This window comes from Vicia villosa, linkage group LG7 (genome assembly GCF_029867415.1).
Source record: "Vicia villosa cultivar HV-30 ecotype Madison, WI linkage group LG7, Vvil1.0, whole genome shotgun sequence".
Lineage (NCBI taxonomy): Eukaryota > Viridiplantae > Streptophyta > Magnoliopsida > Fabales > Fabaceae > Vicia > Vicia villosa.
In genome coordinates this window covers 65,103,655-65,175,743 of record NC_081186.1, presented here as the reverse complement: position 1 = coordinate 65,175,743, position 72,089 = coordinate 65,103,655, and the positions used below count along the sequence as shown (strand labels likewise).

The following is a 72,089-nucleotide window of genomic DNA, read 5'->3' as shown; positions in this document are numbered from 1 at the left end:
TCGGCGAGCAGCCCACACCAAAGCACAGCAAGTTTTCTCAAGCAGCGAGTATCTTGTTTCGCACTCGGTAAACTTTTTGCTAAGGTAGTATATTGCATACTCTTTTCGACCAGACTCGTCATGCTGACCCAACACACATCCCATTGAATTTTCAAGCACTGTGAGGTACATAATCAAAGGCCTTCCTTCAACTGGAGGGAGCAAAATGGGAGGTTCAAGCAAATATTCTTTGATGTTGTCAAAAGCTTTCTGACAATCTTCATTCCACACACATCCCTGATTTTTCTTTAACAACTTGAAGATTGGCTCACAGGTAGCAGTCATATTGGAAATGAACCTGGAGATATAATTCAAACGTCCGAGGAAACCTCTCACTTGTTTCTCAGTCTTAGGTGCTGGCATTTCCTGAATTGCTTTGACTTTATCAGGATCCACTTCCATTCCTCTCTGACTGACAATGAAACCCAATAATTTTCCGGAACGGACACCAAAAGTGCATTTGTTTGGATTTAAGCGGAGACGATACTTTCTCAAACGCTGAAACAACTTTAACAGATCTTCCATGTGCCCTTCCTCTGACTGGGACTTGGCAATCATAACATCCACATAAACCTCAATTTCTTTGTGCATCATATCATGGAAAAGAGTAGTCATGGCCCTCTGATATGTCGCACCAGCATTCTTTAACCCAAATGGCATCACCTTGTAACAGAATGTCCCCCAGGGTGTAATAAAGGTTGTCTTTTCCATGTCTTCAGGTGCCATCTTAATCTGGTTGTATCCTGAAAAACCATCCATAAAGGAGAAAACCTCAAATTTGGCCGTGCTATCTACCAACATATCAATGTGAGGTAGAGGAAAATCATCTTTCGGACTGGCTTTGTTCAAATCTCTATAATCCACACACATGCGAACTTTTCCGTCTTTCTTTGGAACAGGCACAATATTGGCAATCCATTGAGGATATACAGAAGTGACAAGGAAACCTGCATCTATCTGTTTCAAGACCTCATTCTTAATCTTTTCTGCCATATCAGGATGACTCCTTCTTAACTTTTGCTTGACAGGAGGACATTCTGGTTTCAACGGCAAGCGATGCTCCACAATATCTGTGTCCAACCCAGGCATATCTTGGTAGGACCACGCAAAAATGTCAACATACTCTTTAAGAAGCTCTACCATCCTCTTCTTAACATCTTGACCAAGAAGTGCCCCAATCTTGACTTCCTTTTTATCTTCTTCAGAACCCAAGTTGATGACTTCTAACGGCTCTTTATATGGCTGAATGGTGTCTTCCTCGTGCTCAAGCAGTCGGGAAATCTCATCAGGAATACATTCATCACTCTCTTCTTCCGCCTCATACACAGGACACTCGAAGTTAGGAGAGGGCGCAGGGTCATTACTTTCAACGGTTTTATTGATTAATCTGCACAAATGATTATTATTTCAAGAAAAGGAAAGATATATGCAAACATGTAATCGTGCAGATTATGGAAAAATGAAAACATTTTTTAAGGTTTTTTGTGTTACCACTTTCCAGAAAAAGCAAAAAGATAAAAAGCATGTATATGCAGAAACAAAATGACTTTTATTGATGATTTTAATGTTTAAAACAAACAGAAAACAACCCCAACAACTTCACTTTCATCTTGGGCAGAATGAAAGGATTTTGAAAAACATAAAAGCAAATTACTTTGAGACATGAGTACACTCAGGAATGTCAATGGTGATCCAGTTCTTAATCATCTTTCCATTGGTCACAAAGTTTGGCACTTCTGGCTCTGGTTCATCTTCAACAATAGCATCTACCTCTGGAAGATTTGGGTGTAGAAACCCAGCACTATGAAACATCTCTTGATAAGGACGAAAAGCAGATTCAGACTTCATCACAGACTTGTCTGAGGCAGAAAATCCCAGACCAGCTCTATTCCTGTTCTCTTGTAGACTCACCACTTGTCCCCAGACTCCTGAATGTCCATTCTGAACCACCAGCTGAGCATCTCTGAAGGAGGCAATGGAAGCTTCATCCTTTTTGAATTCATCATTAACAGACAGGGCTTGGAATGCAGTTCCAATGACCACTTCATCAGCTTCTATGGTATGGGACGAAGAAAGATGACTAATCAGTAAAGCTTGTTCTCCATTCACAACGACCATCTTTCCATCTTTCACAAATTTCAACTTTTGGTGAAGAGTTGAAGTAACTGCCCCAGCCTCATGGATCCACGGACGTCCTAATAAGCAACTGTATGCAGGGAAAATGTCCATCACTTGAAAAGTAATCTTGAAGACAAATGGTCCAATACCAATAGGCAAATCAACCTCTCCGACCACTGATTTCTTCGATCCATCAAAAGCCTTGACGACCACATTGCTAAATCTCATTGGTGTGCCACCATAAGATAGCTTAGCAAGAGTGGATTTTGGCATGACATTCAGAGATGATCCAGTATCGATCAACACATTGGACATTGAGTCCTCTTTGCAACTGACAGAGATGTGCAAAGCCAAATTATGATTTCTTCCTTCCTCAGGCAAATCTTCATCACTGAAGCTCAAATTGTTACATGCAGTGATATTGCTCACAACCCCATTAAACTGATCCAGCGTCACATCATGATCCACAAAGGCTTGATCGAGTATTTTCATCAAAGAATCTCTATGAGCAGGAGAATTCGCCAGCAACTCCATTATAGAGATCTTGTACGGAGTACGATGCAGCTGATCCACGATCTTATAATCGCTCATCTTGATAAGCTTCAAAATCTCATCCATTTCCTTTCCTGAAGATGACTTAGCATTTACTTTTGTCGCATCATTATTGTTCACAGGTACTTGAGTAGAATTCCTCTGGACATCCACAACTGTTTGGGGTTGAGTAAAAACTCGTCCGCTTCTAGTCACTCTACTGACATCTGCTATATTCTCAACAGAAGACAGAGACTTAATCTCGACTTCTTTTCCAGCTTCTAGCATGGTGGCATTGTATCTGTTAGGTACAGCTTTATCAGAACTATAAGGTACAGATCCAGGCAAACATATCACAAGAGGTTCCACAGCAGCTTTGCCATAATAACCAATCTCTACACATTCCGGGATTTCAAAGCATGGTTCAATCACATTGACATCACCTTCATCTCTGTCCCTCAGAATCTCAATGAGCCTTTGATCTATCATCTCTTGTAAATCTCTTCTCACAATGTAACATCCTCGAGGATTGACTGAACAAATCCTACAAGCAGCATGATTATGCTCATAATGACTATATTCACACAGAGTGGCATGCATCTCTACCAATGACCCTCTGATGTCTTCCACACGATAAATCTTATACTTCCCAGGGCATCCATACACCATATTCACAGCAGATGCTTCATGAGTTGGCAACGGATTGTTCTGCACATTTGGGCCAATATCACGGAAGGAAAGCATACCAGAACGAACCAATCTTTGGACTTCATTCTTCAGGGGCCAACAATTTTCCAAATCATGCCCAGGAGCATTCTGATGAAAAGCACAAGTGGCATCAGCCTTGTACCACCAAGGGAGTTTCTCTGGAACAGGGGGTGGTGACCTTGGTTGAACCAGCTTCTTATGAATTAGAGCAGGATACAGTTCAGTGTACGTCATAGGGATAGGATCAACATTAACTCGAGGATACGGATTCCGCCTTGCTGGTTGTTGATTAACAGGAGCTACAGGCACTGAATTCACAACAGGAGTTACTGACGCCACTTGTTGAGATGGATTTCTGAATCGACTATTCCTCCCATGAGAAACAGCATTGGCATCTGATTCTTTCTTCTTCTGGAGTGAAGAACCATACTTCTTCGCACCACCATATGAATTGTCATTTCGAACCAAACGACCTTCTCGCACAGCTTCTTCCAATCTGACACCCATACCCACCATTTCAGTGAAGTCTACAGGAGCACTGGCAATCATCTTCTCATAATAAAACGGACCAAGAGTCTTCAGAAAAATCTTAGTCATCTCTTTTTCTTCCATGGGAGGAATCACTTGGGCGGCAACCTCACGCCATCTTTGAGCATATTCCTTGAAGGATTCTTTCTCTTTCTGCATCATAGCTCGCAATTGATCCGTATCAGGAGCCATGTCCACATTATACTTGTATTGCTTCACAAACGCCTCAGCTAAGTCATTGAAAGTGCGGATATGGGTGCTATCAAGGCCCATATACCACTTAGAAGCAGCTCCAGTCAAACTATCTTGGAAATAGTGAATCAACAGACGTTGATCATCAGTGTGAGTGGACATCTTCCTTATATACATCACCAGGTGTGCCTGAGGACAGGAATTTCCTTTGTACTTCTCAAATTCAGGCAGTTTGAACTTAGCAGGTACTTTCACATTGGGAACAAGGCAAAGATCATGCACATTCTTTCCAAACAGTTCTTTCCCACGCAAGGCTTTCATCTCTTTCTCCAGTTCTTCAAACTGATCTTGGAAACCATCCATTCTGTCATGAATTTCACTTGGAGCGGCATCATAAATGGGCTCTGGGACAAAAGGACCAGTATGAACAATAGGAGAGGTGTTGACCATAACAGGAGTCAACGGACGAGTCATCTCAGGAACAGACAAATAACCTTCAGGCATGCCCCAGGGGTATCCATTAGGCATTCGTTGCTGAGTAGCACCAACAGGAATAGCAGGAATGGTTGTAGCAGCAATTTCAGAAATCACAGTGGTCTGACCCTGAGCTTGGGCATTAGGAGGAGGAACCTGATTCTGATTCTGATTCTGAGCAGCCATCAATGTCTCAACCAGAGCAGTGAGACGATCCACACCAGATCTCAAAGTAACAACCTCTTCACATAGCTCACGATTCTCTTGTTCAAGACCTTCCATCTTCTTCTTGCAGTTAGCTCGAGTGTTATACCGGTGAGACAGCTTGATTCTGTATGAAGAACACTAAATAAGACCTCTGGAATACCCTCGGAAGCAAGACCAAAATGCAGAATGATGCATGAAATGCAATGCAAATGATTTTTATTTTTGGTTTTCAGGGAACTTTTAAGACATTAATTGTAAACATTAGCAAAAAACATCATAAAACATAACAATATTCTTTCATTAGTAATGGAAAAGCATACAAAAGGATTCAAAGATCCAAAATTACAAAACAAAGAAAAAGCTAAAAACTAGAAGGGAGCACTTCTGACGAAGATCCATCTCCTCTCTGCAGCTTCCTACGGAGCTTCTCCAATTCATCTTCATAAAAGGCCTTCAAATGAGCATTCTCGACCATCAGCTTATCAGCAACTTCTTTCCAGTCAACTGAATCTTCATGACTACCAGAGGAAAATAAATCCTCTTGTTGTCTCTTTCACTTTTCACTTTGGTCTTCAAGATAGAGATCAACTTCCATAACGATTTTTGAAGTTGTCAAGATTAGTAACCAAAGTTGCTAGCTCTTTCAATTCCTTTGCACTTGAATTTCTGAAAGTGTACTTCTTGATGCTTCTCTTTTGATCCATGGTACCTGTTATGTTTACAAAAAATGTCTCTAAGTTCCTTGAAAACCATTTGCGAATGTTATTTTTATGAATGCATGAATGCATGGTTTATGCATCAATCACAATCAAGAGCACACAAGATCACATCAAATCACACAAAATCACACAGTCCAGGTTCAAAGGTTCGACGTCACGAGCATGGAGCCATGGGTCTACCCATCCCACAAGGAGTGATCTAGGGAGTTTTGTACCTGCCAATCGGGTTCTACAAAGGTTCCCAGAGTTTTCAATCTTCTATCGGATATTACCGGCACGCACAATTGCTCATGGGCGCCAATAATATGCCTAAAAAGACCTCGTCTGAGCGTAGTATCGCATGACAACAAGCTCAAATTGGTACTTGATCTTGTTTCTGCACTACATCCTAAAAAGGCTTAGATTGGTTAAAAAGGTTCTAGGCCATTCAGCTTCTACGGACACTCACTATTGAAAGTAATAGCGTAATCACGATGGTTCGTAACAACCTCTACTACCTTCCATGAGGCCTCCACTGATTGGGGTTCCACCATATGACGCTCATGGTAACGATTGCTCCTGACATGCGACTATTGGTCTTACCACCTCCTATCTCAAGTTACTCACCAAAGTTCGGGTTAGAACTTTGTCTCATCACAGAGGAACCATCGAGCACCAAAAAGAAAAAAAGAAAATAAACAAACAAAGCACACAATAATATATACAGATAAAAACACATAGATAAACAAAAATAGGCTTAACACGCTTAAAACTGGGTCCCCAGTGAAGTCGCCATTTTTCTGTAGCGGGGAAAATCTGATATCGAAGCCATGGGATTGACTCGAATCAATATTCCGTTTGAAATCGCCACCGCGCTTTATTTTTTCAAAGGAAAAGGGAAAAGAACGAAAAACCCAAAGTTTTGTTTTTAAAACAAAAAGAAGATAACTCAGGTTCGGGTGTTGATTATATGAGGGGAAGGTTTAAAGCACCCCTCATATCCGTGGTACTCCACGAGAACCTTTTTGAAAATCTGTGTGTGTATGCTAAAAAAGAGTTTGTTTTATTTTTAAAATAAGCTCGGCAAAGCGTTAAGCTTTGGGCCTACATACCTCCTCGGTGCAATGGAGAAGTCAGAGCTAATGTAGTTCCGCTTTAAGGGAAAAACGTTTTTAAAACGAATAAACACTTTGTTGTCGTTAGAGAGAAATACTCAGCCATTGATCTTGAGCATGAGAACAAACAAGTTCTTTGCATCGCAAATGAAAGAAGGGCTCAAACTCGGATAAAATCAACGAGTATGCCACTAGCTCTCTCACGCGGAAAAGATCTCGTTATTATCAATCAATTTCAAAATCGTGGGGTATAACCACTCGTTTCGACAATTAATGGTGTCTAAACTTTTGAAGAAAAGCCACTAAGGGCGAAAGATATTTTTAAAAAAAGTTTTGGAAAGATTGCAAACATAAGAATATTTTTGAAAAAGGGAGAAGATTTTGAAAATTTAAGAATGGGAGGAGATGAAGAGGCTATCCTATTGCGTAAAATAAAAGCTAAGGAAAAGAACGGTCTAACCCAAGTAAGAAGCCAACACTTGACATTATGAGTCAAGGTAGATTTCCCATCCTTTGGATTTATCAATACCAACACATTAACACTTGGGGGATCCAGATGAACATATTATCTTAGCACCACTTCGCATTAAGCACATTAAAATTCTGACGAAAATCGGGCAGAGTAACGGCTGTTTTCGGGTAAAATCCTTATATCAATGCCTTGGAATTAACCATCAAGGGCTTTCAAGGAAATACCTGCATACACAAACAGACAACAATTCAATGCCAGACAGACAAAACAATCACAGAGTAATAACAGAATGAGGGTCCAGAGGTACTAGGTCCATAAGTCCAAATCTCCAAAATGCTAGGGATAGTAACCAATAGTCCAAAGAGAGCCTTATGTATTTTTTAGATTTTGGTTGTTTATTAGTGTTTTAGCAAAAAAAGTAAAGTATGGTCCAAGTGGACAAAAGAAAAATAGCGAAAGCATAAACATATGTCCAAATGGACAAAGAGAAAATGGCGGAAAGTAAATATGATGAAATGATAAAATAAAGCGATAAAGCGAGAAATATAAAGAGCGGTATAGTAAAGGTGCAGAAATTAAAGTTAGTTGTTAGATGTTAAAGATAACCATCTTGAAACTTGTCAAGTATGTTATCAAAGTTAGTAATGGAGATCGATGGTGAGTGAATGATGTACTCGGATTTAAATTCAATGGGGTTTATCAGAAGCTTGATAAAATCATAGCGACTACACGATAAAAACCTCCACAAGTCTTAAATCAGCCGCATACAATTCTCTTCCATATTTGATCTTTTTATTCGGGACACGAAATATTGCGCTATGTTAAGCAGATCGCCAAGTGATTTATATAGAAATCACCCTACAACGAGGCCGGTCAAAACTTTATGTGCTAATGCATGCGAGAAGAACGATATGTAGATTGCCTTCCGAAAGCAATACCGCACGAAAAGAAAAATGGTGAGTGATCTAGTCTTTGCCAAGAATCCATAAGAATTCTCAAGGTATTAAGACTTTCATCGATCAAAATAAAGAGAAACAAAAGATGGAACCACATTAAAAGCTCCTTTCATCCATAATTTCAATCACTTAATATTGCGGATTTGGATTCTCATCCTATCGACGCCCTAAGTCCATTGAAATTAGAGAGAAATTAGGCCTCTAACTTGTGATTCAAAGAAAATATCAAAATAATGGAGTAGAAGATGAGTTAGAACCAAAAACAAGTCAAAAACCACAAAAATCAGCATTCTGCCCAGTGTAAATCGATTTGCATAGAGTGTAAATCGATTTGCATAACTCTGTTTTCAAAATCTGCGCAGTTTTCAGTTGTGTAAATCGATTTGCACCAGATGTAAATCGATTTGCACAACACAGTTTTCAAAAAAAAAACAGCAAATAAAGAGAAGAAAACTTGTTTAAACATAAAACCAAACACCTTGTGATCTTGGATCAATTTGTGCACGAAAATGTATCAATTAAGCAAGCAAATCTCATCAATGTAGCACCAAAGGTGCATCAAGCATAAACAACAAAGGATCACATCTTGGATCATGAAAAGGATCTAGAATTTTACCAAATCTTCACAAACTTTGAATCTTCTTCAAGAACACACAACCACAAGCCTTGATCTCTCACAATTGATGAAGAAAAGTAGTGTTTATGTTGAGGTTTAGCTCTAAATTAGTGAGGTTCAAGATGTGACTCACTAATTTGTGTGGAAGAAAAAGAGCTTTGAGTGAGGGGTTTGGAAGAGGTGAGGAGAGAAAGAGCAAGAGTTTTCTTGGCTATCAAAGCTTGAAAAATGAAGAGGGGAGTGCCTCAATTTATAGCACTTAGGCTTGGGAAATTTTGTGGCTTGGAGTTAGGATTGGAAAATAGAATTAGGTTTGGAAAAGTGATTTGGAGCCAAAAATGAAATCCAATGGTCTTGATGCAATCACATGAGGGTTTATGATTAAATGATGTAGATAATCAAATGTAAGAACTAAGTCATGCTTCCCATGCTTGCAAATGATGTCAACACTTCAAAAAGCTAAAATTTGCCTTCATTTTTCCAAATTCGTGCTGGTGCAATCGATTTGCACCTTATGCAAATCTATTTACATGGCTGAAAAAGGCAAAATCTGGGGCAAAAACAGTTATGCAAATCGATTGCTGTCTTATGCAAATCGATTTGCACTGATGGCAGAAGCAAATCTGGTGTAGAAACAGTTGCGTAAATCGATTTACACCTTATGCAAATCGATTTGCACAGTGAAAATGTTGAAAAATGCTCCTTTGATGGGTATTTTGACTTGGTACCTACAAAACACAAACATACAAGAGCACAAGGCAATATTTTTGGTATTTGGGTTAGTATAATATGCATACAAGGTAAACAATCACTGGTGCTTGATGGTCCCTCACATTGATGAGGTGAGTGCAACACCATAAACAAAACTTCCAAGTGAAGCTCTTGATTAGTGATTGAGATATGAATGATATAGGATCTTAGGGTCAAAAATTGGGGTATGACACCCGGCTCTCTCACCGTCAGTTCAGTCAAGAGAAAGTTCGATGAGCTGCTCAACGCCAACGCCGATCTCGGCCCTACTCTGCGAAAATTCCGAGGAAAGTCAGACCCAATCACTTTCTACCTCGAGGAACTGCCCGGCGGAGCTCCAAACGCCACCATTCCCCTCCTCGTCCGAGCAAGAATGGAAAACTTCGATGTTCGACGGGTCCTGGTCGATGAAGGTAGTTCGGTCGACATCATGTACTCTCACCTCTTCCGAACGCTTCAGCTGGACGACTCGCACCTCACTCCCTATGTGGGTTCCGACCTCCAGGGTTTCAACGGAGCCACCACCAAACCGTGGGGCTACGTCGAGCTGATTGTCACCTTCGGGGAAGGGGAAGCGTCCAGGCAAGTCAAAACCAGGTTTTTGGTGATCGACTGCAAAACATTGTACAACTGCATCATCGGACGCCCAACACTGGCCGAGCTAACCGCCGTGCCCTCCACGGTCCATCTGAAGATGAAGTTCTACACGAGGACAGGGAAAGTGGCCACCATCAACGCCGACATTGAAGCTGCGAGGAGGATCTTCGACGCCTCCGTCAAGGGACTAGAGCTGATCGCCCCTCCGACCAGCTCCAACAAAAAACCAAGGGCCGAAGACAAGCATCCTCGGGAAGATCAGCATCCAACGGCCAACGTCAGCTCAGTCGACCTCGATGCAAGGTTTACACAAGAAGAACTGAAGACCGGGGAAGAGACACAATCAAAGGCCCCTCATCCCGTCCGGCCTGTCCCCGATGGATATTTCGAGCTGATCCCCCTGGGGGACAACCCCGACAGAGCAGTGAAGATCGGCAAAGGCATCCCTGACCTGCCGAGGAAGCAACTCGTAGCCTGCCTTCGAGCCAATGCCGACCTGTTCTCCTGGAGCACCGCAGAGATGCCCGGACTCGACCCTGAGGTCGCCTGCCACCACCTCTCCATCAATCCGACCGCCAAGGCCGTAGTACAACGTAGGCTGCCGAGAAAGCTGTAAAAGACCTCCTAGAGGCAAATTTTATTTCTGAGGCCAAGTATTCAACTTGGCTCTCAAACGTTGTACTTGTTAAAAAATCTAATGGAAAATGGAGAATGTGTGTTGATTATACTGATGTTAACCGGGCATGTCCAAAAGACGCCTATCCTTTACCTAATATTGATAGACTGGTCGACAACTCGGCCGGCTATAAACTGTTGTCTTTCATGGACGCTTATTCAGGTTACAACCAGATTCCCATGGCGTGATGCGACAAGCAGTGCACGACTTTCATGACCGAATCGGGCAATTATTACTACAACGTAATGCCCTTCAGACTCAAGAACGCCGGGGCAACATACCAGCGGATGATGAACAAGGTCTTCCGAGGAGAAATCGGCGACACGCTCGAGGTGTATATGGACGACATGATCGTCAAATCTCTAGAAGACTCCGACCATACGATACATCTCGAGCGGGTCTTCGAGCAGGCCAGGTCCTGCAGGATGCGCTTCAATCCGGAGAAGTGTACCTTCGGAGTACAGGCAGGCAAATTCCTCGGCTTCTACTTAACAGAACGAGGAATAGAAGCCAACCCTGATAAGTGCCGAGCATTCTCGGACCTCCCTACCCCCACCAATAAAAAATCCATCCAAGTACTAAACGGAATGCTCAAGGCATTATCCCGCTTCGTCGCGAAGTCCGCCCAGCATGCACTTCCATTCTTTAAGCTTCTTCGGAAGGAAGCAGCTTTCGAGTGGTCCGAGGAATGCGAACAAGCATTATCCCACCTCAAACAAGTGCTCTCCAAACCCCCGGTGCTATCCCGACCAGACAGCAACAAGGTTCTCTATCTCTACTTGGCCGTTTCAGGCGAGGCGGCTAGCGCAGCCCTGATCCGAGAAACGGAAGACGGGCAGAAGCCAGTGTACTTCACGAGCAAAGCCCTACAAGGGCCCGAGGTGCGCTATCAACAGATAGAAAAAATCGCACTGGCCCTAATAACGGCCGCCAGGAGACTGAGGTACTACTTCCTTGCCCACACTATCATCGTCCGGACAGACCAACCGATCAAGCAACTTCTCAGCCGACCAGACATGGCCGGGAGAATGCTGAGGTGGTCCCTCGAACTGTCCGAGTTCGACATACAATACGAGGGCAGGAAAGCGTTAAAAGCCCAAGCACTCGCCGACTTCGTGGCCGAGATGACGACGATCTCCAACTCCCCAACACCCACCGAGAATAAGTGGACCATCTATGTCGATGGCGCCTCGAGCCACGGGGGAAGCGGAGCCGGTATCATCTTAGAGAACGACGAGGGGCTCCTCATCGAAGTATCCTTGGTCCTATCCTTCACCACATCGAACAACCAGGCCGAGTACGAAGCCCTCCTAGCGGGCCTACGCCTCGCCGAGGACGTGGGCGCTCGGGAAGTCATGATTTATACCGACTCTCAACTGGTCGCGTCCCAAGTTAGCGGCGATTACCAGGCCAAAAACGACACACTAGCCGAGTATCTATCGCTCGTCAAAGAAAAAATGAAAGGATTCACAAAGGCAGACGTCGCGCACATCCCTCGGGAACATAACTCGCGGGCCGACCTTTTATCCAAGCTTGCGAGCCGAACCTCTCGCCAAGATCACGTCTCAAAACGTGCTCCGCTTCTACAAACGAAACATACTCGCTCGGTTCGGGGTACCACAAGCTATAATCACCGACAATGGCACCCAATTCACTGACAGGAAGTTCCAAGAATTCGTGACCAAGCTCGGCACAAAACAGAACTTCACCTCAGTCGAACACCTTCAAACGAACGGGCAGGCAGAGGCAGTCAACCGAGTCATCCTCCGAGGACTGAAAAGGAGGCTCGGCGAAGCTAAAAAAGCTTGGGTCGAAGAACTGCATAGTGTACTTTGGGCGTATAGAATGACGCCCCATTCGAGAACCTTCCCGGCGCACCGAGTCACCCCTCGAAGAGGAGCTCAACGACGAAGCTATGAGGGAAGAGCTCGACATGGTCGAGGAGATCCGCACAGGATCTTCCCTCCGAGAAGCAAAATTAAAAAAACAGATAGCTCTCCGCTACAACACCAAAGTTATCAAGCGCGAATTCGAAGTCGGCGCCCTGGTGCTCCGCAGAAATATGAAGGATTCGCGCGAGGGTAAACTAGCCCCAAACTGGGAAGGCCCGTACCGAGTTTACGATAAAACGGAGAACGGCGCCTACTACCTCGAGGATCTCCTCGGAGTAAAACTTGCTCGGCCTTGGAATGCTGAAAAACTCAGACGTTATTACAGTTAGACCCAGCCTAACGCCCCCAGACAACCGTATCCAACACGGGCGCTAGCCGGGCAGGGACCCGCGTCATCGGTACGAACGCGAGGACTCCACGACAGCAACGGTCGAATTTCCCCACAAAACGGGAGGGCCGACCACACGGAAGACTCTACACCTAGACCCTCCGTGGAAGTACCTGCACGGCAGAACCCCAGCTCGCGATGGGATCGTTCACGCCGCGAGAACTTGGCCCCAATCGTGGTCTCGTACTCGCTACCAACGCACATCTGCTCTGCGCACCCGGACCGTACTCAACACGCCCGGGCAATCAATCCAGGCCGAGCATAGTCCATAAAAACCGATAATGTCACAAGTATAGAGGTAACTCTCCGGCGTATCCGAGCGTAAGTCATCAGTTACCTAAAACAATCGAAAAATATTCTAAGTATGGGGGAAATACCTCGTCTTACGAGCACAACAGAAAAGTTATCAAGACACGAGCAACAAAGTAAAACACTCTAAATGAACAAGACGATAATCAAACATAAAAGGCATATTAATAAAAGCCGACCAGACTGGCCAGTGATGTCCAAATGTTACAGCAAAATGTCGGGCACGCAGGCCCCAAATATACCGGGCATAAGCTCCAAAAATCCTAAAGATCAAAAAACGGCGCGCAGGCCAAGAAGACAAAGGCACGCATGCCCCAAACAAGCTTACTCCTCATCGGGTGTCCCGGGCACCAGGTGGCCGTCCACGATCCTGGTCGAAATTCCAATGTTGTCCGTCTTCAGACCCGGATTCAGAAGTTTCAACTGCTGAACGACACACTTGAATCCCTCCTCGGCCATGTCGGCAAGTTCGATCTTCAAGTCGTCAATCTTCTCGACAAACTCAGCCCTCGACCTCAAGGCCGCCACATCCGAGGATTCTTCGGCAGTCGGCTCCCAAACCTGTTCGAGTTCAGCAACCTTCTTCTTCTCTTCCTCTACCTCCTCATTTTTCTGCTTCAAAAGGTCCTCCATCTTTTTCTTTATCTTCTCCCGAAGAGATTTTTGCCGGGCAGCTTCCTCCTCAGCGGCCTTCTTGTCGTCCTCCGCCTTCTGCAGGACCTCAGCAAGAGCAGCACCCCCCTTGGGCAAACATTTGAGCCATTTCGACAACCCTCATTACAGCAGCGCTGTCGCTGGCCAACTGCTTTAGCCGGGCCGGGGAAGACATCTCCTCAACTCGGCAAGTCTCATCCGGAGAGATGGATAGAGGAAACTTCTCGAAAAACTGACCCTCTTTGAAGCAAGGAGGGAGTACAAATCCGCGCTCAGCTCCCGTGACTGGTGGATCTTCTCGGGACATCTCCGACCGACGCTGCCTCTTCAGCGTCCCCCCTTCCGGGATCACCAAAGGAAAACCGGCAGAGCCGGAATGTTCACCTGAACCGACCCCCCGATTCTTGTTTTTTAACGCCCGGATCCTCCTTCCATCCTGGGCCGCCTTCAGGACCTTGTCCTCCTTCACTGGCATAGCATCTGAAATACAAAACAAACAGTTAGCGAAGAGCATTAACTGAAAAATCAAAATAAAGGATGAAACATCCACCTAACAACGCCTTGGTTTCCGCCGGCGTCCTACACGTCAAGAGAGCCTTAGTGTTAATGGCCCGAACCTCAGTCTTCAGCACGCCCTCCTCGTCATAAATGGACTCCCCCGTCCTCGTCACCCACTGGCTAAGACTAAAGCTGTCCACCCACTGACAGAGACGGAGATACGACGCCGTGTCTTGCTCGTCTAGATCCCCGTCATCCCGAGCATAGTACTTAGGGGGGAAGTTGAAGTGGCCTTTCCACCAGACAAAAGGGAACACACTGCAAAGCCTAGTCCTGACTTTCCCTTCCTCGTCCCTTTCCGGGATACCATTCTCGCCGCACACTGTTATCATCTTCGACAGCGAAGTATACGCTGCCCAACTATGCAAGCGGATAATGTAATAACGGTCTTTGAAGTCCTTGACCGAGTCGACATACATTTTGAAAAGCTTCCGATCGGCGTTCCTAAAGGAAACCCAGCTAAAGCGCCCGTCCTCCATCTTCCGTTGGACCCGGAAGCAACGCCAGAACAAGTCGGTCGTAGCTCCGATGCCCAGGTAGTCGCAGACAATCTCGAAAGCCCGCATGAAAGCAAAGGCATTCGGATGCAATTGGGACGGAGCCAACGCAAGACGGACCAAGCGAAACCCTAGCTCCCTGAAAATATACTCGTACATAGCAAAGCTATATCCAGGGAAGTGGGAACAAATACGCTCCTCGGCCCTCGGGCAGATCACCTGGAAATTCAACTCGTCACTGGGCCCTCGATCTTCGACCTCACGAAAAGCACCGACCATAGATTCAGTATATCGGGACACCTCGAGCTGAGGCTCCTCGGCCACCCAATCTAGGTCCACCTCGAAGTCATATTCAAAAAGCGGAGTTAAATGACTTTCCTCGTCAGACCCCGGGGACACCCCCTCATCGTCACCCTCTTCTATCACTGAAAGAGGTGCGCTCTCGACCTCCACCACCTCGACCTCGGAGCTGCTCGCACTCGTCTTTTGTGACTCATCCCACGAGCTCGAGCTAGACCCTGAGCTTGATTCCGAGCTGGACCCTGAACCTGATTCACCTGCACGCAGAAGGAAAAATGAATTCGACCGGTCATCAAATCCACCCTTCCACCGCGAGGCAAGTGAAAGGGTGGAACAGCGAGCAATAAAGCCACCGACCAAACCCCTTCAATGAATCAATCAAGACCGCGGCCAGGACGCTCGGGTCCACCTCGGCAAGACTCAACGGGGCCTCAATAAGGCCGGGGACGTTCTGGAACGAACCGATTGGAAACTTAAACATGCCTTCCGTTCTATGAATACGACGAGTTGAGACATGAAGAAGCCGGGCGGAAAACAAATAACATCTAACGTTTACATTGGTTCCCCCCGGGCATCGCATGAATAACCCGAGGAAGATACCCTACTCCGCAGCAATATGCCGACTTAGATGGCAAAAAACGGCATAATCTCCTAGCTAAACTTATCATAAAAATGCAGGAAATCATTCAAAGTCCAGTAGGAACACAGTTGTACCTGATCCATACATGATTTTGGGAAAACTCGATTGCTGGAAGAAATTCTTGAATGAGAGGCTTGAAGATCGACCCCAGACGCCGAGCACTTGAACAGAGGCGAAAAAGTGCCCTAATGAGAAGCCTCGTTCCTTTTATAGGAGGTTTTGCCCGGAATACGAAACGTCACGTCGACTGACACAGATTCCCTAGGCGCCGCCTCCTACCCCTAGGCAATCATTACACTGCCACGTCAGCGCGTGCCATCCACGCGCGACCTTCCGACTTTCTCCTCGAGGTAACGCTGCTCGGGGTGGCCGGCCAGCAGAAGTAAAACTTGAAGCTCCTTCCTCGGAACTCCGACTTGGGGGGCTCCTGTTCTGGGCTGGGCCAAGATTTGGCCCAACCTAGTTTCAGCCCATTAAGCTTAAAGGCCCAAACCAACCTAAGCTACTGGCAGACGATGCTTCATGCTCGTCTCGGCATTGCCCGGCGCCACTCTCCGTCTTCTAGTTGGTGCTCGGCACAGTGCTGTCCACGAGCAGGTGGATGCTCGGCACACAGCTCCCCGCGAGCATCTACTTGCCGAGGACCCTTCTCCGCGCAGGGGTCCTTCACACCCAATCCTCCGAATACTACGGAGTCCACGTGGCCCCTATAAGACCGCGTCTCCCTTGGATTCCGGAGCGGTTAACCAGGACAGAGGGCATCACGCACCTCCGATATTTCCGCCTAGGAAACCTGGCAGTCTCCTAGTTGGGCATGGAAATCCAGTCCACTAGCGTGATCATGGCCCAGCGCTGGGGGCTATAAATACCCTCTCTCAGTAGAGGGTCAGGTATTCACTTCCTTCTAACCTTTAGCTAGTACTTGCACTCCTTTGCTCGTCTTCTTACTTTGGCATCGGAGTACCTTGCAGGTACACCCCCCTCCTCCTTCCTAGAAGATCCAGTCCGGGCAGCCTACGACGATTCTTCTGATCAGGTACGATCAATCACTTAATCAATTAAATCTCTTAACTTTATAAATAACTAATATAATTTAATATTATATATATATAAAAGAAAAAGGGATATGCACTGACAGTGTAAAACAGGTTTACACTGTCAACCAATCACAACCATGCATCTAATTAAAACACAATTTTAATTTAAAAAAATTAATATGACATGGCAAATGTAAAGATTTTGATTGGATGTATGTGTAAAGTTTGTTTACACTGTCAGTGCACTACCTTTAAAAACTCTCTCTCTCTCTCTCTCTCTCTCTCTCTCTCTCTCTCTCTCTCTCTCTCTCTCTCTCTCTCTCTCTCTCTCTCTCTCTCTCTCTCTCTCTCTCTCTCTCTCTCTCTCTCTCTCTCTCTCTCTCTCTCTCTCTCTCTCTCTCTCTATATATATATATATATATATATATATATATATATTCACATAATTTTTATTGAAATATAATTTTAAATAATATTTAAATATAAAATACTCCAACAATATATGAGGCAATATATCGTACTAATTATATCATAGTTCTTTAAATATAAATCTGAATGTTATTTATTTTTAAATTTTAATTTTACAATCTGACCCACCTCATACATCAATAATGGAACCACCACGGCTTTCGTCACTGGCGTATAATGTGACAAAATCCTGACAACCACTACATCAATGTATTTGATGACATAAATGTGGATGAGTATCGTAGAAATTTCATGTAATGTGATCTCGAAATCATGTATATTTTCAACTGGTCCAACAAAAATCTTTCTTGAGATTAAATTAAAATTTGAAAATTCAATATTTGCACAAATGATACATAAATGGTTATAACTCCAATAACCTAGTAAACTATATTTCTGCAGATAATCTTAACCTAAAGCCAATATTGATATAAAAAAATATTAAAAAACCTAAGGAAAGAGTGAGTCTCACTACTGTAAGACATTTTTAGTGACAAAAATCATATGAAATATCTTATATGTCCGATCTTTTATTAGTGAGTTTTTAGCATACATTATTATATATATATATATATATATATATATATATATATATTATACTTTCTTAAAATCTATTTTTGAAACACTAGATGACTATCTTACAGCACAATATAACTTCAGTGGTCTTACAAATTCTTATATTGAATTGTAACTGAGTGATATAAATACTTATCTTTTTTCGACATTTAAAATATCGGGGTAAAACATACTAATGATCTCCTGATTGTCAGATCTCTGATTTGTGAGCACAAGCTCTTTTGTTCTCTATAATCATACTCATATGGTTACCCAATTTAATATTGATTTGTTCAAGTGTACACACTTTCCATATATATATACATTTTTTTCTCACAGGCAAAGCATAGGAAAATACTCAAAATTATCAAATTTACTTTAAAGTATTTATAAATGAGACCTATTAGTCTCCATTAATAGTTTAAATGTCCCAAAATTCGTCATATCTAATGTCGAATTTACTTTCAACCTTATTGATCAAAACCCTTTTGTGATATTCAAATGATACCTAAAGAATAATCTATAAATATCAAACAAATAAAATATTCAAATCACACAATCCCAACCCGATGTTACATATCAGAACAAGACCCTTTATTCGACGGAGAAAAACTAAACGACTCTGGAGCTATCCTCACCCTTCAATAAGCTAATCATGATCACTTGCACGTTACCTACATGGAGGTAATATTCGAACAACAAGGGTGAGTAATTACAAACATTACAAAAGATATACGAAATAAACATAATCGTTACTAATAGTAATATCGTCACCAAAGTCATTTACTCACAACGTCGCTAAAACATCATTCATATCTCAGACATCATCAAAAACATTTCTTACATTATTCATTATGCAAATAAACGAAATACGAAATGCAATGTCACTGACTCATGCATGTGATACCAAAACGTCACTGATGACATTAAGTCATCCACCTCCAAAGATCCCCACCAACAGGATCAATTCCCACTTGAAACCAGAGCACATCTTATAAACCCACACAATACACACAATGGGATTGATGCCACCACCGAACCGAAGTCCCACAAATCATCACTGGACCGAAGTCCTACCAAGTCATCACTGGGCTGAAGTCCCATCATATGCCGTAAATGCATGATATACACTATTTAAATAATATAACCTCGACTGGTCTAAGTACATCATTATTCATGTATTTGTTACAACATCACATTCTCAAACATCATCTTTTAAATTACATCAATCTTATAATCATCATCATAATATATTAATATATGATCAAAAATGCATCTCACAAACCTCATTTCACAACATACATCATATCATGACAACTGCTACACAATACATCATATTCATCATAAGAATAAGGAAACATCTCTAAGCAATAGTTATACTAATTACTCACATTTTTTACAAAATGACATAACTTGAAACGTACGGAACCCCATCTCCGCGTAGAATAGTTGGAATTCTGGTATCGAAATTATTTATAAAATAAAGTACATTAAAACATCTTTCCAATAATTTGAACCACACGTCGATTGAACGTTCCTAGCTTAAGTTATGATTTTTCAAAATTTTATTCAACACAGTGGTAACTGGTTACCTCCAAACAGGTAAACGGTTACCTCAAAAAACATAGGCCAACGCTCAAAAATTTTCTATCAAAACTGATAACCGGTTACTTCACGCACACAAGGCCAATTACCCCATTTTTTCTTTAGGTAACCGATTACCTCAAAACTCGTAGCCGGTTACCACTGACCTAAAAGTGATTTTTCTACTCTTTTCCAAATACGAACTCCAATTTATTTCCAACCCGGAAACCCAACTTCACAAGTTCAAAACATACAATTCATCAAGGTTATTACCACTGTTCATATGTCACAAACTAGCATCATTAAGCATATTAAAATACATGGATTACACACCAATATCACACATTTGCAAATTTTATCAATGTTCATACAATTTCATCATGTTCCTCAAACTAAACCCAAACCCCATCAATTCCTACATATTCCTAAACCCCATATCAATTATAATGAAACGATCACCCCCCATTACCTTAGATTTTTCTAGATTTAATCTTCTCTCTTCATTCTTCCAGAAATCCCTTCCTTTTGTCATTCTTATCCCTTGGACCCTTATTATGATCTTCCCTAATTTCCCTCACTTACTCTACACACTTTTATTGCTATGCCCTTAATTTCTCTACACTTCTAATTTATTTAAATTATTAAAAATAATTCTAATAATAATTATTAACTCTAAAAAAAATTATTCTCGATACCCCACACTTAGCACCACCAAATATTATAATTCACCAAAACAACTATCACAACTTGTAATTAAACACCAATATTTAATTAAATCAAGAATCAAGAATTTTGAGTGTTACAGTATTTTCCATGAGAAATTTCTCTTGCCCTAGAACTCCATAGAAAAATGGAGTTACAAAGAGGAAGAATAGAGCAATGTAGGAGATGGCCAGAATCACGATCATTGAGACTAACATGTCTATGCACTTCTGTGCTGAGGAAGTAAACACAATATGTTATATTCAGAATATGATCTCTATAAAACTTATTCTCGGTAAGACTCTTAATGAATTGTGGAACTACAGAAAATGCAAAATTTCATACTTTCATCCTTTTGGATGTGATTGTTTTATTCTGAACACTAAGGACAATCTAAACAAGTTTGATTCTAAAGCACAAAACTGTTTGATGTTAGGTAATTATGAACGCTTAAAATACTACAGAGTATATAAAACTAGAAACACGAGTTGTTAAAGAATCAAGTCACATTAGATTTGATGATAAGCTTGGCTCTGAAAAGTCAAAGCTAGTTGAGAAATTTGTAGATTTGGAGATTACCTACTCAGATTTTGGAGATAAAGAAGATGCTGCAAAAGATTTTAAGACCAAAGACTTCGTAGTTGCTCAACCATAAGTTGTTGAAACTTAGTCCTATGAGAAGGTAAAGACAAAGATTCTCTCATTCTGAAGAATTGATTCTAGGAGACAAGACTGAACCAGTTAGAACTAGGTATTCTTTCAAACCTTCTGAAGAGGCACTTCTGGGTTTGGTGTCCTTCATTGAGCCTACATTTGTTGATGAAGCACTTCTGGACAACGAGTGGATTATGGCTATGCAAGACAAACTCAATCAATTAATCAGAAACGGTCTTTGGGATATTGTGCCTAGACCCACAGGAACTCACGTCATTGGAACCAAATGGGTCTTTAGAAACAAGCTCAATGAAAAAGGAGAAGTGGTAAGGCACAAGGCTCGATTGGTAGCACAAGGTTATAGTCAGAAAGAGGGGATTGACTATAAAAAAACCTTTGCACTAGTTGCTAGGTAAGAATATATTCATCTCCTAATTTTATTTGTAGTTAATCATAACATCATCTTGTATCAAATGGATATTAAGAGTGCATTTTTGAATGGTTACAATACTGAAGAACTATATGACTACTAACCTCCTAGTTTTGAAAATTGTAAGTGTTCAGAAATAATTTTAAAGCTTAAGAAATCATTGTATGGTTTGAAACAAGCTCCCAGAGCATGGTATGAAAGACTAAGAAATTTTCTCTTAGAAAATGATTTCAATAGAGGAAAGGTTGATACCACTTTGTTCTGTAAGACATTCAAAAATCATATTCTTGTTGTGCAAATTTATGTTGATGATATTATTTTTGTTTCTGCTAAGTCTATGCAAGTAGAATTCGAGATGAATCTAATGGGAGAACTCGAGTTCTTTCTAGAAATCCAGATAAATGAAAGTCCAAAAGGTATATTTATCCATCAAAGCAAGTACACCAGAGAGCTTATGAAGAAACTTAATATGTTGGAGTGCTAGGAACCAAATACTGCTATGCATCCTACATGCATTATGGAGAAGGATGAGGTAAGTGGAAACGTAGATCTTTAAGTATACAGAGGTATGAGAGGTTCTCTCTTGTACTTGACTACTTATAGGCCTGATATCTTATTCAGCGTAGGTTTATGTGCTCGCTTCCAATTAGATACAAGAGAATCACACTTAACGGTTGTTAAAGGGGTTTTTAGGCATTTGAAAGGTATTACTAAACTTGGTTTGTGTTATAGAAAATTCAATGAGTACAAGTTAGTAGGTTATTGTGACGCTGATTATGCTAGAGGACGACTTGAAAATAAAAGTACTTCTAGGAGCTTCAAGTTTCTGGGAGACAATCTTATCTTGTGGTCCAGTAAGTGAAAATAAAAAATAGCGCTTTTCATAGCTGAAGCTAAATACATATTTTCTGCTAGATGCAACACTCAGATCCTCTAGATGAAGAGTTAGCTAGAAGATTTTTCAGATATATGAGAGTAACATTCCTATCTTCTATGATAATATTTTTTCTATCTATCTCTCTAAGAATCCCATTCTTCATTCAAGAGCTAAACATATTAATATTAAACATCACTTCATACGAGAATATTGTTAGAACAAGAAATATTCTGATCAATATTCTCAGTTTTGATGATAACATTATATATGAATTTTGTATAAGAGAATGTGGTACTCTAATTATTCATGTTTTCCATTTCAAGAAAAGTATAAAAGAGTATGCACAAATCAGCGTTGAGAAGCTCTGACCCAAAAGTTCTGGAGTGCTTCATCAGAACATGGTCTGGCAGACATCAGAAGATGGTTTTGCAGAATTAGAACAGGAATTGGAAAGCATCAGAACATGGCAGTCAGAAGTAAAGCTCTAAAGATCTGATGGTATCACGCTCAAAGCACTTCTCAAGTCTAAAGATAGAAGTTGCATCTGCACCAAAGCTGAAGACTCTGATATTCAAACGGTCATTCTACATATTCTGAGTCCAGAAGAAAGTACAAGATGAAAAGGCTATAACGTCAAATCTCTGACTGACAAAAGGAACGTTAGAAGCTACAAAAGGAAAAGTAAGTAAAAGCAGTGAAAGCATGGCTCGAGGTAGTTGACAAAAGTGTGAAACATTAAATGCAGCAGTGTACTATTCACGCAAAGCATTAAATGTTCCCAACGGTCACTTTTCCTCAGCGCCTATATATAGAAGTTCTGATTCAAAAGCAGCAACAACTCTCTTGCGTAAAAGAACCAAAACGCTGTCAAACTGAAATCAAACAAAAGCAAAGAAGAACTTCATCTTCAACCTCACAACTTTGTAATATCTTAGTGAGTGTTATATCTTAAATGTAACACCCCAAATCTACCCGATAAATTATACAGAAAATCCGAGTATAAATTTCAAACAAGTTCATTTGAGGTATCACATATTCGTCATCTAAAAAACATTTACGGCTTACTTGCCTTCATATAGATACATAGCACAGAAATTTAAAACGATAATCAAATCATTACTAAAAATCACTTTGTTTAAATTCAATAATTAACTCGCAGCGGAATCAACAAACTTTATAAATATTCAATTCAAGTCGTAGCATCATTGCACGGTAACTTTAAGTTACAATTTAAACTAAAACCATATAAAAATTCAGCAAAAGAAATGATAATTAAAACAATCGTTTATCCCCCCGAGTGCTACGTATCAGAGCAAGACACCAACTCGACTAACAGCAACTAAAGACTTCATAAAATCACTTCAAAACTTTCATCGCTATCTTGAGTACCTGTCCGTTTCCCATGGTAAGGGAATCATCATTTAGAAGGGGTGAGATATCGAAAAATATAAACAAAAGTATGATAATTAATATGTCAGAATTAAATCATACAAAATTATCACTTTACAACTTTCAGACGACAGCTATAACAATAATTTAAAACTGTACAGTTATAATAACAAAATCAACAACATAATAATAGTTATAACAACTATTTTTCATCTTCCAGACGGTACCTGTCACAACAAGTCATTAGCATAACAACTTATAATTACAACTTCACATTATCACAATTCACTTCACATCGTCATATTCAACAACAATTCAAGTCACATCACGTCACAATTAAATCGAACTCATGCCAATATAATGAGACTCTACAATTGCACATGCATGTGGTACCCAGAGCTTCAGCACCCATCGACAATTTCCAGTTAACAGAGACATCAAGGCATAAGCCTTCGTCACTAATTTGCCAATCCATGCCGTCACCAAAAATGCATATGTATATGAATGCAACAAACACACACAACAAACAACATCATCGTCACAAAGGCATAAGCTTATATCGTTGCTATACCAATAAATAGAGGTATACATCGTCAATGAAACATCTTGTAACTTTGCATAAAACAACAATAATTATCACCACAACAAAAACTAATTTCATCGAATCAACACGACAGAATCACAACAAATAATCCATAGAAAAATTCATACACCTTAATCCCACATACAATCATCATATTGCTGGTTATATACTTCGAACCTCACCCTTACCTTGGTAAATATGGACTCTTTCATCATAGCTCTAAGTTTTTCTCCAAAAGAAATTCTTTCTAACTTCAATTGGAGACACATCTAAACACCAGTTCGGGAATCAGCTTATCAGACAAACTTAAAACCCTCAAAATCAAAATCGCTCCAGTCAGAACTTACCTCTATGAGTCAGGAACGTTGTGTCCAAGTACCATAACGATCCAACGGTTAGATTGAGAGATATGCCCGATTTGCCAAGGTGACTCTATGCTGAAACTTGCTGCGAAAATTAAGGCTTCCTCCATAGTTTTCTTCTTCTCTCAAGTGCTCCTCCCTTCTTTCTCTTCTCTTTTCTATTTTTCCTTTCCCCCAAAAATAAGTTATGAGACTCCAACTCTAAAACCCTAATTTTCTCCTCTTACTATCTATTTTCTCTTAATGAGCTTAACCTATAATCCATCTATTACGTTTCTACTACTAAGGCTCAATTAACTATATCTCTCATACAACTTAATTAAACCAAATAACGCAAACACATATACAATTAAATATTTCAAATAATTATTATATCACATAATAAATAAATAAATAAATAAATAATTATTAAAAATACCAAATAGTATAATTACTAATATAGTTAATAAAAATATTAATAAAATCGGGGTGTTACATTAAACTTAAGAGAAAAATGACTTAGTGATTATAACTTATTAATAAGCATTTGAATCTCTTATAACATTTATTTTACATTGATTGTAAAAGGAATTCCTAGAGTGATCAAGTTGTGGTCAGGATACTCTAGAAGACTTAGAGAGTTTCTAAGTGGAGAACCATTGTAATCAGTTTGATTAGTGGATTAAATCCTCAGTTGAGGTAAATCACCTTGTCAGGGGTGGACTGGAGTAGTTTAGTTAACAACGAACCAGGATAAAAATAATTGTGTTATTTATTTTTATCTACCATTTTTGTTAGAAAGAACCCTTATTCAATCCCCCTTTCTAAGTGTTTTTCACTCCTTCAATTGGCATTAGAGCGCCGGTTCTAGGTGCAAACACTTAACCGTGTTAGAGAAAAGATTCAGGGAGAAAAAAACAAAATGGTTGAAACAAATACTTCAAATCCTCCTGAGCAAAACAACAATGGTAACAATGGAAGCAGTAGCTTCAATGGTTACAATAGACCACCAGTCTTTGATGGTGAAAACTTTGAGTACTGGAAAGATAGACTTGAAAGTTACTTTCTATGTCAAGATGCTGATCTATGGGATTTAGTGTTGGATGGTTACAGACATCCTGTAAATGCTCGTGGAGTCAAGATTAGAAGACAAGCTATGAGTGATGATTAAAAGAAAGAATTCAAGAATCATCACAAATCAAGAACTATATTGTTAAATGCTATCTCACATGCTGAGTATGAGAAAATCACAAATAGAGATATTGCTCATGACATCTTTGAATCTCTGAAGATGACTCATGAAGGAAATGCACAAGTCAAGGAGACAAAAGCTTTGACTCTAATCCAGAAGTACGAAGCGCTTAGAATGGAAGATGATGAAAACATTGAAGCAATGTTCTCCAGGTTCCAAACTCTAACTGATGGATTAAGAGTTCTTGATAAGGGATACACAAAGGCTGATCATGTGAAAAAGATAATCAGAAGTCTCCCCAGAAGATGGGGACCAATGGTTACAGCATTCAAGATTGCCAAGAATCTGAATGAAGTATCTCTTGAAGAGCTGATAAGTGCCTTGAGGAGTCATGAGATTGATCTAGATGCATATGAGCCTCAAAATAAAGGTAAGTCAATTGCTTTAAAATCTAAAAACAAAAACTAGACACTAAAAGAGTGAATGTCCTAAGCTTCAGAGGGAAAATACCAGAAAGAAGTTTGAAAAGAAGAAAGGCATGATGGATACATGGGATGATTCTGATTCATCTGATCAAGAGTCAGAATCTGAAGATGAGTAATCCAACATAGCACTCATGGAAACAGTTGATGCTGGTGAAGAGTCTACTTCAGATTCAGACTTTGATGAGGTATTTTCTGAACTTACTAGAGAAGACTTAGTTTCCAGCTTATCAGAACTTCTGGAAGTGCAGAGTCAACTTAGTATCTGATCAGTGGTTTTCACACATATATTTACCATTTTTTATGTTAGTTAGTGTTTTATTTCATTATTCGTCATTTTATGCTTTGGTTGTATGTTTTAATGTTTTCAGACTCATATGGAGAAACCAGAGTAAATCAGTGCAAAACTCGGAGTTTCGAAGGAAGTTCAGAAGCATGTTTCAGGAGGCCTGACACGGGTGGCCGTGTTGCTCAACACGGGCCGTGTCAGGAGGAGAGTTGGGAGCGAAGTTTAGAAAGAATGAAAAATAGTGGTGCAACACGGGTACCCGTGTTGCTAAACATGGCATGTGTTTCTAAGCCTGGGACTTAGAACATAAAAAATAAATGATAGAGGGCCAACACGGGTGCCCGTGTTGCTCAACACGGCCCGTGTTGGGTGATGACGCTGATTTCAGTGATTTTTGTGATTTTGTTCAGTGGTTGGCCTGCAAGGGTGTTTTTGGGATTTCCAACCAACTTAAGCGAGACTGCACTATTTAGGAGAGTTTTCAAGATGAATTAGGGATCTTTTTGTCACACGAAGAATTGGAGGATTATGAGAAGAAGCCTATGCAATTGGAGAAGAACAGAGAACTCTCATGAGCGGAAGCCATTGAAGATCAAAGTTCATCATCTCTATTGTAATGTCTTTATTTGATATCTTTGTAATTTCTTTGGATAATATGAGTAGCTAAATCCCCCAATGCTAGGGGGTGTCCCTGATTAACATTTGTGATGATTTTGAATTCCGAATTTCAATAACATATTTCTCTTTCACGTTCAATTTAATGGTATAAGGTTTTTAACGCTTTCCTCGTCGGACCAACTAGATTGATTTATGACTGACAATTAGGATTGACCTCCAATTTTAGGGTTTTTATACCATTATACTATAGTAGATATCACCTATGACTAGGGATACCTTATAGTAACCGGAACATTCTTGATAATAATCATGCTTGAATTCATCACTAATATCAAAGGACTTTGGGATTAGGATTGAATGTTCAAAGGTTTTCCCACTAAGGACTTAGGAGCAAACACCTTTAAGAACTGGTAATTGATAAGTTCAATTTTGTTATGAAACAAGGGTTCAGAATTGTTATATGTTAATGCACACACCTACCCTGGCAGATTACTCATATTTAGCCAAATACATATTTTACTTTTATTTGCAATTATAATTTCCAAACCAAAAACCCCAAGGCTTTTTGTTTAATTGAATTCCTACTAACTCTATAATATCACGCAGTTCTTGAGATCGATATTCAGGGAATTTTCCCTTTATTACTACAAGGCAAAATAGTACACTTGCTATTTTACCCATCAGTATCAAATACAAAAAGCTCAAAAAGCTCTTTGAATCTTAAACTAAGAGACTTGAAATAGAAAACTCTGAACTGAAAGAAAAAGTTTTAAAATTTACTAAAGATGTTGAAACATCTTCAAGTTCAGAAAAGTCTATTTCAAACACTAACAATATTATGAAAGAATATGACTTGAGCTTAAGAAAATTCTTATCTAGAGGTATAGGCAGAAGTCAGCTAGCCTCTATGATTTATGGTGTAAGTGGAAACAAGAGAATAAGCATAGGCTTTGAGGGTGAAACCCCATATAAACTTGAACCTGTTGATGATATGATTATCAATTACAAACCTTTGAATGAACAGTTCAAGTATGGTCATTCTCATGACATTAAACACACATCTCAATCTAAGAGTTTCCATATAACACACACAAGGAAACATGCTATCACGCATTCTGGTAAATCTTATGTGAAATCTCAGTTCAATCAGAACTTGAGAAGGACTAACCCCAAAGGACCCAAATGAATGTGGGTACCTAAGGATAAGATAATTCCTGTTGCAGATCTCCTTCACCGCTCAACAGAAAAACATGTCATGGTACCTGGACTCTGGGTGCTCACGTCACATGACGGGAAGAAGGTCTATGTTCCAAAGTCTAGAACTTAAATCTGCTGGAGAAGTAATGTTTGGAGGCAATCAGAAGGGCAAAATCATTGGCTCAGGAACCATATGTATTGATAATTCTCCCTCTATAACTAATGTTCTTTTAGTATATGGTTTAGCTCATAACTTATTGTCCATAAGTCAATTAAGTGACAATGGTTATGACATAATCTTTAATCAAAAGTATTGTAAAGCTATTAGTCAGAAGGATGGCTCAATCCTATTTACAGACAAGAGAAAGAACAACATTTATAAGATTTATCTTTCAGATCTTAAGAACCAAAAGGTTACTTGCCTTCTGTCTGTTAACGAAGAGTAGTGGGTCTGGCACAGAAGATTGGGTCATGCTAGTTTGAGAAAGATTTCTCAGATTAACAAACTTAATCTGGTTAGAGGACTCCCTAATCTGAAATATAAATCAGATGCTCTTTGTGAAGCATGTCAGAAAGGGAAGTTTTCAAAACCTGCATTTAAATCTAAGATTGTTGTCTCTTCCTCTAGACCTTTAGAACTTCTGCAAATTGATCTTTTTGGCCCAGTCAAAACAGCATCAATCAGAGGCAAGAAATATGGATTGGTCATTGTAGACGACTATGGCAGATGGATTTGGGTAAAGTTCTTAAAACACAAGAATGAGTCACATTCTGTGTTCTGTGACTTATGTAATCAAATTCAATCTGAAAAAGAATGTAAAATCATAAAAGTTAGAAGTGATCATGGTGGTGAATTTGAGAACAGATTCTTTGAAATTTATTTCAAAGAAAATGGTATTGCCCATGATTTCTCTTGTCCTAGAACTCCACAAAAAAATGGAGTTGTAGAACGAAAGAATAGGAATCTCCAAGAAATGGCCATAACCATTATCAATGAGACTAACATGGCTAAGCATTTCTAAAGCTCAGAAGTGTTTTCTACTTGGATATTCTGAACGCTCTAAAGGCTACAGAGTATACAATACTGAAACTCTGGTAGTTGAAGAATCAATCAATATCAGATTTGATGATAAGCTTGGCAATGAAAAGCCAAAGCAGTTTTAGAATTTTGCAGATATAGATATATCTAACTCAGTTCATGAAGAACCCAAGGGAAAGGATGATGCAAAAGATCAAGTTGCAACATCTTTAGAGAATCTCAGAATATCTGAAGAGCCTACACTCATAAGATCTTCCAGACTCAACTCTGCTCATCCAGAAAATGTTATAATTGGAAAGAAAGATGTTCCCATCAGAACAAGAGCATTCCTAAAGAACAATGCAGAATGTCAATTTGGTTTAGTGTCTTTGGTTGAGCCAACTTTTGTTGATCAAGCTCTGGAAGATGCTGACTGGATAATTGCTATGCAAGAAGAGTTAAATTAGTTTACAAGGAATGATGTTTGAGATTTGGTTCCAAGACCTAAAGGATTCAATATCATTGGAACAAAATGGGTTTTCAGAAACAAGCTAAGTGAGAAAGGTGAAGTCATCAGAAACAAAGCCAGACTGGTTGCTCAGGGATATAGTCAGCAAGAAGGTATTGACTATACAAAAACCTTTGCACTAGTGGCCAGGTTAGAATCTATCAGATTATTAATTTCATTTGCTGATTACGCTAGATATTGTGATGCTGATTACGCTGGAGATAGAGTTTAAAGGAAAAGTACTTCTGGAAGCTGTCAGTTTCTAGGAAGTAACCTGATCTCCTGGTACAACAAGAAGCAAGCCACAATTGCACTCTCTACTGCAGAAGCAGAATACGTAGTTGCTGCTGGATGTAGTACACAGATGCTCTGGATGAAAAGTCAGCTAGAAGACTCTCAGATATATGAGAGTAACATTCCTATATTCTGTGATAATACTTCTGCTATTTGTTTATCTAAGAATCCTACTTTACATTCTAAGGCTAAACATATAGAGATTAAACATCACTTTATTAGGGACTATGTTCAAAAGGGTGTTCTCTCTTTAAACTTTGTTGATACAGAATATCAGTGGGCTGATATCTTTACAAAACCCTTTGTTGAAGATAGCTTTAAGTTTATTCTGAAGAACATCAGTATGGATTTATGCCCAGAATGAAGGTGTTGAGAAGATCTGATATATGGATTAGACTGAAAATGTTTATTTTTCTTATCAGATGTTCTGGTTATGTGTGATCATTTAGACACTCTGATTCTGTTATTTCTAACGTTTCATATGTCTAAGTATGATACAGAACTTCTGTTAAAGCAATACAGTTGTCACCAGCTATTCCAGATGATGACCACGTGTTCATTCTGAAGGAACAAGCATGCATGCAGTTGATGAGACGCTGTCCTAGGTAACTGTGCAAATCTTTTCAAATCTTACGCTATCACCACAAACGTCTATCAACATTAAATGTAAATGGTTCAGTTTATGTAAACGTTGCATTCAGAATCTCATAACATTTTGTTTTCAAGTCTGTGTCTATTTAAACACATTTCATATTCACTTTATCTCTTTTCATACATTCATCATGTTCGTTTATGCATTTCTGTCTTTTGTTCTCTCTCTTCACAAAAACCCTAAAATCATGAAACCCATAAATCTCAAGCATTCTTCAATGGCTTCTTCATCATCTCAACAAAAGGTCTCGTCTTCTCAGCAACAACAAGAACAACAGCAACAACAACAAAATGTTCCTCAGAAGACCTGTCTAATTCCTATGGACGAATTAGAAGTTCTTGGTGAAATGATGGTCGATTTTGATAATCTGGAAGAACATGACATTCATTTGAAGGATGACATGATATTTCAGGGTTAGGAAGCGTTTTTCTATCGTTTGTGTGGACTAGTTTTCCCAAAATTGGTTAAAGAGTTTTGGGTTCTTGCTACGATTATAACAAAAGTTATTTTGTCCTTTGTTCATGGCGAAGAGATATCCATTACAAAAAATCTTCTCAAAAGATTGTTTGGTTTGGAAAATTGTGAAGGTGCTTTTGGAGCAATTATAGGAAGAACAGATTGGGACGCTGTTTATACAAAAATCTTCAAATCTGGAAAAGAGTATACAATCATCAAGGAATTGAAGGATCCCTGTCATACCCCAATTTTTGACCTAAGATACCACCTCATATCATGTGCATATGCATCATTTGCATCTCTAACAAATTGCATAGCCTGTGTTTGTTACTTGTGACTCAGCAGAATTTAAACAAGAAATCACTCATTAGTACAAGCAACAATCAATTAGGGTTTTGTTCCCCCTTCATCTCAAAAGAATTATCTTCATCAACAGTCAACATTTGGTCCTCAAAGATTCACTTCAACAAACTCAAAGGCTTTGAATCAACCAGATTAGGGTTTTGACTGAAGATAGCATACTCCTGACCTCTGCTCAGGATTTGACCTAATGACTTGGGACATGACCTCAAGACCCCAAGTGCATAATTTTGGCCTAATCTATTGACTCAATACATCTCCAACACAGGGATTGATCAACAGTGAAATTTCAAATCATCAGATTAGGGTTTTGAACTATCAGGGACCAAAATCTGGGATCACATTTGGGAAACCCTAAAAATCCCCAGGAAGTCAATCAAAAGTTTCAATCATCTTCAAATAATTCCTAGGACAACATCCAATGGAAATTACATCTCAATTCAAGGTCCACAGTCATCAATTTCATCAGGTCGACAATTAGGGTTTTTGACCTAATTCATCTGAACAACTGATTTTTTAATCAGGACATGGTGCCACAACTCAAACCATGGCTCAATATCCTATAATGCCTCAATATGATCCATTCATACCACTCATTTGGTAAGGATAGCCTGGTTCATTTGAAATCTTCAGAAACGCGATTCGTCTGAAAAAGTCAACTGTACAAGATCACCATTGACTTTTGGGGAATTTTGGTCAACCTTGACTTTTGAAGTTTTGAATCATCAATATATGATATATGAAGTCATTTGATCAAGAAAAATCAAGAAAATCAATCAAGAATCAAAAAGTCAAAAGTTTGACTTTTATACTTAGAAAAAAATTCTAAGTGTTTTTCAATGGTTTTTTTTCAAACTTTGGAAGGGAATAACTCAAAATTTCACCAACAAACTGAAAAATACTTCCAACATGAAAGTTGTAGATTTTGATCCAATGAACAACTTTGTCACATATAATTTTTTTCCAAAAGATCAACCATTTAAGAGATATGGAGCTTCAAAGTTGGTATCTTTTGAAAATTTCACTTAAAACCTCATTTTCTTCAAAGTTCATGGATCTTTTTCACCCATTTCCTTAAGGGTCTTGAAGAAACTTTCAACTAGGGTTTTGAAGTGTGTAATATGAGCTTTCCAAAATGTCCAAGAGCATGAAAAAATATGGAGCATAGCTATGGTTTTGAATTATGCATTTAGTGATCATTTTCACTTGAAATTTCAAGCCATTTTCACTAAGTTATGAACCATTTTGCCAAATAATGCAAGTAATGATGCATCAAGACAATAATTGAAGATATTTTCTGATTTGAAGATCAGAATGGAAGAGGATAAGAAGCTTGAGATTTAACCATGGTTTAGTCACTTTTAACCATTTGCATTTAATGTGAAAGATTCCATTTTATCTCTTAAGCCAAATCATCATTCTTGGATCAACTTGCAAGAGCTTTGAGTTCAGAATTCTTGGCCTATAAATAGAGGTTCAAATCATCTTCAAACTCACACCAAAACCTCATAAACATAGGTTTTCTCTTCCTTTCTTAGAATGCAAGTTTCATGGTTTTCAAAAGAGGTAAAATTCTGAACCTCTAAATCTTTGAAGTTCTAAGTAAAGTGATGCTTCTAACACTTCCCAAATACCATATGGAAGTTGTTTGAACCTTTGAAACCTTCCAAAAACATCAAAAACTCAGAATCATTACCTCACTTCCCAAATATGCATAACACTAGTCTTATCATGCCAAAATCAAATCCAGGCCAATTCTGTCCAAGCTAATCATCCAAACACCATCCATATACCATATATGAACTATCCCAATTGTCATACCCCAAAATTTGCCCGATCAGATCTATATCTTTTATTTCATCAAGGGTCAAAATTAAGAGACATGGGGTTTGACATTCCTATTGTCAAATCTGCCCTCTTATAAAATATCCCGAGAAATAAATAGGGTGCGATTAATAGGCGTTTCAAGGGTTTCATCATTTGTTAATTTTTTTTTCCTTTTACTAACATTTGCATCTTTTTGGATTATTATTAGTAATTTTTATTACTTCTAACTATTAGTATTTAATATTATTAATTTTATTATTAATATTAATATTAATATTAGGTGATATTATTATTAATATTATCTAGTATTATAGAATTTGTATATGTTATTACTAACTATTATTATTCTTACTAATTTTAATTATTAGGAGTTTTTTATTATTATTATGTTATTTGGGCAATAGGTCCATTAGGAATAAAAAGAAAACCTAATTGGTGCAATATAAAAGAGGTGCATAATCCTATTTACAAAGAGGAGGCCATCACTAATCCTTATTTCTTTGACACAATATTCACTGACCAAACGGTTGTTTGCCCTGTGAACGATTTTCTAACCTGCTGTGAAAATCATTCACTCTATCCCCAAATGCCTATCTCTATTTCCCAACCTACAAACCAATAAACAACAACAACAACATTCACTAAAAAAGCCATCTCTGACACTGTAACATTGAAACTCCATGTTAATTGAAGTCCACAATCAGGAAAAAAGAAGCAGAGGAAGAACAAAGGTGAATCGGTCTCCCTCAAACGTTGCAATAAGCTTGCCGACAACCACAAACATTCGAATCCGCCGCGTAGGCTCATCAGATCCACGTTGCCGGAACTCACACCTCCGACCCTTCAATCCGCAACGACCACCGTGAACATCTCCGCCCTCAATCTCCGTTCGAGAATCCTTCACGCAACAACAGCAACACTCTTCACACCAAATCATCAACTAAGGTATGAGCCAACACAATATAACTTGTACATGTTTTTTTGATTTTTTGTTCTTACAGGAAAATAGAGAAACTTGAAAGAAACAATGATAAAGAGGGAGAGAGAACCCGGATCTACAAAGCAGCATCCGCGAGCCACCGCATTGCACCACTCTCCGCCGGAAACGTGCCGACGAGTTCCATTCACTATGAACCACAACGCCCCGATCTACCTCCGCCGTCAAACTGTTTTCATCCTCTTTGCAAGACCGTCGGTATGTTTTCTCTTGATTTCTTTGTTACTCTAAAAAAACTGAGTTAAAAGAGATGTGTATGGATTCTTTGTTTTGGATCTGCAATTCATAAAAGGAAAGTTGAGTTTTCTGTTTTTATTTTTCTTTTTTTGAAAATGTTTGAATTGATTTCGTGGGGATAACAGAGAGTATGCTTTTCGGTATTAATTTTCTATAAAAAACGGTTCAACATGTGAGAAGGATAAAATAATACATCTTTATTTTCGGTTTACTTTTTATGGTTTTTTATTGCTTTGAATGATAGTCCAACGTGTACCATTGCTGGTGTGATTTTAAGGATAAAAATGGATTGTCGTTATGATTTCTAGGTAAGTTTCATCTACATGTATATTATCATATATTAAGTTGTCAATTGAATCTAAAGTGAGCAATATAATGGTAGGCTGAATTCTAAACACTAACATGATCTTTTTATTTAGAGAAAAGATACACATGTTATGTTAAAATTAATTTAGGATAGTTTCTTTGTTTTCATTAACCATTAATTAATTAAAATAATATTAATTCAAATAAACTTATTTTGCTAAATGGTTTTAACCATCTTATTGGTTATGATGATTAGTATATTTCTCCTTATCAATTCGTTATTATTTGTAATCGAAACTATCGGTTATGAGGGATAACGATAAATTAATAATTAAAATACATCAATTTGCTAAAAGTGATAATCGAATCAATCGATTAGAATTGCCAGCAATCCTTTACTAATCTGTTAACTATGGTGATCGAATCTATTGATCATTGCGGTTAATGGTAAACAAATTAAAATAAGGGTTGTACGCCCAAACACACTAAACCACGTAACTACAGATTTTCATCTTTTCAAACACTGCGATGTTCAAACTGCGATAAGGTAATTCAAAATACCTTCGAACATTCGCATTTCAAAACAATTTCAAAACAACTTCACGCAATCTCTATAATCAAATTCTAAGGCGTACAATCATGTGCCCGAACTACGTAGACTCTGATCCTCCATAAGGAGGTACGTAGGCACTTGGCAACAAGGCGAGTCCCCCTCTTCCAAACTCTAATCATGTTCAAATAATTAGCCTTTAACTCTATTTACTGTCTGTCATCTTTCTTTATCTTTTGCCACAAACCTTCATCTTTGCACTGTTAACCTTTAGGAAAGGGTTTTGGGTGCCTAACACCTTCCCTCGACCTGAATATAGTATCTTACCCCGAATCTCATAACTGCGTAGGGTTTCCTATTCGCCCTTCAGAATAGGTGGCGGCTCTCTAAGTTTCAATTTTAGGGCAGGTTGCTACACCAATCATCATCCATGATCTGAAACACCAAAATCACTAAGCTTGATCCTCACTTGAACCATACTGCAGATCGAGCATCACCAACTAGTCCAGAGGTTTTCAATTCATGCCAAGCATCCAAACATGTTCCATAAGGTCCATTGAAGGTGTTCAGATCAAGAAACAACATCTGGAATCCCTCATTTGCAGAATTCGATCCTCAGTTGTGCCGTTTTTAAGGTAAGCTCTCTTGAACTTCAAACTCTATTCTCCATGCATCATAAATGAAATATGAACATACCATCTTGTTTCTGCACTATCACTGATCAATAGCCCTCAATCAATTTCACAATTCATCAATCATACACGATTTCATGTTCAAATTCAGAATTAGGGTTCTTCGTGTTCATCAGAAAATTAACCACCTTAGAGCAAAAATAAATGAAATTAAAGATCACCATCATGTTCCTTGTGAAAAAACGAGTAGGATAGGCTATTCACTTGATCAAAATGATTCAGGTTTCAGATTTTTCAAATTCAAGTTAGGGTTGTGTTCTTGGCGCCAGATTTTGAAACTGAAATTAGGAATTGATTCAAAAATATAATTCATTCGTTGCAAACGTTAAACAGACCACGCGCGTGGTCCAATTGGCAAGTGTTTTGGTTGGTAACCTTGAGTGCGTGGGTTCAAGTCCTTGTGGTGACAAAACCTAATTTTTTAATTCTATTTTTCTTATTTTTCTTCACAACTTCATCAATTAATTTAACCAATCAAATTAACTCATTTTTATGTATTTTATGTATTTTAAAAAAAATCGCAAAAATATATTTATTTAATACATTTTTGATTAAGTTTAAAATGACATATTTTTAAGTGTTTTTAAATACTTTAAATATTGTTTTTCATTTGATTTTTCAAACTTAATCACTTGCAAATATTTTGTGATCAAACCCTAATTATTTAGGTCTTAATTAAGCATGAAATTTGTTTTTTATCTTAATTAAGTTGACTTTTGTCAAAATTCAAACCGTTTTAAAACAAACGATCATAGTTTTTCAAAACGATAAACCTTTTCTTTTTTGGTTTTGTTTTCAAAAGAAACTATTGATTAAATCTTTTTTTGGATTGATCAATTGATTCCCAAAAAAATACCATGGGCCTCCATGTAGGTATAAGTCCCAAGCTCCTTTTGTACATACCCTTTCCTTTTTTTTTTGTACAGAAAATTTCTTTTAAAACAAAGACTTTCAAATAGTTTTTCAAACGACGAAACCTTGCGTCTGTTAATAAAACAATCAACCATGTTTTATAAAATAAAACACGAGCCTCCACATAGGTATAAGTCTCATTCCCGTACATAAAATTAGGTATTTCATTGTACATTCACCTTTTTGTACATACCTCGATCAGTTTATATTTAACTTCGAATAACAAATCAAAAATGAAGATTTTCTTTAAATCTTCCCAAAAAAATACCATGGGCTCCATGTAGGTATAAATCCCAAGCCCTTTTGTAAATACTTGTTTACATAGCTTTTGAATAAACTCAAGTGGGTCTCTCCCCGAGTATAAGTCCCGAGCCCCCGTGTATACAAATGGATCATGCATACAGGTATATTTCCTTCATAAACTCCATTATATACACACACTTTGTCATACATATGTGCTTGTTCATACTTGTTCATATTTGTTCATGTACTTGTTCATATTTGTTCGTACTTGTTCATATTTGTGATTGTGTTATATATATGCTTGTTCAACTTAGTACAATACTAGGTTCCCCATAGCCTCCTATTGGGCTTCGTGCAAAGAATCTCCCTAATTTAGGTTAGGACATAGAGTATGGTTTCCCGGTGAAATCGCTCTAAGAGCTCAAACCAACTATACCATGCCTCCCCTTGGGCTTTGTACAAACGAGTGACCCTCCCATAGCCTCCTCTTGGGCTTACAATGCAAGGACCCTCGATTGTCCCTCACATAGCCTCCTCTTGGGCTTACAATGCAAGTACCCTCAGATAGCCTCCTCTTGGGCTTCGTACAAGGACCCACGGGCTTCTTATAAGCATCCCCAATATCCAAATCAAATACCTTAGGAGATTAGACATTTATCATCTCTATGATAGGAGTATCTCTTCTATATCATCACAATCAATCAATCAATCAAACTTTTTTGCCACAAGGCTGGCTAATCAATCAAACCTTTTTGCCACCATACTGGCTGATTAATCAAAGTTTTTGTCCCAAGGCTGACTTCATTGAAACTTTTGCCACAAGGCTGGCTGATTAATCAAAACTTTTTGTCACAAGGCTGACTTCATTGAAAGTTTTTGCCACAAGGCTGGCTAAAAAGCATCTTTATCATTCTAAGCACCATAAGTGGCATGGCCCAGGGCTTATAATGAAAAGATTTTCAAACAAAAACAAACAGATGTATGTGATGATATAGATTAGATACATCGAACATTTAGATGACATTTGTCTCTTATCCTTTGCTTCCACTAGCATAAGTGGGAACTACGATTGCTCTGACTTTCTCAACATCCCTTTGAGAATACGTAGGCACAAGGTCGTATCTTTGGCGAGCAAAACTTCTCCCTCAAACCACTCAAACCTTAGCACCCGTAGACCCGAGCTACAGATGCTCTGATTCCCTCTAAGGCATATGTATGCAGAGGATCGTGATGATCTTTGCGAGCATAATCAAACAAACACCCTAGGTCCCACCTATTTCACAACAGAACCTCCACCATAACATAGAATGAAACAAACACAACAAAAAAAAGCCTATAGAGTACTATAGATACGTTGGGTGCTAATACCTTCCCTTCGTATAACCAACCCTCTTACCCAAGATCTCTCCCCCCACTTTTAAGGTTATTGCAGCTTTTTTCCTTTTCCTACTTTGGAAATAATAAAAAGTTTGGTCGAAACAAAGAAAAATCATTTTTATGAGCACTCGAGCCCAAAGAAGGCATCAGGTGTCTCATCCCGAAAAAAGATACGATTTTTCCCCGCGACAATCCCTACAGAATTTGGGCGAAGATCCTTCTGGGTTGCATCTACCATAGAAAGGCAACTGTTTCTCCTAACTATGTCAACAAGGACCAACAATACATTTTGCATTGTATTGGTAAACAAGAGAAGGTGGATCTTCCTTTCATCATCGTCAATCACACGTGGAATCGTGTAAGGGACTCTAGAGAGCAAGTCAGATTGAAGTCTACCAAGTACAAAAGGAACATCATTCCTTTTGGAAGGATAATTACTGATATTCTGGTTCAGACTGGATTAGTTGGTGATCTGGAAAAAGCTGGAATTATTAAAGATTCTTTTGCAATGTGTGGAAGTACCATGAATGCCCACACTGTGAAAAAGATGAATCTTATTGAGACAATTGTTGCTACTCCCAGCGTGGATCATGAAATCTTGACCAGAAAGGCTCCTGCTCTGGCTGATTTTGAACTGTTTTTCAAAAATGAGCATCCTAACATTGTTGTTAGCTATCTGAAACTATGTAAAGAGGAAGGATCTGCGTATGATCCTGTGTGGATAAGCAACAAAGAGCTTCTCATTATAGCTGACCAAGTACCAGAAAAAGAGGAAAAGAAAAAGAAGAAGAAAAGAAAGCAAGACCAGCAAGAAGGAAGGAAAGATAAGAAGGAAAAGAAAGAAGAGCAGAAAGAAGTTAATCAAGAAAAGGAAGAAGAGAAGAAAGAAGAGAAGAAGGAAGAAAAGAAGGAGAAAAAGAGAAAGACTGTTGGTGATGGACCTTCCAAGCCTCAGAAGAAGAAGAAGAAATCTCCAGGTATTACTATTTCTGAGCCTGTTTCTGTTCCTGTTTTAATATCTAAACCTATATCAACAGAAGCTCTACCAGAAAAATTACTAAAAAAAGCCCCAGAAATTCCTCCTCAAACCACCAAAATTTCTAACCCTCCATCTTCTGCTTCCCTCAAGTCTAAAGGAAAACAACCTATGCTTGATTCTGAACAAATTCTTGATCCAAAACCTTTAAACACCATCTTCCCAGATGAAGATATTTTTGTTTCTGCTCAACCTCAACCCCCACCTTATGAATCTCAACTTCAACCTTCTGACCCCCAACATGTTGACACTCCAGTGTTCTTCCACCTCTCCTCTCCAGAATCATCATTTTCTGAATCTTTCATTCGCCTCATGCACTCTCTTAAACCCTATAATCCATCTTCCGACCCCATTGTTGTAGTCTTTGAATCAGACAATGAAGATGAATCGTCTATTCAACCATCCTCTTCAAACACTTCTTTGTTTGATAGAGTTTCTGACCCTTACTCCATCTCTTAACCAGAATCTCCAATCACCCGCTTCAAAATTAACCCTCCAAAATCTTCTGTTGATATTCGTTTTGAATTATTAAAATATAAGTTCAGAACAGGGTTAGATTATCTGAAGGTTGCCCATGACTCCAAGTTGGATCAAGTGGCTGCTAAAAAGCTCTGGACGACTTTTCTTGAGGATGTGCAAGCAGAGTTTCTGGACCTCCAGAAGGATTGCCTTGCCGCTGCTCCTGGTCCTGCTGGACTCGCTTTGGAGTACATTGCTGGCATCTACTCTCATCCCATTTCTAACTGGAAGATTCTGGAAGAAAAACCCTTTGTGGATGAAATGGTAGTGGAAAATCCTTTGCCTCTGGTTGTCTGGAAGCCTTATCTGTATTCAGTTCTGACTGGAGACTTTAAGACTATGTTTGACTGGTTCAGGGAGAACCCTCTGGAAGAGTATCTTGACTTGGTATATCCTCATATTGAGTATCCTCCAGAAGAAGAAGCTGAAGAAGAGCAACAAGCTGAACAACATCATGCTGAAGAGATTCAAGCTCAAGAGATTCCTGTTGAAGAGGAACCAATTGCTGAAAATCAAATGATTCAAGCTTCTGATATTCCTACTTCTTCTGCTGGTCCTTCTACATCTGTTCTGTTTGAAACTCTAAAGGAACTCCAACAGAATCAAGCTTCCTTAGCTAGTTGTCTGGGCAAGCAAGATGACACCAATGAGAAATTCAGAACTTGGATGCAGAGACAGGAAGATTCCTCCAAGAAGTAAGCTGAAGACACTGCTGAGATTAAGAACCTTCTAGCAGCTTTAGCCTCTAAGCTTAACCAGTCGTAGTCTGTGTCTTGTGTCTTACTTAGTTTTCTTTGTTTTTGCATATGCTTTGTTGCATATGCTTTGTACTCCCTTCTAATTAATCAATGAAATATATTTATTTCTTCACTTTTGTATCTTTCATCTGAATCTTTTAAACTTTTTGATGTTATGACAAAAGGGGGAGAAACATGCTAATTGAATTGATTTATAATATCAGTTGTTGGGCTTAAGTTTCAACAGTCCTAACAAATATATTGCAAGTTTTCTGTCTCTAATAGTTTTGCAGGAATGTGATACTCTGAACAAGCTCAATATGGGGAGAAGCAAATATGGGAAAAGCATATCTGAAGAAAATCTCTCAAAGAGTTGAAGCAATCAAGCTTAATGTTTTGATACATAAAGTTTCAAGCTTTGATACAAGCTATGTTTTAAAGTGCTCTGATACAAACTTTGCTCTGATTGCTCTGACACAAGAAGTTTCAAGATCAGAAAGAAGCTTTGCTCTTATATAAGAAATTTTATGCTCTGATACAAGAAGCTATGAAGCTCTGATATAAGCAAGCCTTCTTGATGTTCAGATAAGCCAAAGTGATCTCAAAGAGAAATTCAACTGAATTAATCTGAAGTTTAAAGTTCAACGTGAAAGTCTCAACTGAAATGGAAAAATACTCAGGGAAGTTTTTTATTTATAAAATCTTCTAGTATTAATTTCAGGGGGAGATTGTTAATCTTAGGGGGAGACATATTCACACACTCTGATTAATATGCTTTATGCTATATCTGTGTATTGTCTTTTTCATCTGATATTCTGGATACAAATTCATATAAATTCTGTATGTTTTTGTCATCATCAAAAGGGGGAGTTTGTTAGAACAAGAAATGTTCTGATCAATATTCTTAGTTTTGATGATAATATTATATATGAATTTTGTATAAGAGAATATGGTACTCTCATTATTCACGTTTTCCATTTCAGGAAAAGTATAAAAGAGTATGCATAAATCAGCGTTCAGAAGAAGGGTAATATTGAATGATTTTATTGCTTATGACTTTCATATGGTTCCATAAAATCTTCAAAATCTTACCATTCCTATCAGTCAAGTACCTTCCTCTGCTACAACCTCTGCGTCCCCATCAAGGAATAAAAAGAGAAAGCATTCTTAGAAATCTTCTTGCGAAGGGCCTTCTAAGAAGAGCAAGGTTTGTCGTTGTGCTAAGAAAAATTTGGAAACCATTCCACAAGCTAGGTTGCCATAACTTCTATACCAACCAAGGTTGCCATATCCTCTATACCAACCAAGGTTGCCATAACTTCTATACCAACCAAGGTTGCCATATCCTCTATACCAACCAAGGTTGCCATAACTTCTTATGCATCAAGGACTCTGGAACTTGTTCAGGGTTCTGAAACTGCTACTTCTTCCACTGTAAGTATGTATACTTCTAGTATCTCTTTACTTGCATTCGTTTTTAATAATTCATCTTCAACCACTTCAACTTCATCACCACCTCCACCTCCTGTTTCCACGTTTAGAACAGTGACTGCTCCCCCCAAGAAAAATCCAAATCCCACATAAGTTCCTACTTCTGAACAACCTCTACCACACCCTTCATCTCAACTATTGGTTTCTCTCCCTCTACAAACACACTCCATTTTCTCATAATTCAATCCTACTATAACCACCCTTGCAGAATCATCCCACACACTCATTCCCTCTACACTCCTAACCCAACTAACCTCTTCTGAAAAACCACCCTCACCACAACCCTCAGAAACCTCAACTCAATTAAAAACTAACCTCCCCCTAATTTCCTTTGTTGATTGTAACACCCTTCTAAACCCTCGCAAAATATTAAATAAATTCAGATTAAAAACATGTACAAGGATGTTACAACTCCAAAAGAAATAAAATATCAAATCATTTTTCATGCCCTTTCAAGGAACAAAATTGCAATTTATTCACTAAACCATGTTTAACACAGCGGAAAATAATTTTTAAGACTGAATAACGTAAACCATCAGTTATCAATACCAAATCACCTGTTCAAAATAAATTGAACATAATCCAAACTAATTAAAATAAGAGTTTAACAATTAACTCTAAAATAAGCATTCCCCGGTGTTACAAGACCAGAGCATGACATTGACGCGAAAACTAAACGGACTAGCCTACAAGCTATCCTCACCGAGCACAACCGCTGCTACTCCTCAATCTGAAAATAATCAACAATAAATGTGAGACATATCACAATTAAATTATATTATAAGTTCATAACGACAAAACATCATAAGCATATTATTCACCCAACTACAACATATTTAGATTTTCAGAATTATTCACCAACAGTTATAAAAATTCAATCAAACTCATCACTACGAAATAACACTGGAAATCTTCCAATCATGTTATAACAACACATATAAAATGCAACGAATATATGCATGTGTGTCATACCCCAATTTTTGACCTAAGATACCACCTCATATCATAGCATATGCATCATTTGCATCTCTAACAAATTGCATAGCTTGTGTTTGTTACTTGTGGCTCAGCGGGATTTAATCAGGAAATCACTCATCAGTACAAGTAATAATCAATTAGGGTTTTGTTCTTTCTTCATTTCAAATGAATCATCTTCATCAACAATCAACATTTGGTCATCAAAGATTCATTTCAACAAGCTCAAAAGCTCTGAACCAACCAGATTAGGGTTTTGACTGAAGACATCATACTCTTGACTTTTGCTCAGAATTTGACCTAATGACTTGGGACATGACCTCAAGACCCCAAGTGCATCATTTTGACCTAATCCATTGGCTTAGAACATCTCCTATACAAAGATTGATCAGACAAATCCTCAGATCAGGGTTTTTGAACTATCAGGGACTGAAATCAGGGATCACATTTGGGAAACCCTAAAAATCCCCAGGGAGTCAATCAAAGGTTTCAATCATCCTCAAATAATCCCTATGACAATATACAATGGAAATTGTATCTCAATTCAAGGTCCACAGTCATCAATTTCATCTGGTCGACAATTAGGGTTTTTGACCTAATTCACTGAACAACTGACTTTTTAATCAGGACATGGTGCCACAACTCAAATCATGGCTCAATATCCTCTAATGCTTCAATGTAATCCATTCATACTATTCATTTGATGAGGATATCCTGTTTCATTTGAAATCTCCAGAAACGCGATTCGTCTGAAAAGTCAACTGTACAAGATCACCATTGACTTTTGGGGAACTTTGGTCAACCATGACTTTTGAAGTTTTAAATCATCAATATATGATATGAGAAGTCATTTGATCAATGAAAATCAAGAAAATCAATCAAGAATCAAAAGTCAAAAGTTTGACTTTTCATACTTAGAAAAATTTCTAAGTGTTTTTCATGGTTTTTTCCAAACTTTGGAAGGGAATTTCTCAAAATTTCACCTACAAACTGAAAAAAACTTCCAACATGAAAGTTGTAGATTTTGATCCAATAAACAACTTTGACACATAAATTTTTTTCAAAAGATCAACCATTTAAGAGATATGGTGCTCCAAAGTTGGTACTTTTTGAAAACTTCACTTGAAATCTCATTTTCTTCAAAGTTCATGGATCTTTTTCACCCACTTCCTTAAAGATCTTGAAGAAACTTTCAACTAGGGTTTTGAAGTGTGTAATATGAGCTTTCCAAAATGTCCAAGAGCATGAAAAAATATGGAGTGTAGCTATGGTTTTGAATTTTGCCATTAGTGAACTTTTCACTTGAAATTTCAAGTCATTTTGCCAAAGTTATGAACCAAATTGCCAAATGGACCAAGTAATGATGCATAGAGGCAATAATTGGAGATATTTTTCTGATTTGAGACAGATGGGAAAGAGATAAGAAGCATAGCCAATTTTAACCATGGTTTAGTAACTTTAACCATATGCATTTAATGGTAAGATTCCTTTCTATCCCTTAAGTGCCAAATCACCAAAGAAGAAGCAACTTGCAAGAGCCTTGTATTCAGAATCCATGGCCTATAAATAGAGGTCCAAACCTCATTCAAAAACACACCAAAACCTCACAATTATAGGTTTTCTCTCTTCTTTCTTAAGTTACAAGTTTCATGAGTTTCAAAGAGGGAGAATTGCAATTTCCATCTCTTGCAATTTCTAAGCAAAGTGAGGGTTCTAACATCCCATAAACATCAAATGTGAAGTGTTTGATCCATCCACACACCCCAAAAACACTCAGAACTCAAAATCACTACCTCACCTCCATATGAACACATAATGAGCCTTATCATGCCAATTTTCATTCTAGCTCATTTCTGTCCAAGTTAAACATCCAAACACATTCCATATACCATATATGAGCTATCCCAACCATCATCCATGATCTGAAACACCTCCATCTTCAAATTCGATTCACTCTTGAAGCTTATGCAGGTCGGGTACCATGGCCATGCCCAGATGAATTCAGATGGTTCCAAGCATCCAGACACCTTCCATAATCATCATTGAAGCTATCCAGATCATCACAAAGCATCTGTAACACCTCCAGATCAGAATTCAATTCTCAGTTGGCCGTTTTTGAAGGTAAGCTCTCTTGAACTTCAAACTCTATCATACATGCATCATAAATGAAAAATTGATTTGCCATCATGTTTCTGCATATGTATGGATCATTAGCCCTCAATCAATTGCAACTTATCATGCACATACACGATTTCAGATTGAATCATAGAATTAGGGTTCTTCACAATTTCCAGAAAATTAATGATCTTAGAGTGAAAATAAATGAAATTAAATGGTACCATCATGTTCCTCGTCCAAAATCGAGCAAGATAGGCTATTCACTTGATCAAAACAATCCAGTATTCAGAATTTTCAAATTCAAATTGTTCATGTGTTCTTGGCGCCATTTTTTGCGAAGGAAATTTGAAAAATGACTTTGAAATATAATCAGTTGGATGCGTATGTATTACAAGCTGCGCGCGCAGCTCAGTTGGTCATTGTTTTGGCTGGTGAGAGAAGGTGTGTGGGTTCAAACCCTTGTGGAGACAAAACCAATTTTTTATCACTTATTTTTCTTATTTTTCTTTACAACTTCAATTAATTATTTAACCAGTCAAAATTCATCATTTTCACTTCATTTTTTTACACTTCTTATTTAATAGGTATATTTTAAGAACATCCAAAAAAAATCACAAAAAAAATATTAATTTAATACATTTTAATTAAGTTTAAAATGACATATTTTTAAGTATTTTTAATACTTTAAAATTTGTTTTTCATTTGATTTTTCAAACTTAATTACTTGTAAATATTTTGTGATCAAACCCTAATCACTTAGGTCTTAATTAAGCATTAAAACTTGTTTTAAACTTAATTAAGTTGATTTCTTTCATATTCAAATCGTTTTAAAACGAGCGATCGCGATTCTTTTCAAAACGATAAACCATTTCTTTTTGAACTATTGATTAAACCTTTTTAATTGATCAATTGATTTTCAAAACGAAGTGGGGCCTCTCGAATATTAGAGAGTGTAAGTCCCATTTCTTTTTCCTTTTTGTACAGTTTTAAACAATAAAACTTCTTTCAAAATAAATCTTTTCAAATTTCAAAACAAACTTCAAAATAAACAATCAACCATGTTTTATAAAAGAAAACACGGGCCTCCACGTAGGTATAAGTCCCAAGCCCTTTTGGACATACCCATTCCTGTACATGAAATTAGGTATTTCATTGTACACACACCGTTTTGTACATATCTCGATCAATTTGATTTTTAACTTTGAATAACAAACCAAAAATGAAGGTTTTCTTTAAATCTTCCCAAAAAAGAACCATGGGCCTCCATGTAGGTATAAGTCCCAAGCCCTTGTAAAAACCTGTTTACATAGCTTTGAATAAACTCAAGCGGACCACTCCCCGAGTGTGAGTCCCGAGCCCCCGTGTATACAAATGGATCATGCTTACAGGTATATTTCCTTCATAAACTCCATTATATACACACACTTTGTCATATATAATTGTTCATACCTGTTCATGTTTGTTCATACTTGTTCATGTTTGTTCATATGTGTGATATGTGTGCTTGTTCAACTTAGTACAACACTAGGTTCCCCATAGCCTCCTATTGGGCTTCGTGCAAAGAATCTCCACTAGTTTAGGTTAGGACATAGAGTATGGTTTCCCGGTGAAATCGCTCTAAGAGCTCAGACCAACTATGCCATGCCTCCCCTTGGGCTTTGTACAAACGGGTGACCCTCCCATAGCCTCCTCTTGGGCTTACAATGCAAGGACCCTGGATTGTCCCTCCCATAGCCTCCTCTTGGGCTTACAATGCAAGGACCCTCGGATAGCCTCCTCTTGGGCTTCGTACAAGGACCCACGGGCTTCTTATAAGCATCCCCAATATCCAAATCAAATACCCTAGGAGATTAGACATTTATCATCTCTATGATAGGAGTATCTCTTCTATATCATCACAAACAATCAATCAATCAAACTTTTTTGCCACAAGGCTGGCTAATCAATCAAACTTTTTTGCCACAAGGCTGGCTAATCAATCAAACTTCTTTTTGCCACAAGGCTGGCTAATCAATCAAACCGTTTTACCACCATACTGGATGATTAATTAAAGTTTTTGTCACAAGGCTGACTTCATTGAAACTTTTGCCACGAGGCTGGCTGATTAATCAAAACTTTTTGTCACAAGGCTGACTTCATTGAAAGCTTTTGCCACAAGGCTGGTTAAACAACAAAAACATCTTTATCATTCTAAGCACCCTAAGTGGCATGGCCCCGGGCTTATAATGAAAAGATTTTCAAACAAAAAACAAACAGATGTATGTGATGATATAGATTAGATACATCGAACATTTAGATGACATTTGTCTCTTATCCTTTGCTTCCACTAGCATAAGTGGGAACTACGATTGCTCTGACTTTCTCAACATCCCTTTGAGAATACGTAGGCACAAGGTCGATCCTTGGCGAGCAAAATAAAACAAAAAAAACCATTCAAACCTTAGCACCCGTAGACCCGAGCTACAGATGCTCTGATTCCCTCTAAGGGATATGTATGCAGAGGATCGCGATGATCTTTGCGAGCATAATCAAACAAACACCTTAGGTCCCACCTATTTCACAAGAACCTCTCAATAACATGGAATGAAAAACAAAGCAAAGAAACCTATAGAGTACTATAGATACGTTGGGTGCTAATACCTTCCCTTCGTATAACCAACCCTATTACCCAAAGATCTCTCCCCCCACTTTTAGGTTATTGCAGCTTTTTTCCTTTTCCTCTTTTGGAAACAATAAAAATTTTGGTCGGTACAAAAGAAAAATCATTTTTTGAGCACTCGAGCCCAAAGAAGGCATCAGGTGTCTCATCCCGAAAAAGGACAACGATTTTTCGCCCGCGACAATGTGGTACCAATCATCATGGGATTAACCCATTTAATCGATCCAACCAACACAGGGATACGACCTTGCCAAGCACTAATTCAACACAATGGGAATTAGCCCTCGTTGATCCAAACAACACTGGGATACAGCCACCAAATGATTATGAATGCATGCATAACATATAACTTAATCACCATCAACACCGATTACGATGAACAAAATCATCTCGATATAACTCACCGATAGCAACACCGAATTCAATATGTTCATATTTCAGCACCATTCAATAATCACATCATACATATTCACAACGAATATAACATCAATATCGCAGTCATGTTATCGCAACATCACCACATCTATTACATTTATCAAAATATGCACCCGATATACAAATGCACCTTAACGAATTAAAAATCGGGATTTCAAATTAAAATCGAGCCACTGCCCGTTACACCATTTTATTATATAAAATATTTAATTATCTTTACAACACTCAAAATGGCGCTTAAAACGGATACACGGTTTGAAAGATATGGATTTTAGAAAATAAAGTATTTTTCTAAAAAGCTTCAGTGTAACGGGTTACAAAAATGGTGTAACGCGTTACACCTGACAAAACTCATTTATTTTTCAAAAAGGCTACAGTGTAACGGGTTACGAAAATGGCGTAACGCGTTACACATGACGGGCAACACTTCCCTGTTTGCAAAAACACCACTGTAACGGGTTACTATCCCGAGCGTAACCGGTTACGAGACTCAGAAACTCAATTTTTATCTATTTTTCACTACTGTAACGGGTTACGATCCTGGGAGTAACCGGTTACAACGTACCAGTAGCACAAAACCGTCTTTTGACATCATCTCTTTTCTCCAATTCTAACCACAACATACCAAAATGTATGTAACATCAAAACAGTGCCAAATCCCATATTCTAACACATTTCTATCATCAATTGCATCCAATCTACACCATTTATCCCAAAACCCCAAAACCTAACATACATCCAATTGAGACAAACAACATACATAATCAGTCCTATCATCATTAAACTGATAATATAGGATAAAAGGATTAGTCACCCCTTACCTTAGCCAAATATGCTTGAAAACTCTTCTCCTATTCCTCTGCTCTTTCGCATTCTCTTGATTCCTCTTCTCCTCCTTTTTTTCTTTCTATTTTCCTTCTTTTTTCCAATTCTCTTATTTTATGAAAATAACAATTAACTTAGTAAAAGGCCTTCTCAATAGCATCTCCCCTTTACTAATCACCACGCTGGCCCAATTGCTATATTTTCTTAATTTCTCCAATAATTCACAAAAATTCCAATTAATCCAAATAAATAATTTAAATTCCAATTATATTAAATAATGGAAATTATGGGGTGTTAAATTGATCATTCAACCAACCCAGATGCCCCTATAGTAGAAGATCCCTTTCCCCTCTGACTCTGACTATGACTCAAAATCAGTTGTTAAAGTCAATTTTATACTTGAGAGAAACCCTCAACCTTATTTCTCTACATAAGACCCTCTCATCCTGAAAATCGATGTCTTCCCACACCTATTAATGAATTATTGAATCGATTTGAGTATGAGGCAACAGATAAACTTCGGTCTTTGGTTGAAAATTGCACTACTTCTAAGGATTCACATGACATAACTGTTATCTGGCGTACCTTCAGACATTGGATGGATACTAATTCTGAAGAACTTCAATAATTTTGTATCAAGTATTCTAAAAGAAAGGAGTATGAAAAGATGCTTGCTAATAGACCTCCTCCTCCTCTTGTGGTTCGATTTCCTGCACCTGAAGTTTTTGTTTATGAACCTGATACTCAGATGGATGAAGCATCTACTTCTGGTCATGCTTCTAAGAAGCCTCCTGCTGAAGACTCTACACCTACTCCTAAACCAGCATCTGAGACTATTGTTCTTCCTTCTTCAATCTTGAAGACTCTGGAAGAGATCAAGAAAGAGAACGTAATAGTCAGACAGTATTTGGACAGATAAGACCAGCTAATAGAAGAAGAAGCAAGGGTTAACTCTCAGATAACTCAAATGTTTGCACAGATCATGGCTCGCTTATATACCACATTATTTTTTTTTACCTTTTTAGTATAAATTCTGCATTATCTTTGTTTTGTATATTTATCATAATTATTTCAATGAAAGTTTGTTCTTTTTGCATTCTTTTATGAGTGATGACAAAAAGGGGGAGAAAGTAAAATTATTTTGATATATCTATATTCCAAGAAACTGACCCATATACATCTAATAATGTTGAATTGATTAGGAAATATGAAAAAAGTTCATTGAATATTTCTAGATAGGCACTTCTAAAGAAATTTTGCTACTCTCAACTGATCTATAATCATCAGACTGATCCGAGTCAAGAACAAAACCTTTGATTAAAGGAAACTCAAATAGACTTTGATTTAACTTCAACCAGACTCTGATATACTTTGATATAACTGATACCACTGATTTTGTTTCTATCAACCAGACTCCAAGTCACCATCTGCTATGATAGCTAGCTTGACTCTAAGATGACGAACCAAGCAATCAGATTCAGACTCTTAAGAGATTGTGCAATTCAAACTTCATCCTCCAATTGATCTTTTGATGCCTATATAATAAAGACTTTGAAGATTGCAAGATTGACGAACAACTGAACGAAATTTTAAATGCGCTGAAACTCTGCTCATTTCTAAATCTATAAGAAACAAGGAAATTTTGTTCATTAAGTGCTTAACATTGTTGTGTTATCTTTGTATTTCATTTTTGTAATCTTCTTTTAAGAAGCATCTTGTAAACACACACTCTTTGTATTTCAACTTGTAAGTTGATTGTGTTCCTTGAGAGACTAAGGTATAGTTAAAATTTCTCGAGAAGACATTAACGGATAGTCATTGTGGTTTCTGTAATCAGTTCGATTATAGTGGATTAAGTTTTTATTGATAAGGAAAAATCACCTTAGCGGATGGACTGAAGTAACTTTGTTAATAGTAACAACGATAAAAATATCGTGTTCTTTACTTTTATCTTTTTCTCCTCTTTGTTTGTCTTTGTTAAGAAAAAGTTCTAAGCCTTGAAACCGAATTCAACCCCCCTTTCTTGTGTTTCCCTTTACCTTCAAAATCAACCCCTTGCAAGATTTTTTTACTATTAACACTGAAATCTCCATTTTATTTTTCTGTCATTTATTTCCATGCATCAAAGCAACTATAAAACCATTCTCTACTTACAATCGTAAAAACTGTTGAACGATATTAGAAACCACTAGTCTATATGGATATGATAATTATAAAACTTACTTTTGTTTCTCAACGAACAAATATCCAGTGTAAAACTTCAAGTTTGTTTGTAAGAAGGTTCATGGGCATAACCCGTGAAAATCTCAATCACGTAGTGGAACTCTCAAGAAGTCATTCATGGAGAGAGGATGTAGCTCAAGTGGTTAGGACAAAGCTCTAAAAATATCAAATGTATTTTTTTTTATCCCCTGTCTCTCTTTATTTTTGTTACTTATTTATTACTTTTTCGTTCGAAACTATTTTTAATTCTAATTTCACTCATCTTATTTCTTCCACAGCTGTCTTTTGAAAATTATTTTAAACAATTACTTTTACAAAAGATTTTTTATTTTATTTTTTTAAAATAAGTGATGGAATTAAAGGGAGCAAAAGGGATGCTCCGCCCCGATACAACATAGAAAAACTACCTTTCACAATAAAGAAGAGGTAGTATGTTCCAATAATAAAAACTACAAAGATTGACTCTCCTATGAGAGGCACACAACCACCTCCAAGAAAGTGATACAATATCCGACATACACTCGGTAAAACTAAAGTCTTCCTTCTTAAAGATCACCGCATTACGTTTTAACCAAATCACCCAAATCGTAGCGAGCCAAACGGTACCCACAATCATACGCTTGTTTAAACAACGAATCTTCCCGAAGAAATGGAAGAAATCACCAAACTCATCAATAGACAAATCTTCAGATATATCAAGCCACATAAACACCCTTCTCCATATTCGGATCGTAATATTACACAAGAAAAAGAGATGAGATAAAGTTTCCTCCTCATTTGAACATAAGGCACAAACCGCATCACTTCCTTCCTCCAAGACTCCCCTTCTCACCAATTGTTCTCTAGTTGGGATTCTATTTAATAAAAATCTCCAACAAAAACAAAGAATTCTTGGAGGGACTTTGAACTTCCATAAATAGTTTAGAGCCAACACCTTTGTTCTTTCCATCGAAGGACCGGATAGAGGCGCCTTAAAAAACTCATAGCAAGAGTTAACGGAAAAGCACCCATTTGAAGTCAAAGTCCAAGAGAAGCTATCATCACAATTCTCTATAATCGGGACCATATTTAGAACTCCTTGTAAATCTCTAAACTCCGCTGTCAGCAACCTGGTGAATGCCGAAACCAGACCAGAATCTTCGCCTACAGCAGTCGGCCCAGAATCTGAAGCAGGAGCCGGCCCGGGATCAAAAGCAGCAGCCGGCGAGACAGATACAGCAGCATCCGTAGGAACACTACTGTTGCACCTAACCTGCTGCTCCGTAGCAGCCACAACAACAGCCGCTGGACCATCTTCAGAGAACCAACTCAAGAAATTCCAGCACCAACCTCCATCAATAAAGTCCCCTGCAAAATGAATAGAATCCGAAAAATTCCCGGATAAAGAGAATAGAAAAGGAAAAGATTCCATAAGAGATTTTCGACCCGTCCAAGACGCATACCACAACGGCGTAGATGCTCCATTACCAATATTACATTTTATAGCACTCGTGAAATTATCAAATAAAAGCCTCTCAAAATTATCCGAGACTATAACATACCTCCACCAATGAGACTCCTTTTTAGACAAGATAGAAACATCCCCAATCAACACTTTAAGCCTCGTGTTGCCATACCGAGCTTCTAACAAATCTTTCCACACCGTATCCGTTTCCGTTAGAATCCGCCACTTCCACTTACTAAGAAGAGAAACATTCATAATCTCCACATCTTTCACTCCCAAACCTCCTTCCTTTCTCGGTTTGCTTACCGTATCCCAATTAACCCAATGGATTGGTTTGCCAAGCTCACCTCCGCCCCATAAAAACTTGCTTTGGATAGATTTGATTTCTTGCAAAACCTTCTTAGGCGCCTTGTAGAAAGATAAAGAGTAAATCGGGATAGCACTAAGAACCGAATTAATCAACTCCGCTCTACCCGCCATACTAAGGTACCTTCCTCTCCACACATTTAACCTTTTTCTAAGCGTAGCTAGAATATCCTTCCACATTGATAATTTCCTTGGACTATCACCAACTCTCACACCAAGAAATTTAAACGGAAGAGAACCCACCTTGCACGTCAAGAAGGACGAAGCCGCCTCCATATACCCCTCTCCCACATTAACACCAAAAAGATTACTCTTATGAAAGTTAACTCTTAGCCCCGTCATCATTTCGAACCCTCTAAGAATGGCTTTCATACTCCATAAATTCGAGGTATCTCCTTCGGCCAAAATAATAGTGTCATCCGCAAATTGAAGCAAATCCACCTCCTTATTCTCTTTGTAACTAAAACCCCGAATTCCCCTATATCTTTAGATCTTTTCATAAGAGCCGTAAGGACCTCCATAACCAACACAAACACGAAAGGAGACAAGGGGTCGCCTTGTCTAAGACCTTTCTCAACTATAAAGTCTTTGGTATTACTTCCATTAACAAGAATAGACAAAGAGTTAGTAAAGATACAACACTCCATCCACCTCAACCACCCATCTCCAAAACCCATCCTCTTTAAAATATATCTAACAAAGTTCCAACTTACTCTATCATAAGCCTTCTCAAAATCGACTTTCAACACAACACAACTCCTTTTTTCTCTTTTAGCTAGATCCAAAACCTCATTCACAATAAGAACTCCATCCATAATGTTTCTTCCTTCAATGAAAGCCGATTGATTTTTAGAAACAAGTTTCCCGATCACCTTCTTAAGCCTATTAGCCAACAACTTAGCCAAGATCTTGTACAAACTCCCCACCAAACAAATAGGCCGATATTCATACAAGGATTGCGGATTGTTGACTTTTGGCACTAAAGTGATGAAAGAAGAGGTACAAGCTTTTATAAGTTTAGACCTCTCATAGAAGTCTTGCACGAAAGAAAGGACATCCTCCTTTATCACCTCCCAAAACCTCTTGAAGAATTCTAACGAAAACCCGTCCGGCCTGGGGCTTTTATTCCCGTCACACGACCAAACCGCCTCTTTAACCTTTTCCTCCGAAAACCTCCTCTCCAACCAACAAACCTCATTCTCATCCAAGGAATTGAAATCAATTCCTTCCGGAATTGGTCTCTCCAAGTCCTCCTCCTTGTAGAACTCACTAAAATGCCTACTAACCTCCTCTTTAATATTCGCAACCTCTTCTATTCTCCCATTGGAGCCTTCTAAAGAAGTTAACGCTTTCCGTCTATGTCTCTCCTTCAAAGAATTGTGAAAGAATTTAGAATTCTTATCTCCCTCCTTTAACCACAAATTACGAGACTTTAGCCTAAGCATACTCTCTTTAATATTCAAATAATTCCAAAAATCTTTTGTAGCCATACTTCTATCTAACACCTCCTTGCCGATACCATCACCAAAGTTCACTTTTATAGCTTTATCTAAAGTATTGATCTTTTCCGAAGCTTCTTCCACCTTCAAGTCGATCCATCCAAAAACCTCCCTATTCCACACCCGAAGTCTCTCCTTAAGCTTTTTTAATTTCTCATAAAGCACAAAATCTCCCCTCCCTTTAACTTCCATCTTCTTCCATTCTTGTGTAACAAACAAATTGAATTCTTCATGCTTGAACCAAGAGTTATTGAAACAAAAAGGTTTTGGGCCCCAATCTATCTTTCCCACCTTCAAACTAATTGGAGCGTGATCCGATATATCTCTTTTTTCTATTCTTTGGCCAACCACTTCCCACATGTCTAACATTTTCTTAGAGATAAGGAATCTACCCAATCTACTCATAGCTTTGCCATTGTCTTTGAACCAAGAAAACCTCCCTCCAACACAATTAACATCTATCAAATCCATAACCTCCACGAAATTACGAAAGTCCTCCATCCCTTTCCAACACCGATAACCTCCATCACCTAACCTCTCCTCTTTCTTCAAGACTTCATTGAAGTCGCCAACCACACACCATTCAACATGGGTTTTACCATGTCTAAGATTAATCAAGGAATTCCAAGTGGATAATATATCTAACCTCTTACATGGAGCATAGACATTAACAAGGTTGAACTCCTCACCTTTCCAAGAAACATTTATACCAACGAAACCTTTATCCAAGAAACTATAATTAACCATAGTGACACCTTTCCTCCATAAAATCACCATGCCACCCGATGCCCCAACCGAATGACTAGCCGTCCATTCAACATCATTACTACCCCAAAACTCTCTAGCTAAAACATCGTTAAACATAGATAACTTCGTCTCTTGTAAGAAACACACATCAATTAGATTTGATTGAATCAAAAAACTGACTCTTTTTCGTTTAGAAAAAGAACCACCCCCTCTTATGTTAAATGAAAGCAAATTCATCGAATACTATCTTTTAACTCCTTCAAACACCTCATCCCCTCCTTGTCTCTACCCTCCAAGACATTTATCCTCCTCTCATTCTCAACGCCCTCCTTAGAACTTACCACCCCCAAATTAGAGATTGAATACCACACCTTCAAACCCACATCCGATTTCTCCCCATAACGTTTATTGCATCTAATGATATCTGAGTCTGCTAAGGAAGAGCCAGAGAAAGACTCACCTGAAGAAATTGGGTCTGTCGCAGAAGAGGAATAAAAGTTTCCCTCCAACGAACCAGCCTTTCCTTCCTGTTTGCGATCTCCTTCCACTCTAGCTGATCTTGGCGCAATACAAGCGTAGTAGGAAGACGAAACTGGGACCCGCTCCCCTAAATCCTCATTCAGACTTTTCTTTTTTCTCAACTGTTCCTTTTTTCTAATACAGGGGCCTTTGGGTAAATTCTCAGGCACCACACCCTTACACACACTTCTGCATACTTCATCAAAAGTTTTTGGACCGCTGTACCGATCCAAGGAATCACCAGGCCCATTAAACCTAAGCCCACTTTGACTCTGAGCTGAGTCAGCTTGCCTGCCACAAACTTCCAAGACTTCTAATCCGTTGCACTCCCCCACTCTTTTGTTTTTATTGTGATACCCTTTGACATTTAATGCTACATTACTTTTTGCCTTGGGAACCTCCTTAATGCTATCAAAAGAAGAGTCAAGAAACACCTTTTCTAAAGTATTCTGACACTTCAATATGGAATGGGAAATAGATTGACTGTCCCCTAGATCAGGTTCCGTCCCATCAACCTCAACAAACGGCGGATCTCCCTCCTCCCTGATTAGACCCTCATCTTCCTCCTCCTCACCGGACATGGCTACCTCCGCCTGAGAAGAGTCCTCCGATTCTGATTCTTCCCCGATAGACCAAGATTTTTGGCTGTCAGTGATACCGTACGAGACCTCCAGCAAACTAACAACAAATACCTGTCCATCAATGGAAAGATTAACCATATCATCCAACCTCTCTCTAATCTTAGTTCTGATACAAATTCTTGCCTCATCCATTCTCTTTTTCAAAACAGTTCCTTCATCACTTCTCAAAAACACCCCTTTAGATTCTACTAGATGTTTGAAGCATAACTCACTCCATGCATGACAAGGAACACCCAGAACTCTTAACCACGTCACCCTCTCTTCATCACTATCCTTGGGTTCCCATTGTTTAATCGAGTTAAACCATTGCACCCACCAAGATTTCCTCTCTTCAACAAACAACTCAACTTCTCCTTCAATCAAATCCTCCAAAAGACAGATATTAGGGCCCAACACGGTAACCCTAATAGAAAAAATACCTTCCTCATGAAAGAGTTTTTTAATGTCTTCCATCTTCCCCGGCTCTTTAATCCTCCCTGTGAAGGCCTTTTTGTATTGAGAGTTTTGGGCACCTTGATTCCTTCCTTATAGCCGCATCCACCATCACTGCTTTGTATGACGACTGCGTAAGACCGATGATTTACAGACTTACCATAACTAATGCCGTCGTGTCTATAACCACCAATGCCCTTCGTATTCATCTTGGCTGGATTACTGAACTGGACTGTCGACTCAAACTTTTCTTTTCCTTTAGACCTACGAAACCTTGGCAGATTCGCAAAAAGCTTCCTTCCTTCAAGAATCATATTATCCAGCTTTGTTGCCATCTATTCTTCATCCTTGACATTCAAAAAGCGTACAAAACCGAAGCGTCTACCAAATATATCCTTTCTCGGAGGAATAACCACTTCCTCAATATCTCCCAACTCTTTGAATTCGAAATACAGATCTCTAGCTCTCCATCTATCTCCAAATTCAGTGAAGAAAAAAGACGACGAAGTCTCCCTATTTGTAACCTTCCTCTTCCCCTCTCTCGCTATATCCCACTTCACCTCCCTTCTTCCTCCTTCCCTTACCTTTTGCCATATGCCAACACTAGAACCCCTCATATTGTACACTAAAGAGCTTGAACACTGAACGAAAAATAAAGAAAACCAATCCCCAAAGACCAAGGCCCCTAACCCTAAGGTTAGGAGTTTAAGCCGAAAATCTCAGGAATGACATTGTATTTTTACTGCAACACAATTCATCTCTCTCAATTGCTTTTTTCTCTTGCTCCTTTTTCCACTTAAATACCATATTTTTTAGTAGATCATTCAAAGGAGAACCTAATATACGAAAATTTTTAATAACTCTACTACGAAATCTAGCTAGTATGAAAACTCTTCACTTCACTGGCAACTTTAAGAATGAGACCATCCTTGATGGCCTTTATCTTTTTCCCCCATCAACTTTTTCCCTCTTGAAAATTTACAACAAATCCCAAAAATATCACTTTATTTTAACAAAATATGCACTCTATTAGTAGGTCTTTTTCAATGAATAGTCAAAATTGGTCAATTTTTTAATTGTTTTTTAGTGTTAACAATGTTTGATGCTTTTTTGTTTCTTTAGCTTAATATTTTATTAAATCTAGTGTGAGTTTTGAATTGTATTGTTAGTTTTGAAACAAACTAGTCCCGCTACCCACAATTGATTTTTTTTCTAAATGACACAACTCTTCAAAAGAATCTAAACTTCACCAGATATATTTAAGGAGGAAAGAGGAAAGGTGGGAATTTTCTAATCAATATGGTTCAAAGATTGACCTCACTCATTTTGTATATGATCAATATGTCCAACTTCTAATCAACATGTCTTTTTTTTTGGTATAAACCGGGGTATCCTCTGCGCGCAACTGCAGAGACTAATCCCTCGAGCCGGGTAGGACCATATAGGCGGTAAAGCTCTCCCTCAAGAGATTTAACACTGCTGCATGCCCAGGGCCGGGATCGAACCCAGGACCTCTGGTTAAGCTGGAAGAGATCCTTGCCATCTCACCCAAGTGCTCTTGGGTTAATCAACATGTCTTTATAGAAAGACAACATGTCTTTATAGAAAGAAGTTATTAATGAAGTTAAGACAAAAATTTCGAACAAAAAATTGTTTAGTTTATGTTTACTATGATGACCGTCTTTGAGAGTGTGTAAGACGGACTACCGTATTAGTATTGGATTCAATTTATTACAGTTAAACTATAGTTAAATAGAATTTCATAAATTATTTATCATAAATAATTAAATATACCTCACTTTCTTTTATGGTTAAACTACACATAATCTACACAGGAGCTAAAAAAATTGAGACGGCTATGATTACTATTTACTATGAATATAAATATAAAATATAAAATTAAAAGATTAGTTTCATTCACTATTATTTACTATAAATATCTATATGAACACTTTCTTTTCTCATTCAAAATCTTAGAGTTGAAAAAAGAGTTAGGTATTGATAAAACATATCCATTCATTTCAATATTTAAGGATGTCTTCTGTTGATTACTCCACTAATCCTGATGCCAATTCCAACTTACAAAGAAATCTGGCTGATTTTCACCCTAACGTTTGGGGAGAATATTTCATTCAATTTGCTTCTGAGTCTATGGTATTACTACTTATTGCCTTTTATATATGTTGCACTGAATTAATTTCTTTGATTTTACGCAATGATCTAATGCACCATAATATATATAATTAAATTTCGTTAATGCTTTATATTTTCAAAAATTATTACAATAAATTATAAATAAATTATAAGAAAATAGTCTTCCAACTTTTTGAAAACAAAATATAATTTCTACTTTATAGTACTTCTCAATTTCTCCGACTCTCTATTTATAAATAATACAAATTATTGGCATTTATAAGTGTTTTTCAATCCCATTGTTTCAAAAGATATGCTAAATTATAAGAAGTGCAAGGAATTCTCCCCCTTACCTCTCTGACTAAATTTGTCATATCCTCTCTCTCTCTCTCTCTATATATATATATATATATATATATATATATATATATATATATATATATATATATATATATATCATCTTACAAAAGTGATAGAGATAAATATTTATAACTACCGAAACTTAAAAGATCCAAAACATGTTTGAAAGATGACATATCATCGAATGAATTTGTGAAACAAACTAAAGCATTGCAAGATCCAACTCTGGTTGTCTCTGCACCATAGACTAACATTGCCACCACCGACCACCGTTGCCTTTCAATGATCGATTGGCCATCAACCACTGTTGTCTTCACTGACTTAGATGTCTTCACTGACTTTCCTGTTTCTTTTTTGCGCTGTATGATTTCTTACAGTCTTGAAGAGTATTTTCTTTTTCTTCATCACTTAAGATTTTGAGGCACACTTCCACAATCTCTACATTTACTCAAAATTGATGGCGATGTCATTCTACTTATCAACACAAACTATGAAAAAGCACAAACAGAACTACAAAAATAGGAAATATAACTAAATATAGAAAATAAATTTAAAATATTTAAAACAGAATGAAAAATTGAAATAAAATAAAAGTCTACAAACATAATAGTAATCATAAATGCAATAGTTTGAACATGTATGTAAAATATTTATGATCAAAGTACCTATTTGCTTTAAAAAATCTTATTATGATCAAAATATATTTATCAATGTGGAAATTCTCAAACAAATGTATGCAGGAACTTGATCCGAATATCGTAGCACAGATTGATGCATTAAAAGGTGAAGTGGGAAAGATGATTCTCTCAAAAACTAAAAAGCCAATAGAAAAAGTCAAGTTAATTGATTCAATATGTCGTTTGGGTGTGAGCTATCATTTTGAACATGAGATTGATAAAGTTATGCATCATATTTTCAAGAGTTGTGCTGAAAATGGAGAAATAATTCTTGAAGACGATGTTTGCTCTATTGCTGTGCTCTTTAGGGTTTTGAGGCAACATGGATTTCATGTTTCACCAAGTACACATTCATGACTCAAAATTATATACTTTTCCTTTATAAATTGACTCAAACTTATTCAAAGCTCTTTTTTTTTTCTCTAACACTTAACATGGGAAATATATATAATTTTTTGTTGGATTTTTAATTTGCTGAGACTCTAATTATTATATAATTTCTTTTGTAAACACGCTAGATGTGTTCACCAAACTCAAGGATGAGCAAGGATATTTCAATAAAAAACTTATCTCCGATGTTGAAGGGATGTTAAGCTTGTATGAAGCATCACATATGATGATTCATGGAGAGGATATTTTAGAAGAAGTGTTGGCTTTCACTTCCACCAACCTTGAATCCGTTGCTACCCAATCAAGCCATCCTCTTGCAGCGCGAATTAAATATACTTTAAAGCAGGCTATTCATAAGAACTTTCCTAGGCTAGAGGCACGACGTTACATTTCTATCTATGAGGAAGATCCTTTCCATGATGAAATTTTACTCACTTTGGCAAAACGAGATTTTAATTTGCTCCAAACCCTACATCAAAAAGAATTTGGAAACCTCTGCAAGTAATTACTCAAATGACATACTATGATTCTTTGTAACTATATATATTAAAGAAATTATCATAATAACTAATTTAATTTTGGAATTTATAGGTGGTGGAAGGAGTTGGATATCCCTACCAACTTACAATTTGCACGAGATAGAATTGTGGAAATGTGCTTTTGGGTGTTGGCTATGTATTTTGAGCCACAATATTCTCAAGCAAGGAAAATGACTACAAAATTAGGTGCCATATTATCAATAGTTGATGATACATATGATGCGTACGGAACGATTGATGAATTAGAACTTTTTTCCAAAGCAATTAAAAGGTTTATTATATACATAATATAGATATATGTTTTTTCATCATATTTATTTTCTCTTGCTTATGAAAAATTTGTTTCTTAAATTGTATCAAACGATTTTCAGGTGGGATATTAGCAACTTTGACCATCTTCCAGATTATATGAAATTAATTTATATAACAGTTTTGAAGGCTTTGGAAGAAATAGAACAAGAAGTGACTAAAGAAGGAAGACTCTATACCCTTAAATATTACATAAAAGAAGTATGGGTTTCTAACTTTTTTTAAAGTATTCTTTAATAATAAAAAGCTTAGAGAACAAAATTTCACCCTTTATTCAATACGGTGTAAAATATAATTTTATGATATTGTATGATGACAGTTCCAAATGGTAGTCCATGCATATATGACTGAAGCTAGATGGCTCAATAGTAACTATGTACCAACAATAGAAGAGTACTTGAACATTTCAAAAATAACATGTTGTCAGTCATTATTGATAACAAGTTCTTACATTGGCATGGGTAACACAGCCACAGAGGACAAATTCATTTGGGTTTCAAAGAAGCCTAAAATGGTTGATGCCGTTGCTACTGTTTGTAGGCTAATGGATGAACTCGTAACCAACGAGGTATGTTATACCGAAAATATTAAGTTTAATTTCTCATATAAATACTTAGACTAATTTTAATCTTTATTCATAGTTTGAACATGAAAGAGAACATGTTTGCTCGTTGTTGGATTGCATTATGAAGCAAAAAGATGTGTCTAAAGAAGCTGCTACCGAAGAATGTAAAAAGAGACTTGCAAATGCTTGGAAAGATATAAATGAGGAATGTCTAATGCCAACTGATGTTCCAATGCCTTTTATGACTCGTGCTATCAATCTTTCACGTTTTATGGATGTTGTTTACAAAGATAAAGATAACTACACACATTCAGAAGGTTTAATGAAGTCATACATCAAAAGTGTGCTAGTGGATCAAGTTCCAATTTAAGCATTAATATTTTTTTTTCTTTTCATTTTTAAGTTTGACTAATAAAAACATGCATACATGTGTGCATGTTGTGTATGCTATTTCTTTTCTTTTCTTTTTGTTTGTTTTTCATGGGGTGATATGTCTTTTGTTGAAATAAAAAGTTTGTGTTAAGTTTAATAAAAAGTCTTTTCTTTTCTTTTGTATATAATAATGAAGCATTTAATTGTTTTGATGATTAATCTTGTAGATTTTTTTAAGGAAAGTAAATCTATATTTAAAAAAAAAATGTTTTTTTAATTCTAAATTCAATACTATTATCATAAAATAATTTGTCTTCATCAATGTTTTATAAAAATATTATTAAGATAAAAAATTAACACTAGATTGTCTAATTTTAATGAAGGACTTTTATTTTGCAAAACCTTTTCGAAAATAAAACAAGCCAAATAAAGAAGACTTAATTTTAATTAATGTGAAGAATGTGAAAGAAATGAACATTTTTCTAATTTGAAAATTACATCTTGGTAGGCCTGCAGCCAGTACTTTTTATGTTTCACTTGAAAACCGTATCTTATGTATAACTCAATAGCGTTTTGAGAGTTTTTGGCTTTGTTTTTGTGGAGGAGTATTCTTGATGCTTTTTCCGAAGCCCTTTGATTCTGGTAATGGTGGTTAATGTGAGCTAAGCTCTGCCATGGCTTCTAGTAAGGGGTGATGTTTATTGTTTGAGATTTCTATTCCCTCCCCCCTTTTTGTTGTTGGGTGTTTAGTCAATTGTATCTATTTTTCTCTTTTGACTTATGTTTTTATAGTGTGTTTGGTCAGTTTTTATTTGTTGATTATTTTTATTAGTTTTCAACTTTGTACTTTTGGTCCCTTCAGATTGTCATGTTCTTAGTGGGTCATTTTAGTTTCCTTTTATTATTATATATTATATTTATTGTTTCAAAAATGTTATTCTTACACCAAACTTTACACCCACACCGTATGTACGGACGACACTGTTCATGTACAGACGAATACTATTCATGTACGGACGTTTATTTTTAATACCTAGACGTGCATTAACCAACTTCATTACTGCATTAACCAAGTTTTTACACTGCATTAACCAAGTTTGATGACTGCTAAAAAAATATTTTTAATACATGGATGTTGCATTAACCAACTTTATTACTGCATTAACCAAGTTTTTACACTACATTAACCAAGTTTGGTGACTGCTAAAAATTACTTTTAATACCTGAATGTTGCATTAACCAACTTCATTACTGCATTAACCAAATTTTTACACTGCATTAACCAATTTTAATAACTACTGTAAAGTACTATTGGGTGTAAGTATTAGTGTAACAATTGGGTGTATGAATAGCATTACTCTTATTGTTTAAAAAATAAACTCAACTTTAGGGAACAAAGGAGTGGAGAGTGAAACGTTGAAAGTTGGGTTTGAATGGTAAGTGATTAAGAGTGCATTTCTAAGGAAATACTATTTAAAAAATTTATTACAGAAGACATTAGATTCTGTTATATTAGAACATTAATATTATTTGATTGAACAAATTAATAAGGTTTTTGTACACACAAAGTACATTATTGATAATTCCACCCACGTAGAGCCAGAAAGACTCACAAGCATGGTAACTAAATCGGACTGGACCGGCCGATTCTATTAGTAGAAATGGGAATTAGAATCCTAAACGGTCTGTTTGAACTTGAAAATCGACATGCACAAGAATCAGGATTTAAATCGGAAAATCGATAAGAAAAATTGTTAAACACCGATGGTTTAAGAGATTTTTAAGGTTGGATCGGATTTTGCTTTTGATTTATAAAAATATTATGAATGGTTTCATTTTGAATCAAAATGATTCTTGATTTAATTTCCTTTTTCTACTCCAATCACTCAAGTACACATTGCCATAAAGAAACCAAAATAAAAATTATTCTCAATTTTTTTTGTTGATCTCTATTCATTTGATTTCATTTGATGAATAAAAGTATATTTTATATAATAATAAATAATGGACGGATATAACAAAATACAATACAACACATAACATATGAGAAAAGAAAATGATAAGACAATATTGTGAAAAAATAATTGATAAGGTCATAAGTATATTATTATTATTATTATTATTATTATTATTATTATTATTATTATTATTATTATTATTATTATGTATTAGTATTATCATTATTATATTAAAATAAAATTTTTGGCCTATGCACCTAACCTATTAAAATATAAAAGACTATTAAAAACTATAAAAAAAACTATCAGGTGTTAACTGTTATGAAATTATATATTTACTATAAAAATACAATTACTATAAAAGATTATTAAGTGTTAATTATTATAAAAGACTATAAAACTATCATCTTAAAAATATAATTACTCTTATGCATCATTATTCTTATATAAAAACAAAAAATATGTATTTATTAATAATTAGTCCAATCGGGATTCAATCCAATCTAACCTTGAACCTATAGGTACACCGGTTTGATGTCTGGTCCAATTTTGATTACATTGGTCACATCACAAGTAATTTAATGAATGTCAGTCGTATGAAAAACGTATAAATCCCTTTATGCTTGGCGATGTCTAGTTTATTCAATTATCATTATAATATGTGCTCCCTTATCTAGCTGAAAATAATAAAAGTGGGTTAAGTTCTTTGTCCCCTAGTTTGAGGCCGACCTTTTGAGGCTATTCAATATTTTTTAATGCTTTGTTTGTGTGTATAGTGGGTTTTCATCTGAAGTAAGTTGCATTCGGTCATGGGTCGAATTTCACGATCTGGCCATTGAGGGTGATCTAGCTTAGTCCTTTTTTGTGAATGGTTTAGGTAAGGGTGATCTATATAATGTTCGAGTTTGGATTCATCATGTATGCTTTTAGGAGAAATATTAGAATGTACACATTCCTTCAAGTAAGATACTTATAAGGGTTAGATACTTTAGGAGAGAGAGAGATAGAGAGAGAGAGAGAGAGAGTAGAACGTACACAATCCCACAAGCATGAGACCTGTAGGGGTCATATGCTTTAGGGAAGAGGATCATTGATACATCTTAAGATTTTTATTTGTTGATTATTTTTATTTGTACTTTTGGTCCCTTCAGATTGTCATGTCCTTTGTATTTTAGTAGGTCATTTTAGTTTCTTTTTTTATTATATATTACATTTATTGTTTCAAAAATGTTATTTTAGTAAAATTGTTTGACAAATATTTTTCACATCATATAATTTAATACCTGATGTAAAATCCTATATGTAAATGTCATATTTTTAGTAGTGCTTACACCGTATGTACGGACGACACTGTTCACGTACGGATGAATACTATTTCTGTACGGGCGAATACTATTCATGTACTGGCGTTTATTTTTAATACATGGACGTGCATTAACCAACTTCATTACTGCATTAGCCAAGTTTTTACACTGCATTAACTAAGTTTGATGACTGATAAAAAATATTTTTAATACCTGGATGTTGCATTAACCAACTTTATTATTGCATTAACCAAGTTTTTACACTGCATTAACCAAGTTTGGTGACTGCTAAAAATTATTTTTAATACCTGCATTAACCAACTTCATTACTGCATTAACCAAATTTTTACACTGCATTAACCAAATTTAATAACTACTGTAAAGTACTATTGGATGTAAGTATTGGTGTAACAATTGGGTGTATGAATAGCATTACTCATATTGTTTAAAAAATAAACTCAACTTTAGGGAACAAAGGAGTGGAGAGTGAAACGTTGAAAGTTGGGTTTGAATGGGGTATGGGTAATTAACTCAAAAATACAAAAGAAAGTGATTAAGAGTGCATTTCTAAGGAAATACTATTTAAAAAATTTATTATACAGAAGACATTAGATTCTGTTATATTATAACATTAATATTATTTGATTGAAAAAATTAATAAGGTTTTTGTACACACAAAGTACATTATTGATAATTCCACCGACGTAGAGCCAGTAAGAGTCACAAGCATGGTAACTAAACCGGACTGGACCGGCCGATTCTATTAGTAGAAATGGGAATTAGAATCTTAAACAGTCTGTTTAGACTTGAAAATCGACATGCACAAGAATCAGGATTTAAATTGGAAAATCGATAAGAAAAATTGTTAAACACCGATGGTTTAAGAGATTTTTAAGGTTGGATCGGATTTTGCTTTTGATTTATAAAAATATTATGAATGGTTTCATTTTGAATCAAAATGATTCTTGATTTAATTTCCTTTTTCTACTCCAATCACTCAAGTACACATTGCCATAAAAAAACCAAAATAAAAATTATTCTCAATTTTTTTTTGTTGATCTCTATTCATTTGATGAATAAAAGTATATTTTATATATAACAAAATACAATACAACACATAACATATGAGAAAATATTGTGAAAAAATAATTGATAAGGTCGTAAGTATATTATTATTATTATTATTATTATTATTATTATTATTATTATTATTATTATTATTATTATTATTATTATTTATTAGTATTATCATTATTATATTAAAATAAAATTTTTGGCCTATGCACCTAACCTATTAAAATATAAAAGACTATTAAAAACTATAAAAAAAAAAACTACCAGGTGTTAATTCTTACGAAACTATATATTTACTATAAAAATACAATTACCATAAAAGATTATTAAGTGTTAATTATTATAAAAGACTATAAAACTATCATCTTAAAAATATAATTACTCTTATGCATCATTATTCTTATATAAAAACAAAAAATATGTATTTATTAATAATTAGTCCAACCGGGATTCAATCCAATCTAACCTTGAACCCATAGGTACACCGGTTTGATGTCTGGTCAAATTTTGATTACATTGGTCACATCACAAGTAATTTAATGAATGTCAGTCGTATGAAAAATATACATATCCCTTTATGCTTGGCGATGTCTGGTTTATTCAATTATCATTATAATATGTGCTCCCTTATCTAGCTGAAAATAATAAAAGTGGGTTAAGTTCTTTGTCCACTAGTTTGAGGCCAACCTTTTGAGGCTATTCAATATTTTTTAATACTTTGTTTATGTGTATAGTGGGTTTTCATCTGAAGTAAGTTGCATTCGGTCATGGGTCGAATTTCACGATCTGGCCATTGAGGGTGATCTAGCTTAGTCCTTTTTTGTGAATGGTGTAGGTAAGGGTGATCTATATTACGTTCGAGTTTGGATTCATCATGTATGCTTTTAGGAGAAATATTGGAATATACACATTCCTCCAATTAAGTAAGATACTTATAAGGGTTAGATGCTTTAGGAGAGAGAGAATAGAACGTACACAATCCCAGAAGCATGAGACCTATAGGGGTCATATGCTTTAGGGAAGAGATCGTTGATACATCTTAAGATTGGTGTTTCCCTATATGATTCTTGGAGATAGCGCCAAGATTTTTTAAGCCTAGGTTAAGATCAGAACAAAGTTTAACGGAAGGTACAAAGTCCCTCAAGCATGAGAGTCTTGGGATTCTTTTAAGTCATATGAGCTCTTACTTGGTTATCTTTTAAGAGTATTAGTTTGTGCAATAAGGGTCTGAGGATTCCTTCTTGGTTCTCTTTTAAGATTGTTAAATTGTACAAGGAGAGTCTGATGGGTTCATGCTTGGTGTTATAAGTTCAGAGCTCTGGGAATCCTTATTTGGCGCTCTTCTAAGAGTCTTAATTTGTGTAAGGAGATGTCAATTGGTTCGTGTTTTATGCTCTTTTTAAAGTATTAATTTTTGCAAGGAAATCAAATTCATTTCTTTCTTGGCCCTTTTCTAAGATTCTTAATTTGTGCGATGAGAGCTCAACGGGTTCATGTTTGATGTTCTTGTAAGAGTCTTAATTTGTGCAAGGTTGAACTGGTTGGTCCTTACTTAATGATCTTTTAAGAGTCTTATAATTTGTGCGATGAGTGCCCTATGGATTCTTAATTTGCACTCTTCTAAGAGTCTTAATATGTGCAGGGAGAGTTATGGGGTTCCTTCTTTGCACTCTTCTAATAGTCTTAATTTGTGTAAGAGGAGTTCATAGATTTCCGCGCTTTTTTCCTTTAGGATTTGAAGTCATCTCTAAGTTTTGTGCCTGGTTCCAAATATATGATTTTGCTTGACAAATATTGTTGTTGAGTCTTCCCTCTATTATATTCGTTCTAGATCGACTCTAAAATTTTTACAATTATGTGTGAAGGCAATATGCAAACTTATGAGTATAGCATATGAGTATATAACAACTTGCACATAGTTTATAGAAATCTAACCCAAATTATGAGTATAGCATAATTCAAAGAAATGTCTACATTATTAAAATTTATTTGATTGCACATTTGGTTGCAAGATTTAATAAACTAGTGGTATATTTTTCAAACACACACTAGTGAGGATTATATATTGAAATTGCATATGAAAAAGAAATACTATATTAAAACCAACTCATTTTGTTTATGTTAAAGTTGACTTTGTTGCTTCCATTAAAGTCCCAAAGCTTTCATTGTTAAATTAATTTGTGCAAAATTCTTAAAATGAAAGATTATAAAACCATAGACACACTAGCATCATTCTTTTTAATAACAGATTACAAGAAAAGAAAAACAACAAAGAAAAATCAAATCTCATTAAGGTTTTTTTGGTTTGATGGAATTGAATGGAGCGGAGCGAAATGAGTTAGGAATAAATTGATATTCTATTGTTTAGATAATTTAAAAATAGATGGAGGGGAGCAGAATGAAGCGGTATAGATTCATTTCCATTCCATCACTTCCCATCATAGTTGTCAGACAAATGAGAAAATAATCATGGATTTTTTATACAAACAATGAGAAAATAATCTATCGACTCTAGGTGAAAAAAATTTATACTTCAATGTTCTTTCTTCTACTCGAATTTATTTCCTCTTCTTTTTTCCTTTGTTTAAGTTCTTGCAAAAAAATAGCATTTGGTTAATTCCTTGAAGCTGTTCAAGAGGAATCACAAAAGTATGGTTTTTTTTTTTTTGGAAAAGATGACCAGCCACCATTGTTGGTGGTTCTAGTTTTTCTCTTATCTCCCTCTTATTATGTTATTCGTTGGTCCCCTTTCACTAAGAGAATCCATCCCTTTTTATGGAGTTAGATTGTGTTTATGGTCATTTAATTTTGTAACGCTCTCAACCGTCAAATTTAATGTTGTAACATCCTTAATCAACCACCATTACGGTCCAAGCCATAATATTTTAACTGAAGCATGTCTTTAGATCTTCCTTCACCATCATAGATTGGTGCTTACCCGAGATCCAATTTGTCTATGGCACAAGAAACCTATATGGATGTAATATTTAAATACCTGCAAGCCCGGCCTGAAGACAAAAAATTCCCAGGATGTATAGTTTTTAAATGTATAAAAGTGCACAAAATTCGGAGTAGAACTAAGATATATTAGTTTTGGAACCAACATTTTTGGTTGATAAAATCTCGGGACCGATGTGCTTGTTAATGACATTTTCGGCAACGAACTTGGAACCATAGATCAACTCTCCTTCGGGATATTTATATTAATTAAATAATAAATTTATTTTGGTTTAATACTAGTCTTAAAGAAAAGTATAATTCAAATCAAGGGAATCAATTCCAGCATTGTGAAAGCATACAGACTAATAACGGGAATAAAAATTATCATAACGCTTATGACAAAAATTTATATATATATATATATATATATATATATATGTGTGTGTGTGTGTATAATTTCTTGTTGAAGCCGTCTTCTTCATGCTCACCGCACCAATTTGTTGCGAAAATCATGCTAATAACAGAGTATAATAGGGAACACAATGGGAAGCAAGAAGAACAACAAAGAATTGGTTATAACTGCTTGTTATTCTTTACTTTCTCTTTGAATCAAGATTACAAGTGTTACAAGAATAACAAATAACCCTCTCACCCTAAATTAGGATTTGCTTTATGAAGTGATGAGAGACTAGTATGCTATTTATAACAAACCTAACATACTAAACTAACGGGCTTTATCACAAATACCCATTACAAACTAACTTAGGATACAAGCTAACTTAAACAATTGGATATTACAAACAGTCCCAATTAGAAATACTAACAACCGTAGCATTTAGGCACCCACGTACTAGAACACACTTCGACTAAAATATGTAGGTCTTCGACATCAGCATGTAAACAAGCTTCGACCTCATCCATATTTTCTGTCGAACCAAAAATCTACCCTCTGACATAATAGAGCTCGATCCAAATCTCACAAATCTCCACCTTGGAAAAAACTCTATAGTATCAAAGACCAAACTAGCTTTCTACATGCATTTTTATCAATTGCATACAGAGGAAAAACTTGCAACTCGGCAAAGTCTTGGTGATCTTATCAGCAACATTGTGATTTGTCAAAACCTTCAACACTTAGACTTATCCACGCTCGATTACTCCTCTGATGAAATTCAACCTCACATCGATGTGCTTGGTTCGCTCATGATATGCTGAGTTCTTTGACAGGTGTATAACACTTTGATTATCACATTTAACAGTGATACCTCGACCTTGAAGTTTCACCTCCTTAGCAAAGCCTTTAAGCCACAATACTTCTATCACAACTTCAGTGAGGGAAACATATTCCGCTTCAGTGGTTGATAAATCAACAACCTTCTGAAGTTTTGCTTTCTAACTAATAGATGTGCCAAACATAGTGTTGCTTTCCATACAACCTTCATAATCAGAGTCGACATATCCTTCGATTAATGTTTTACTATCTTCACCCAAGGCTCCGCCATAAATTAGGAGTCTGTTCAGAGACCCATTTATGTACCTTAGAATCCATTTTAATTCTTGCCAGTGAGCCTTTTCAGGATTCTCCATGTACCTGCTTACAAGACTTACTGTGCATGTTATGTCGGATCTAGTATAGACCATAACGTACATCAAAGAGTCTACAATATTAGCATATGGGATTCTATTCATATAAGCTCTTTCGACATTAATACTGGGACATTGATTTATAATCAACTTGAATTGAAGGTTTGTCGGAGTCACAATAGGCTTCGAATTCGACATACTAAACTTTTCAATAATCTTCCGTAGGTATGCCTATTGAGATATGCATAATTTTGACTATTTTCTATCTCTTTGAATGTCAATCCCAGAGATCCTAGATGCAGCTTCCAGATCCTTCATATCAACCTCCTTATTGAGTTCAGCCTTCACCCTCATTACATCTTCGACATTGTTGCTCGCTGTGAGAATATCATCCATATAAAGCAACAAAATATAAAATGAATTACCAGGTAGAATTCGAACGTAAACACAGTGGTCGAGCTGTCTTTTAACGAAAC

The 72,089-nt window shown here is 37.0% G+C and overlaps 2 protein-coding genes across 3 annotated transcripts; both read left to right on the top strand.

The window, feature by feature from the left end:
* Positions 1–33,792: 33,792 nt before the first annotated feature.
* LOC131620656 (uncharacterized) lies at positions 33,793–51,156 on the top strand. Of its 2 annotated transcripts, none has more exons than XR_009289212.1 (2): positions 33,793–45,621; positions 50,950–51,156. XR_009289212.1 is itself a non-coding variant. In XM_058891790.1 (2 exons), exon 2 carries the CDS (start codon positions 39,251–39,253, stop codon positions 40,235–40,237), a length of 987 nt encoding a protein of 328 aa, XP_058747773.1. In that variant the 5' UTR covers positions 33,793–34,623; positions 36,004–39,250; the 3' UTR covers positions 40,238–46,214. The 2 variants fall into 2 exon arrangements, 1 of the variants encoding a protein (XP_058747773.1); XM_058891790.1 differs by lacking the exon at positions 50,950–51,156 and having other exon boundaries at positions 33,793–34,623; positions 36,004–46,214.
* An 8,286-nt stretch (positions 51,157–59,442) lies between these two features.
* LOC131617325 ((-)-germacrene D synthase-like) lies at positions 59,443–62,751 on the top strand. The gene is made up of 7 exons (XM_058888633.1): positions 59,443–59,562; positions 60,642–60,921; positions 61,097–61,469; positions 61,560–61,778; positions 61,879–62,017; positions 62,136–62,384; positions 62,458–62,751. The coding sequence occupies exons 1-7, from the start codon at positions 59,443–59,445 to the stop codon at positions 62,749–62,751; spliced, it is 1,674 nt and encodes a 557-aa protein (XP_058744616.1).
* Positions 62,752–72,089: the final 9,338 nt, after the last annotated feature.

Coding starts and splice junctions, on each gene's coding strand:
- LOC131620656 (XM_058891790.1), top strand. CDS start 39,251: ATGTGTGGAAGTACCATGAATGCCCACACTGTGAAAAAGATGAATCTT.
- LOC131617325 (XM_058888633.1), top strand. CDS start 59,443: ATGTCTTCTGTTGATTACTCCACTAATCCTGATGCCAATTCCAACTTA. Junction 59,563..60,641: donor AATTTGCTTCTGAGTCTATG/GTATTACTACTT, acceptor AAATGTATGCAG/GAACTTGATCCGAATATCGT. Junction 61,779..61,878: donor TTTTCCAAAGCAATTAAAAG/GTTTATTATATA, acceptor AACGATTTTCAG/GTGGGATATTAGCAACTTTG.